General features: G+C 36.1%; 3 protein-coding genes across 3 annotated transcripts; 2 read left to right on the plus strand and 1 right to left on the minus strand.

Moving 5' to 3' along the window:
* Positions 1-10,993: 10,993 nt before the first annotated feature.
* Positions 10,994-15,196, minus strand: LOC142239958 (uncharacterized). The gene is made up of 2 exons (XM_075311689.1): positions 15,175-15,196; positions 10,994-14,184 (listed from the first exon to the last, which is right to left on the minus strand). Exons 1-2 carry the CDS (start codon positions 15,194-15,196, stop codon positions 10,994-10,996), a joined length of 3,213 nt encoding a protein of 1,070 aa, XP_075167804.1.
* A 337-nt stretch (positions 15,197-15,533) lies between these two features.
* Positions 15,534-19,580, plus strand: LOC142239959 (uncharacterized). The gene has a single exon (XM_075311690.1). It carries the CDS (start codon positions 15,534-15,536, stop codon positions 19,578-19,580), a length of 4,047 nt encoding a protein of 1,348 aa, XP_075167805.1.
* Positions 19,581-19,608: 28 nt separating this feature from the next.
* Positions 19,609-20,574, plus strand: LOC142239960 (uncharacterized). Its single transcript, XM_075311691.1, has one exon. The coding sequence runs from the start codon at positions 19,609-19,611 to the stop codon at positions 20,572-20,574; it is 966 nt and encodes a 321-aa protein (XP_075167806.1).
* The last annotated feature ends 51,515 nt before the right edge of the window (positions 20,575-72,089 follow it).

Consider the following 72,089-nt stretch of genomic DNA (forward strand, 5'->3'; position numbering starts at 1 on the left):
AAATTTCAACCGAATCGGATGAATTTTGCTCTTCCAAGGGGCTCCGGAGGTCAAATCTGGGGATCGGTTTATATGGGGGCTATATATAATTATGGACCGATTTCGACCAATTATTGCATGGGAGTTCGAGGCCATATATTAACACCACGTACCAAATTTCAACTGAATTAGATGAATTTTGGTCTTCCAAGAGGCTCCGGAGGTAAAATCTGGTGATCGGTTTATATGGGGGCTATATATAAGTATGGACCGATGTGGACCAATTTTTGCATGGTTGTTAGAGACCATATACTAACACCATGTACCAAATTTCGGATGAAATTTGCTTCTCTTAGAGGCCCCGCACGCCAAATCGGGGGATCGGTTTATATGGGGGCTATATATAATTATTGACCGATGTGGACCAATTTTTGCATGGTTGTTAGAGACCATTTACTAATAACATGTACCAAATTTCAGCCGGATCGGATGAAATTTCGGGCGAAATCGGTTCAGATTTAGATATAGCTCCCATATATAAGTATCGCCCGAAATTTCATCCGATCCGGCTGAAATTTGGTACATGTTATTAGTAAATGGTCTCTAACAACCATGCAAAAATTGGTACACATCGGTCCATAATTATATATAGCCCCCACATAAACCGATCCCCAAATTTGGCTTGCGAGGCCTCTAAGAGAAGCAAATTTCAACCGATCCGGCTGAAATTTGGTACATGTTATTAGTATATGGTCTCTAACAACCATGCAAAAATTGGTTCACATCGGTCCATAATTATATATAGCCCCCATATAAACCGATCCCCAAATTTGGCTTGCGAGGCCTCTAAGAGAAGCATATTTCATCCGATCCGGCTGAAATTTGGTACATGGTGTTAGTATATGGTCTCTAACAACCATGCAAAAATTGGTTCATATCGGTCCATAATCACATATAGCCCCCATATAAACCGATCCCCCGATTTGGCGTGCGGGGCCTCTAAGAGAAGCAAATTTCATCCGAAATTTGGTACATGGTGTTAGTATATGGTCTCTAACAACCATGCAAAAATTGGTCCACATCGGTCCATAATTATATATAGCCCCCATATAAACCGATCCCCCGATTTGGCTTGCAAGGCCTCTGAGAGAAGCAAATTTCATCCAATCCGGCTGAAATTTGGTACATGGTGTTAGTATATGGTCTCTAACAACCATGCAAAATTGGTCCAGATCGGTCCATAATTATATATAGCCCCCATATAAACCGATCCCACGATTTGGCTTGCGAAGCCTCTAAGAGAAGCAAATTTCATCCGATCCGGCTGAAATTTGGTACATGGTGTTAGTATATGATCTCTAAGAACCGTGCAAAAATTGGTCCACATCGGTCCATAATTATATATAGCCCCCATATTAACCGATCCCCCGATTTGGCTTGCGAGGCCTCTAAGAGAAACAAATGTCATCTGATTCAGTTGAAATTTGGTACCTGGTGTTAGTATATGGTCTCTAACAACCATGCAAAAATTGGTCCACATCGGTCCATAATTATATATAGCCCCCATATAAACCGATCGCCAGATTTGACCTCCGGAGCCTCTTGGAAGACCAAAATTCATCTGATTCAGTTGAAATTTGGTACGTGGTGTTAATATATGGCCTCAAACTCCCATGCAAAAATTGGTCGAAATCGGTCCATAATTATATATAGCCCCCATATAAACCGATCCCCAGATTTGACCTCCGGTGCCTCTTGGAGAATCAAAATTCATTCGATCTGGTTGAAGTTTTGTACGTGGTGGTAGTATATGATATTTAACAACCATGCCAAAAGTGCTCCATATCAGTCCATAATCATATATAGCCCCCATATAAACCGATCCCGATATTTGGTTTTGGAGCCTTTTGGAGGAGCAAATTTCATCCGAGTCAGTTGAAATTTTGTACATTGTGCTAGTATATGGCCGTTAACAACCATGCCTAACTAGGTCCATATCGGTCTATAGTTATATATAGCCCTCAGATAAATCGTTCCCCAATCACACAAAAATTGGTCCATATCAATAATTGTATATAGCCCCCATATAAGCGACCCCCATATTTCAATTCTGGCTCCCTACGTACCGTGCAAAACTCCATATAAATTCGTAATTATTTGTAGACTTCCCTACACATACTTTTTTTGTCTAATGTATGGACTAACTCACAATTTAGAAAACGATTTAAGATACCACAACCCAAGTAATTCGATTGTGGATGACAGTCTTTCGTAGAAGTTTCTACGCAATCCATGGTGGAGGGTACATAAGATTCGGCCTGGCCGAACTTACGTCCGTTTATACTTGTTTTAGTTTTTTTTTATTAATCAACTTTTTTTTGTAAAATTTAAGGGCGTTTTCGTTTCGCAAAAAATATGTTGCCATGGTGTTACACTACTTCTTCCCTCGTTGTATTTTCGGTCAAATGATAGTGTCATTCCAAAGTTATTGTTTACTCATAATATTGTGAGAGATACATGATCAAAAATCTATGAAGAACACCTTCATAGTTTGCAATCATTTTGGAGAATGTTGCACCTTTTTTCCCAATCGAAATCGCCATAAGTGTCCAAAATTTGCCTGATTGCGTATTTTCTAATACTTGTCCACAACGATTGCATCGGAAATAGAAAAAAAATCTTTGGGGAATCCCAAGATGCGCTTTAGAAGAAATGTTTGTGGACTTGTCCAAAAGGACTGCATCGTTAGTGGAAAAAATCTTTGGGAGTTCCCACGATGCGCTTTAGAAGAAATGTTTATGGACTTGTCCAAAAGGACTGCATCCGAAGTTGAAAAAAGTCGATGGGGGATTCTGGGATGGGCTTTAAAAGAAATGTTTGTGGAACAACTTCCAATTTTTTTTCTGGGTAGTTTACCGACGACTCGTTATCCTTGTTGTAATTACAGGGCTCTTCACATCTTCTCGCATTTTTCCAAATTGATAATGAAATCGACATATCCATTTCCTATCTCTAAATGCCTCTCTTAGTCTATATCTGGAGCTAGATTGTAGAACACTCACACAAGAGGTGTTTAATTGACTCCTGTACCTCCGCATCATGACTGCTCATGCAGTAATCATTATACTTCGCGCCAATAGTTTTTGGAAACCCGCCTAACAGGCAGCGATACGTTATAGCGAATGTCAGGAGTGATATCTGACTTCTTGAGAACACTAGTATATGTAGTGTCCTATATTTGCATGGTGTCGTTGTAACCCTTATAATTTTCCCAGCGGACATTCGCCATCATAAAAGCATTCTCACGCAGTATGAGCTTGCAGGTAGCCAGAGGCATACCAACAGAGTCTATTTCCCTCGGCCTGTTGCCAGACTTCCAAGGATTTTATTGCAGGTGACTGTCTGAGTATATATGAATGCCAAAATTTATTGGATATTGCTAATATTTCAGCCTGAAAAACACTACAATAATTAGGTAACCCAGCAAAAAAGCGTCGCCAAAAAAGTAATGAAAATGTTCTCGGACTCGGCTATAAAAAGGAGGTCCCTTGTCATTGAGCTTAACATGGAATCGGACAGCACTCAGTGATAAGAGAGAGGTTCACCAATGTGGTATCACAATGGACTGAATAGTCTAAGTGAGCCTGATACATCGGGCTGCCACCTAATCTAACCTAACCTAACCTGACCTAACCTATCTAAACCTGTTGGTTGCTGAAGTGCCGGCCACCAGACTACAGCGCCATATATCATTATAGGTCTAACCACTGCCGTGTATAGCCAATGCACAATTTTCGGTTTTAGTCCCCCACTTTTTGCCTATAGCCTTTTTGCACGAGTACAAAGCTACCGTGGTTTTCCCGCCCTTTCTTCAGTATTAAGCTTAAAGTTCAGCTTCCTGTCTAAAATAACGCCAAGGCATTTTGCACACTCACCAAAGGGAATTTCAATATCCCCTATGGGTATGGGCTTAACCGTGGGAGTTTTGCGATCTTTGCAGTACATGACTAATTCTGTCTTTGCAGGATTTGTTCCAAGACCATTCTCTTTCGGCGATTTCTCAGTCATCCGAAGGGCTCTCTGTATAACATCTCTGATTGTCATCGTCTGCGTATGCCACCACTTTTATCCTTTCTTTTTCTAGGGAAACCAGAAGGTTGTTTATAGCAACATTCCAAAGAAGAGGTGATAGAACTCCTCCTTGGGGAGAGTGCCTCTGTTCACATACCTTTGTATGTTTGCTTGTCCTAGTGTGGCTGAAATACGTCTCTTCGTTAGAAGTTCGTCTAACAGCCTAAGTATACCTGGATCAACATTTAGAGTTGTTAGTCCATTTAATATTGAGATCGGATGGATGTTATTGAACGCCATTTCGATGTCTAGAAACGCCACGATTGTGTATTCTTTGACAGATAGTGAGCTTTCAATAAAGCTGACTAGTTCATGCAAAGCGGTCCCAGTAGACCTGCCCTTCGAGTATGCATGCTGTCGTTTCGAGAGCAAATTTGATTCGACGTTAGTTCTAAGATAAATGTCTACCATCCTCTCCACAGTCTTAAGTAGGAATGAGGATAAGCTGATTGGTCGGAAATCCTTCGCACTCGAGTGAGAGGCTTTCCCGCTTTAGTGTGTAAATATAACCATAGCGATAGGCGGTATGCGAACACTTATTTACGTGTATTTCTTATGGGAATCCCAAAATCTGCGACAGAATACCGTGACGGCTAGCGGCGTGTCGCTAAATTAAAACTTATTCTAACTCCTTGGCGAAAACTGGTATAGTGTTGCCATCGCTTATCAATTTTTTTAACTCACCAAATAACAAGCCATTGTATGTTTTTATTCAACTTCATTGTTTAATATTGTCAAAGCATGCTGTATTGACAACAAAAACGCTAGGAAACGTGAAAAAGGGAATTATTCGCCGTCTAGCTTATTGTATTTGCCGTTGCGGCAAAAATGTTTCGCCTACCGCCTATCGCTATGGTTATATTTACACACTTAGGTAGGAAAACGACTTAGCTAAGTTTATACATCCTTTATATACCACCGTCAACCAGGGGATAATTCTTTCAGTCACTGCTTGTAACTCCGCCGGAGTAGTTCCATCAGGTCCGGGGTATTTGGATGGCCCAACGCTATTTAACGCCCATTTTATTCTAGATTCGTTATCAGGTCATTACCAGTAATATTCGGCGGTCGGTACTAGTAATGTTCTTTTGCATCGGATGGAAAACGGTTTATTGTATACCCTCCACCATAGCATGGGGGTATATTAACTTTGTCATTCCGTTTGTAACACATCGAAATATTGCTCTAAGACACCATAAAGTATATATAAAGGGTGATTTGTTAAGAGCTTGATAACTTTTTTTTAAAAAAAAACGCATAAAATTTGCAAAATCTCATCGGTTCTTTATTTGAAACGTTAGATTGGTCCATGACATTTACTTTTTGAAGATAATTTCATTTAAATGTTGACCGCGGCTGCGTCTTAGGTGGTCCATTCGGAAAGTCCAATTTTGGGCAACTTTTTCGAGCATTTCGGCCGGAATAGCCCGAATTTCTTCGGAAATGTTGTCTTCCAAAGCTGGAATAGTTGCTGGCTTATTTCTGTAGACTTTAGACTTGACGTAGCCCCACAAAAAATAGTCTAAAGGCGTCAAATCGCATGATCTTGGTGGCCAACTTACCGGTCCATTTCTTGAGATGAATTGTTCTCCGAAGTTTTCCCTCAAAATGGCCATAGAATCGCGAGCTGTGTGGCATGTAGCGCCATCTTGTTGAAACCACATGTCAACCAAGTTCAGTTCTTCCATTTTTGGCAACAAAAAGTTTGTTAGCATCGAACGATAGCGATCGCCATTCACCGTAACGTTGCGTCCAACAGCATCTTTGAAAAAATACGGTCCAATGATTCCACCAGCGTACAAACCACACCAAACAGTGCATTTTTCGGGATGCATGGGCAGTTCTTGAACGGCTTCTGGTTGCTCTTCACTCCAAATGCGGCAATTTTGCTTATTTACGTAGCCATTCAACCAGAAATGAGCCTCATCGCTGAACAAAATTTGTCGATAAAAAAGCGGATTTTCTGCCACTGATTTTGGTAATAAAATTCAATGATTTTCAAGCGTTGCTCGTTAGTAAGTCTATTCATGATGAAATGTCAAAGCATACTGAGCATCTTTCTCTTTGACACCATGTCTGAAATCCCACGTGATCTGTCAAATACTAATGCATGAAAATCCTAACCTCAAAAGAATCACCCTTTATATTCTGGGTCGTGGTGACTTCCGAACGAAACAAGCTATCGGCTTGAAACTTAGCACAAGTTGTTGTTATTGATTTAGGTCGGATGGTATTGCAAATGGGCCATATCCGACCACTTTTACGTATAGCCTCCATATAAACCGACCCTCAGATTTGGCTTGCGGAGGAGCAAAATTCATCCGATCCGGTTGAAAATTTGTACGTGGGGTAAGTATATGGTTTCTAACAACCATGCAATAACTGGTCCATATCGGTCCGTAATTATATATAGCCCCCACATAAACCGATCCCCAGATTTGACCTCCGGAGCCTCTTGAAGGAGCAAAATTCATCCGATCCGGTTGAAATTTGGTACGTGGTGCTAGTATATGGTCTATAATAACCGTGCAAAAATTAGTCCATATCGGTTCATAATTATATATAGCCCCCATATAAACCGATCTCTAGATTTGAATTCCGGAGCCTCTTGAAGGAGCGAAATACATCCGATTTGGTTGAAATTTGTTACATGATGTTAGTATATGGTCTCTAACAACCAAGCAAAAATTGGTCCATATCGGTCCATAATTATATATAGCCCCCATATAAACCGATCCCCAGATTTGAACTCCGGAGCCTCTTGAAGGAGCAAAATACATCCGATCCGGTTGAAATTTGGTACGTAGTGTTAGTATAAGGTCTCCAACAACCATGCAAAAAATGGTTCATATCGGTCAATAATTATATATAGCCCCCATATAAATCGATACCCAGATTTGACCTCCGGAACCTCTTGGAAGAGCAAAATGCATCCGATTCGGTTGAAATTTGGTACATTGCGCTAGTGTAGGGCCGCTAACAGCCATGCAAAAATTGGTCCATATCGGTCTATAGTTATATATAGCCGATGGCCAATCATACAAAAATTGGTCCAAATCGCCAAAAATAATCTACCAAAATTTTATTTCTATATGAAATTTTGTCAAAATTTTATTATTGTAGAAAGTTGTGTCAAAATGTTATTTCTATAGAAAATTTTATCAAAATTTTATTTCTATAGAAAATTTTACCAAATTTTATGTCTATAGAAAATTTTATCAAAATTTTATTAATTATATTTATTTAGTTCGGCTTGAGGTCATATGAATAAAAACAGATGTTGTTTTTCTTTCTTTTTTTTTTGAGTTGTATTTTTATTTAAAATTATCCTATATTTCGAAATATAGGAGAATTCAGTTTTTTTTCGTCTTCAGTGAAATTTTTTTATAAGTAAAGAACAATGAACTTATTCGCAAACGAGTAAATTATCTATAGAACAGTTTGTCAAGATTTTATTTCTATAGAAAATTTTGTCAAACTTTTATTTCTATAGAAAATTTTGTCAAACTTAATTATATGCGTATTTAATCGGCCTTTTTTGTTTAATATATACTCCGCATGGACTAACTTACAATTTAGAAGACGATGTTAAGAAGTTTTAAGATACCTTGTCATCAGCAAGTGTTACCGCAACACAAGTAATTCGATTGTAGTAGAAGTTTCTACGCAATCCATGGTGGATGGTACATAAGATTCGGCCTGGCCGAACTTACGGCCGTATATACTTGTTTTTATATGACCATATAACTTATGTCCAGTCATCAACGATCCAATCTTTGTGAACCTAACTTGAGATTTTCTATTTAATAATGTTTACAAAAAGTGGAAACATGTACTCGGTTTTGCTCCCCACTGTAAGTTTCCTATCATCACATACAAGCCTGTGCCACTTCTACGAATCAATGTAAGAAGTTCTTTCTAAATAAATTTTCCAATACATTTTCCTTGTTTAGTACAATTTTCGAAACAAAACGATGTCTTATTTTTTTTAGTTGGCTATTTTATTGCTGATATTTCAATCTGAATAAAAAATCACTACAGTGATTAGGTAGCTTTGGCTTGATAATAAATTCCAGGTTGTAGAATTAGGTTCTATAAATAATACTCAGCCAATTTGGAAGAGTAAGTTAATCTTTAGAATTTTCCTACAAAACAATCCTAGTATTAAATCTTCTCTTGCCTCTCATAATCTATTGAATTTAAAATTTTTATAAAACAGCGTTATCCTTGCAATGCGTAGCTCTCTCCCGACCCGTTGGTACAGCTAATTTGCATTAGCTCTCCAATGTTTTCGTAATCTTCGGCATGTAGAACCAACTAGCTCCAAAAACCAAAAGAGATTACTCTTCAGACTCCCTGTGGTCCTTACTAATGTTAATCGGACAGATTACCCATGTTTGTTCCTTGGTATTGTGGCACAATAGCAATTAGTGTTCATTAAAGCGTTACTATCAAATAAGGACTTCAACAACAACGTCGCTGTCATGCCTTCGCGTCGAGTAGATTAACACAGAAGGCAGAGAGGCAAATAAGCTTAAGAGTGTATGAACGTAGTTGTGTATGTATATGTGGGGTTGGAGTATGCGAGTAACTTCAAGTATTTCAGTGCGAATGAAATGTCGAACGCAGCACGCAATGCCATACCATTGTAAACTTTTATGCACTTTTACACCTCAATTAATTTAGGTATGTCATGTGAGATATTAGAAATTTAACAAGATTGGTATTAATATAATAAAGGTAACGGATATAAGCACATCTCATATAAGAAAAAACGCGTATATAAGAAAGTGTAGCAAAGTAGCATGTCTCTTTGGTGTTTGGTAGGAAAAATGTATATGTATTAGAAAAAAGTTTATAAGAAAATATCTAACAAGTATATACGGCCGTAAGTTCGCCCAGGCCGAATCTTATGTACCCACCACCACCACCATGGATTGCGTAGATACGTCTACGACAGACTGTCATCCACAAATTTCAACTCACTCGGATGAAATTTGCTCCTCCAAGAGGTTCCAAAACCAAATCTCGGGATCGGTTTATATGGGGCCTATAAATGATTATGGACTGATATGGACCACTTTTGGCATGGTTGTTAAATATCATATACTACCACCACGTACCAAATATCAACCAGATCGGATGAATTTTGCTTCTCCAAAAGGCACCGGAGGTCAAATCTGGTGATCGGTTTATATGGGAGCTATATATAATTATGGACTGATAGGAACCAATTCCTGCATGGTTGTTGGATACCATATACTAACATCACGTACCAAATTTCAACCGAATGGGAAGAATTTTGCTCTTCCAAGGTGCTCCGGAGGTCAATATATAATTATGGACCGATATCGACCAATTTTTGCATGGGTGTTTGAGGCCATATATTAACATTACGTACCAAATTTCAACTGAATCAGATGAGTTTTGGTCTTCCAAGAGGCTCCGGAGGTCACATTTTGTGATCGGTTTATATGGGGCTATATATAATTGTGAACCGATGTGGACCAATTTTTGCATGGATGTTAGAGACCATATACCAACATCATGTACCAAATTTCAGCCGGATCGGATGAAATTTGCTTCTCTTAGAGGCTCCGCAAGCCAAATCGGGGGATCGGTTTATATTGGGGCTATATATAATTATGGATCAATATGAACCCATTTTTGCATGATTGTTAGATATGATATAGTAACACCACGTACCAAGTTTCAACCGGATCGGATGAGTTTTGCTTCTCTAAGAGGCTTCGCAAGCCAATTCTGGGGATCGGTTTATATGGGGGCTATACGTTAAAGTGGCTTAAGATGGCCCATTTGCAATACCATCTGACCTACATTAATAGCAACTACTTATGCCAAGTTTCAAGTCTATAGCTTGTTTCGTTCGAAAGTTAGAGTGATTTCTACAGACGGACGGACATGCTAAGACCGACACAGAATTTCACCACGAACCAGAATATATATACTTTCGATGTGTTACAAACGGAATGACAATGTTAATATAACCCCCATCCTATGGTGAAGGGTATAAAAAAATTGAAGCAAATATTATAAACTTTATTTTAATTAAATTTTCATTATAGTAAGGAAATTTGTGCTTAATATTTTGGAAATTGCACATGCTAAACTTTAGTTTGCGCAATCGTTAATATCTTAAATATTTTTTATCAGTGTGGATATAATCCCATAAACGACCAAATGTAACATCAGATCTATCAACATATAGGGCTAAGTCTAATTATACCTATGGAATTAGATCTAGGCCAATATTGAGATCTGATCATAACATACCAATTTTCTGCTCAGATCTAATTTAAATTTCAAAAGAGTTAAATTTGAACCTACGTTGTCATATCAATCTAAATCGGGAAAAAATATGTATGGGAGCTATATAATGCATACACAGAAAAAAATTCACGAAAATTTTTCCAATTAAAATTTTAATTGAGTTTTAAAAAATATTCAATTAAAAATTTAATTGATTCAACAAATTTTTTAATTGAAACAAAAATCAATCACAAAAAATAATAGCATCAATTAATTTTTTAATTGGATCAATTAATTTCTTAATTGGCCTTCAATTAATTTTTTAATTGATACTGTTTGGATTAAAATGAAAGACAACGACAAGTTATTTTGATGCTTCCACTTTAATGGTCGAAAACGTTCTTCTTTTACAAAGTAGACTTAACAACTAAAAGAGTACAAAAAAGCAATATTTCTTTGCTATGTTGAGAGATATAAAGTAATCGAATTCAAAGTAATCGTATTCATGTAATGTACTAAGGTGTGGTTACACTTAAAACTAGAATTTCAAAAATTATAAAAAACACGGGAATTCAAAGTGACTCAACATCCTGCCCCCATTGAAAGGACACTTTCAATAATCTTCTCCGATGGGTAATGGTGCTACTCTTTGGACTGATCGCCGAAATATGCCTTTAATAGTTCTCAGGTCCACCACCCTTACTTGGCCATCGCGCCCTGGTATTGCTTTTGTTACCCGAGCCAGCAACCAATGTTGAGGTGGAGTGTTGTCCTCGTGCACAATAACAAGGGTACCTTCTTTGATATTGGGGTAAGTCTTGTACCATTTCGATTTTTGCTGTAAATCAAGTATATAATCGCGAGACCATTGTTTCCAGAATTGCTGCTTCAAAAAAGTGATCAATTGGTAACGCTTCAAACAGTTTGTGTTGGTATATTGCTCAACATGTGTATCTGGCACCGATAAAAGCGATGAACCAATAAGCATGTGTGCCGGAGTAAGAGCTTCACCATCATTTGGATCGTCGGACCGAGCGGCCAATGGTCTCGAATTCAATATTGCCTCAACTTCGACTAAAACAGTTTGTAGCTCTTCCAAAGTTATGTTGGCCTGAGATATGTTTTTAACGAGAAGGGATTTTGTCGATTTCACGGCAGCCTCCCAGAGGCCACCGAAGTGTGGAGATCGTGGTGGAATGAACGAAAATTGAAATCCAGTCATAGCGCTGTATTTCTGTAGTGCTTCAATGTTTGCTGAATCTAAATATCGTTTTCTAAAGTCTGTCAGTTTTGAATTAGCTCCCACAAAATTGGTTGCATTATCGCAGTAGAGCCGAATAGGTATTCCACGTCTGCCAATGAAGCGCTTTAGTGCCAACAGAAATGTATCAGTAGATAAATCCGACACCACTTCAATATTAACTGCCTTAGAGGCAAAACAAACGAAGATAGCCACGTAAGTTTTGTAAGGCGCTTTTCCCCTAATACGAAAAGTGGTGTAAAATGGGCCACAAAAATCTACTCCAGATACTAAAAAGGACCGATGAGCATTTAGACGGTCAGCTGGCAGATCACCCATTATTTGTTGTTGCAGCTTCGGCTTGTATTTAAAGCAGTGGATGCAATTTCGAACAACTTTTCGTACTAAATCTCGTGCATTGACAATCCACACGTTTTGTCGAAGTATTCCAATGAGGCATTTTGCTCCCGCATGGTAGTGTTTTCTATGTAAATATTCCACGAAGAGTTTTGAAAAACGATGATCTTTAGGTAGCAGCGCTGGAAATTTTGCGTCGAATGGTAGTGGTGAGTTTGCTAGCCGCCCACCAACCCGAAGAATATCTCTCTTTTGTTTGCGAAACTCTATCTCATGTATAAAAGGCGATAATTTTTGTAGATGTGGTTTCAAATCCAACTCACTCTTAATTCGCTCAATCTCTTCCCCGTATGTAGTCTGCTGTATGTGATGGACGACTGTCCAAAATGCTATTTGAAGTCCTTCTGCTGTTACATATGAATTCTTTTTCACTCTATCAATAAACCGATGAACGTAAACGATGACGTGTAAGATACGAAGATACGACGACGAACGAGTTATAATGCTCTCGATGATGGATTCTGTTGTTGTTGTTATTTTAAGAGCAGACTTTCTCATTTCTTTCGAAGGTAACTCAGTAAAAATTTTTGCACCACTAGGCCACTCTCTTTCAAGTCGTGATAGAAATTGTGGGCCAGTAAACCATATGGTTGATTCCAGTTCATTTGCAAGACAACCACGGGAAACGACGTCTGCTGGGTTTTCTTTGGATGAGACATGTTTCCAAGAGATGTTATGAGTCAGATTTTGTATCTCTGATACTCTATTGGCGACGAAGCATACAAATGACGATGAGTGTTTTGAGAGCCAGCTCAATACGATTTTCGAATCTGACCAAAAGAATACTCGATAATTGTATGTGTCAAATTTGTTTCGAATTTTCTCCCATGTTCTACTAAGAAGCAATGCTGCGCACAGCTCAAGTCTGGGGAGTGATTGCTGTACAACTGGAGCTACTTTGGACTTTGCAATTAGTAACGTCACTTTGAAATCGTTTTCCACAGGAGCTCGAATATAAATACAGCACCCATATGCTAACAGCGATGCGTCAGCAAAACCATGAATTTCAAATTGGTATTGAACTGATGTTAGCACAAAACGTGGAATCTCAATTTCGTTTATATGAGGAAGACTTTCTTGAATTTGTAGCCAACGATTTTCGATCGTTTCATCAACAGGCTTATCCCAATCGACATTTCTCTTCCAGATATCTTGAATTAGAATTTTCATCGACACAACGATTGGGCTCAATAAACCAAGAATGTCAAATATCCTCGACACACAACTCAATATGGATCGTTTTGTCACTATATGTGGTGTTTTAAGCTCAAATCGAAAACAAAAACGATCAGAATTTGATTTCCAGGACATCCCCAGAGTTTTTGAGATATAATCTTTATTCAATTGGCAAATTTGTCCCTCGTTTACAATACCCATACTATCACAATTTGAATTCCATTTTGATAATTCCAACCCAGCTGTTTTCAAAATATTGATTATTTGTTCTTTTTTAACTAAAAGTTCAGAAATAGTCTCCGCTCCAGTCAAGATGTCATCCACATAGACATCTTGTTTTAAAACGTGTGCGCCAATAGGGAATATTTCTTTGTAACTATCTGCGATGAAAGACAAACTTCTTACTGCAAGAAATGGCGCAGCCGAAGTCCCATAGGTGACAGTATTCAATTGATATAACTCAAGTGGCTGGTTGCTGTCACTTCTCCACAAAATTAATTGGAAACTACGATCACTTTCATCCACGAGAAACTGCCTATACATTTTACATATGTCCGCAGTCAAGGCGTATTTATTTAATCGGAAACCAAGAACTGTCATATGACCAAGCCGAGAGTATTCATTCATGAAATCAACATACAAATTTTTTAACGATTCGTCTCTCAAAAATCTTTTTTCCAAATATGTAAATCGACGTTGGGCTATTTCTAACGATGCTCCCAATTTACTAACAGTCTCTTTGAATGGTAGTCGAACTTTTACTCTGTTAAATTCATCGAAGACTGTTGTATTAACATAATGAGCTTCACAGCGCTCTTCTTCCTCTGTCATTGACGAGTCGTGTGGCTGACACTCTTCAACCTCCCAAAATCGTTTTAAGAGAGTATTTAGCTCATCGTATTTAGTAATGACGTTGCACGTAATCACTTTCGAGGGGACATGTGTATCGATTGTACCAGCTACAATCCATCCTAAAACAGTATTTGTTAAAACGGGGAGCCCCTCACCAAGCACAATTTTTCCTTCAATGAGTAAATCAAAAAAAACTTCTGAGCCAATCAAAACCTCAATACGTTGTGGCACGAAAAAATGGGGATCGGCAAATTCGACACCTTCTGGTATACACCATTTTATAATTTTTGAAATTCTAGTTTTAAGTGTAACCACACCTTAGTACATTACATGAATACGATTACTTTGAATTCGATTACTTTATATCTCTCAACATAGCAAAGAAATATTGCTTTTTTGTACTCTTTTAGTTGTTAAGTCTACTTTGTAAAAGAAGAACGTTTTCGACCATTAAAGTGGAAGCATCAAAATAACTTGTCGTTGTCTTTCATTTTAATCCAAACATAATTTGGCGACCGTGACAGGACCCAATTATATGACAAATATTTTTGGGTTCTTTGAAATATAACAGTATAATTTGCAAAAAAGCAATATCATCATTTGATGTTAATTGTTATAAAAAAAAATCTAAATTTCATCGAGAAACAAAGCCGACGCTTCGCTTATACAGCTGGAAGCAAGGGATTTTTTACCATCGTTTTTTTGTGATCATATGCCGACGCTTCGCTTTACAGCTGGAAGCAGGAGGAGTTACATCATCATTGAATACATCGTTGGATGCGCTGTGCTAGCCACCATACCCCCCGAAACCATCGTCTCATCTTTCTGCATTCATCATCTCATATCGTAGCAGCATTAGAATTTAGCAGCAGCGTAAGGTACAACAAAAAACATTACTGATTGGCATAATCATTAGCCTACAGACATAATCGTCGCATTGTAAGTACATCTTGAGTTTTATTTGTCTCAACCATCATCGTTGGATATAAAACATATATTTGTACATATATCGAATATACATACCGACGAATACCGTTTTCTTCAGTATATAATTGTCATCGTTTGAATTTATCTCAACAACACTCTTCGATTATCTCGCGCTCACTTACTCTCCACATCACTCTCGCTCATTGTCTCTTCGAATATCACTCAATCTATCGTTTCGTTCATTCTCACTCAATTTGGATTCCTTTTACCTGTCTTTCGTTGGAAGCACTCTCACCTAAAGCTTCATTATTCCCCCTTCGTTTTATAAATTATTTGTCGTTAACATCGCAGCAAATCTTTTTGTATGTCACAATCGATCTTTGTAATGTAAACAAACGAATATATCAAGGTTTACATACAAAATTTCCTATTTCTAAACATATGTACATCAATTACTGTTAACAGAGTTATTGTAAGGAAACATTTGCTGTCAATTCATAACATTTATTGAACATTGCAACACATAGTTAACATTACGAAAATGGGTAACGACGAAAAACAAAAAGATGAGCCCAACCAGGAATTAACAATGTTGAAGTCCCAGAGAAGCTCAATGAAACGAAATATTGGAATGTTAAAAACAAAAATAGAAAAAGATGGTGATTCATTGGATAATACGATTCTTGAATGTAGATTACAAATTCTAGAATCTTATTTCAAGCAGATAAGCCACATTCAATCGCAAATAGAGAAAATGTGCCCAACAGACAATGCAAGGTCTGACATCGAAGACACTTTTGTTTCTGCAAAAGCTGTCATACTAAGGCGGTTGAATACGCATCGTCGTTCAAGCACCATTGAGCAAAGTATTTTAAACACTAGTGCTCAAAGTTTATCACATCATTCTCGATTACCACAATTGATATTACCCAAATTTGATGGGAAATATTCGGAATTTGCTCGATTCATGAGTACATATAAAACATTGGTTCACGAAGAGGCAAGCATTCCTACCATTGACAAATTCAATTATTTGTTAAATTGTTTGTCAGGACAAGCACTAGCCGTAGTAGATGCGTTTCCTGTTAGTGAGGAAAATTATCAAAAGGCAGTTGATCGCTTAAATGAGAGATATGGAAACAAGTCATTGATTTTCATCGATACGATAAATTCATTATTTTCAATTAATGCGATAACAAGACCAAATGCACCAGGTCTGCGGTTCATACTGGACAATGTTTCCGCTATTCGTTCATCTTTGTTATCAATAGGCTCGGAAGTAGATGTGGTCAACGCTATGTTGATCCACATAGTTTTATCGAAGATAGACCAAGAATCGAAGAACGCTTACAACGAAAAACGAGATTTAAAATCACTGCCTTCGTGGGATGATTGCTATAACATTTTGAGTAGACGTTGTCAGTTTTTAGAAAAGTCATGCTCCACAGTCCCTCAAATTCATGACCGTGACAAGCAACCTCGATATAAAGATAGTCGTCCAGGGACTTCCCTTATGACCTCAAACGCTTTGTGTGAGTATTGTCAAAGCAAAGATCATGGAATTAGTAGCTGCTCTACATATTTAGCACTACCAGTGGCTCGTAGATTTGATTTTGTTAAATCAGCTTCTCTATGCATTAATTGCTTACGAAAAGGACACAGAGTTGCCAAATGCACATCGAAAACAAAATGCCGTGAATGTCGTGTTTCTCATCATTCTTCGCTACATAATCCTTTCTCGTCTAACAACACAGACCAAAATGTTTCTTCGCATCCAGCTAGTCATCGATTATCGTCAAACGTGCCTTTGTTCACTCCATCTTCTTCTACTTCATCGACAAACAAATCGACCCCACCGCCAACTCCTTGCACATCAAGCCAAGTTCCATCGACACACATTACGAGAAAAGTAGCATTAGTAAATCGTAGTTTTCGCCAAAGCATTTTGCCGACTGCTGTTGTTTTGATGAAAGATGGTTTAGGAATCTTTCAGCCAGTTCGTGCTTTACTCGATTCTTGTTCCGAAATAAATTTGATCACTCAAGAAACAGCCGATCGTCTTCGTTTGCCTAAAACTAACACTATGCAAGAAATTGAGGGTGTTTCAGAAATCAGAACCAAAATTAAGCACTCTGTTACTGCAAATGTAAAGTCTCGTTCATCAAGCTATGAATTCACCTCTCGCTTTCTGGTTATCAAATCCATATCGTCTCCACAGCCATCAAATCGAATAAACATTTCGCAATGGTGTATACCAGAAGGTGTCGAATTTGCCGATCCCCATTTTTTCGTGCCACAACGTATTGAGGTTTTGATTGGCTCAGAAGTTTTTTTTGATTTACTCATTGAAGGAAAAATTGTGCTTGGTGAGGGGCTCCCCGTTTTAACAAATACTGTTTTAGGATGGATTGTAGCTGGTACAATCGATACACATGTCCCCTCGAAAGTGATTACGTGCAACGTCATTACTAAATACGATGAGCTAAATACTCTCTTAAAACGATTTTGGGAGGTTGAAGAGTGTCAGCCACACGACTCGTCAATGACAGAGGAAGAAGAGCGCTGTGAAGCTCATTATGTTAATACAACAGTCTTCGATGAATTTAACAGAGTAAAAGTTCGACTACCATTCAAAGAGACTGTTAGTAAATTGGGAGCATCGTTAGAAATAGCCCAACGTCGATTTACATATTTGGAAAAAAGATTTTTGAGAGACGAATCGTTAAAAAATTTGTATGTTGATTTCATGAATGAATACTCTCGGCTTGGTCATATGACAGTTCTTGGTTTCCGATTAAATAAATACGCCTTGACTGCGGACATATGTAAAATGTATAGGCAGTTTCTCGTGGATGAAAGTGATCGTAGTTTCCAATTAATTTTGTGGAGAAGTGACAGCAACCAGCCACTTGAGTTATATCAATTGAATACTGTCACCTATGGGACTTCGGCTGCGCCATTTCTTGCAGTAAGAAGTTTGTCTTTCATCGCAGATAGTTACAAAGAAATATTCCCTATTGGCGCACACGTTTTAAAACAAGATGTCTATGTGGATGACATCTTGACTGGAGCGGAGACTATTTCTGAACTTTTAGTTAAAAAAGAACAAATAATCAATATTTTGAAAACAGCTGGGTTGGAATTATCAAAATGGAATTCAAATTGTGATAGTATGGGTATTGTAAACGAGGGACAAATTTGCCAATTGAATAAAGATTATATCTCAAAAACTCTGGGGATGTCCTGGAAATCAAATTCTGATCGTTTTTGTTTTCGATTTGAGCTTAAAACACCACATATAGTGACAAAACGATCCATATTGAGTTGTGTGTCGAGGATATTTGACATTCTTGGTTTATTGAGCCCAATCGTTGTGTCGATGAAAATTCTAATTCAAGATATCTGGAAGAGAAATGTCGATTGGGATAAGCCTGTTGATGAAACGATCGAAAATCGTTGGCTACAAATTCAAGAAAGTCTTCCTCATATAAACGAAATTGAGATTCCACGTTTTGTGCTAACATCAGTTCAATACCAATTTGAAATTCATGGTTTTGCTGACGCATCGCTGTTAGCATATGGGTGCTGTATTTATATTCGAGCTCCTGTGGAAAACGATTTCAAAGTGACGTTACTAATTGCAAAGTCCAAAGTAGCTCCAGTTGTACAGCAATCACTCCCCAGACTTGAGCTGTGCGCAGCATTGCTTCTTAGTAGAACATGGGAGAAAATTCGAAACAAATTTGACACATACAATTATCGAGTATTCTTTTGGTCAGATTCGAAAATCGTATTGAGCTGGCTCTCAAAACACTCATCGTCATTTGTATGCTTCGTCGCCAATAGAGTATCAGAGATACAAAATCTGACTCATAACATCTCTTGGAAACATGTCTCATCCAAAGAAAACCCAGCAGACGTCGTTTCCCGTGGTTGTCTTGCAAATGAACTGGAATCAACCATATGGTTTACTGGCCCACAATTTCTATCACGACCTGAAAGAGAGTGGCCTAGTGGTGCAAAAATTTTTACTGAGTTACCTTCGAAAGAAATGAGAAAGTCTGCTCTTAAAATAACAACAACAACAGAATCCATCATCGAGAGCATTATAACTCGTTCGTCGTCGTATCTTCGTATCTTACACGTCATCGTTTACGTTCATCGGTTTATTGATAGAGTGAAAAAGAATTCATATGTAACAGCAGAAGGACTTCAAATAGCATTTTGGACAGTCGTCCATCACATACAGCAGACTACATACGGGGAAGAGATTGAGCGAATTAAGAGTGAGTTGGATTTGAAACCACATCTACAAAAATTATCGCCTTTTATACATGAGATAGAGTTTCGCAAACAAAAGAGAGATATTCTTCGGGTTGGTGGGCGGCTAGCAAACTCACCACTACCATTCGACGCAAAATTTCCAGCGCTGCTACCTAAAGATCATCGTTTTTCAAAACTCTTCGTGGAATATTTACATAGAAAACACTACCATGCGGGAGCAAAATGCCTCATTGGAATACTTCGACAAAACGTGTGGATTGTCAATGCACGAGATTTAGTACGAAAATTGCATCCACTGCTTTAAATACAAGCCGAAGCTGCAACAACAAATAATGGGTGATCTGCCAGCTGACCGTCTAAATGCTCATCGGCCCTTTTTAGTATCTGGAGTAGATTTTTGTGGCCCATTTTACACCACTTTTCGTATTAGGGGAAAAGCGCCTTACAAAACTTACGTGGCTATCTTCGTTTGTTTTGCCTCTAAGGCAGTTCATATTGAAGTGGTGTCGGATTTATCTACTGATACATTTCTGTTGGCACTAAAGCGCTTCATTGGCAGACGTGGAATACCTATTCGGCTCTACTGCGATAATGCAACCAATTTTGTGGGAGCTAATTCAAAACTGACAGACTTTAGAAAACGATATTTAGATTCAGCAAACATTGAAGCACTACAGAAATACAGCGCTATGACTGGATTTCAATTTTCGTTCATTCCACCACGATCTCCACACTTCGGTGGCCTCTGGGAGGCTGCCGTGAAATCGACAAAATCCCTTCTCGTTAAAAACATATCTCAGGCCAACATAACTTTGGAAGAGCTACAAACTGTTTTAGTCGAAGTTGAGGCAATATTGAATTCGAGACCATTGGCCGCTCGGTCCGACGATCCAAATGATGGTGAAGCTCTTACTCCGGCACACATGCTTATTGGTTCATCGCTTTTATCGGTGCCAGATACACATGTTGAGCAATATACCAACACAAACTGTTTGAAGCGTTACCAATTGATCACTTTTTTGAAGCAGCAATTCTGGAAACAATGGTCTCGCGATTATATACTTGATTTACAGCAAAAATCGAAATGGTACAAGACTTACCCCAATATCAAAGAAGGTACCCTTGTTATTGTGCACGAGGACAACACTCCACCTCAACATTGGTTGCTGGCTCGGGTAACAAAAGCAATACCAGGGCGCGATGGCAAAGTAAGGGTGGTGGACCTGAGAACTATTAAAGGCATATTTCGGCGATCAGTCCAAAGAGTAGCACCATTACCCATCGGAGAAGATTATTGAAAGTGTCCTTTCAATGGGGGCAGGATGTTGAGTCACTTTGAATTCCCGTGTTTTTTATAATTTTTGAAATTCTAGTTTTAAGTGTAACCACACCTTAGTACATTACATGAATACGATTACTTTGAATTCGATTACTTTATATCTCTCAACATAGCAAAGAAATATTGCTTTTTTGTACTCTTTTAGTTGTCAAATTATGTTTGGATTAAAATGAAAGACAACGACAAGTTATTTTGATGCTTCCACTTTAATGGTCGAAAACGTTCTTCTTTTACAAAGTAGACTTAACAACTAAAAGAGTACAAAAAAGCAATATTTCTTTGCTATGTTGAGAGATATAAAGTAATCGAATTCAAAGTAATCGTATTCATGTAATGTACTAAGGTGTGGTTACACTTAAAACTAGAATTTCAAAAATTATAAAAAACACGGGAATTCAAAGTGACTCAACATCCTGCCCCCATTGAAAGGACACTTTCAATAATCTTCTCCGATGGGTAATGGTGCTACTCTTTGGACTGAAATAGTTCTCAGGTCCACCACCCTTACTTTGCCATCGCGCCCTGGTATTTCTTTTGTTACCCGAGCCAGCAACCAATGTTGAGGTGGTAAATAAAAAAAAAAAAAAAAAAAAAAAAAAAAAACTTCTGAGCCAATCAAAACCTCAATACGTTGTGGCACGAAAAAATGGGGATCGGCAAATTCGACACCTTCTGGTATACACCATTGCGAAATGTTTATTCGATTTGATGGCTGTGGAGACGATATGGATTTGATAACCAGAAAGCGAGAGGTGAATTCATAGCTTGATGAACGAGACTTTACATTTGCAGTAACAGAGTGCTTAATTTTGGTTCTGATTTCTGAAACACCCTCAATTTCTTGCATAGTGTTAGTTTTAGGCAAACGAAGACGATCGGCTGTTTCTTGAGTGATCAAATTTATTTCGGAACAAGAATCGAGTAAAGCACGAACTGGCTGAAAGATTCCTAAACCATCTTTCATCAAAACAACAGCAGTCGGCAAAATGCTTTGGCGAAAACTACGATTTACTAATGCTACTTTTCTCGTAATGTGTGTCGATGGAACTTGGCTTGATGTGCAAGGAGTTGGCGGTGGGGTCGATTTGTTTGTCGATGAAGTAGAAGAAGATGGAGTGAACAAAGGCACGTTTGACGATAATCGATGACTAGCTGGATGCGAAGAAACATTTTGGTCTGTGTTGTTAGACGAGAAAGGATTATGTAGCGAAGAATGATGAGAAACACGACATTCACGGCATTTTGTTTTCGATGTGCATTTGGCAACTCTGTGTCCTTTTCGTAAGCAATTAATGCATAGAGAAGCTGATTTAACAAAATCAAATCTACGAGCCACTGGTAGTGCTAAATATGTAGAGCAGCTACTAATTCCATGATCTTTGCTTTGACAATACTCACACAAAGCGTTTGAGGTCATAAGGGAAGTCCCTGGACGACTATCTTTATATCGAGGTTGCTTGTCACGGTCATGAATTTGAGGGACTGTGGAGCATGACTTTTCTAAAAACTGACAACGTCTACTCAAAATGTTATAGCAATCATCCCACGAAGGCAGTGATTTTAAATCTCGTTTTTCGTTGTAAGCGTTCTTCGATTCTTGGTCTATCTTCGATAAAACTATGTGGATCAACATAGCGTTGACCACATCTACTTCCGAGCCTATTGATAACAAAGATGAACGAATAGCGGAAACATTGTCCAGTATGAACCGCAGACCTGGTGCATTTGGTCTTGTTATCGCATTAATTGAAAATAATGAATTTATCGTATCGATGAAAATCAATGACTTGTTTCCATATCTCTCATTTAAGCGATCAACTGCCTTTTGATAATTTTCCTCACTAACAGGAAACGCATCTACTACGGCTAGTGCTTGTCCTGACAAACAATTTAACAAATAATTGAATTTGTCAATGGTAGGAATGCTTGCCTCTTCGTGAACCAATGTTTTATATGTACTCATGAATCGAGCAAATTCCGAATATTTCCCATCAAATTTGGGTAATTTCAATTGTGGTAATCGAGAATGATGTGATAAACTTTGAGCACTAGTGTTTAAAATACTTTGCTCAATGGTGCTTGAACGACGATGCGTATTCAACCGCCTTAGTATGACAGCTTTTGCAGAAACAAAAGTGTCTTCGATGTCAGACCTTGCATTGTCTGTTGGGCACATTTTCTCTATTTGCGATTGAATGTGGCTTATCTGCTTGAAATAAGATTCTAGAATTTGTAATCTACATTCAAGAATCGTATTATCCAATGAATCACCATCTTTTTCTATTTTTGTTTTTAACATTCCAATATTTCGTTTCATTGAGCTTCTCTGGGACTTCAACATTGTTAATTCCTGGTTGGGCTCATCTTTTTGTTTTTCGTCGTTACCCATTTTCGTAATGTTAACTATGTGTTGCAATGTTCAATAAATGTTATGAATTGACAGCAAATGTTTCCTTACAATAACTCTGTTAACAGTAATTGATGTACATATGTTTAGAAATAGGAAATTTTGTATGTAAACCTTGATATATTCGTTTGTTTACATTACAAAGATCGATTGTGACATACAAAAAGATTTGCTGCGATGTTAACGACAAATAATTTATAAAACGAAGGGGGAATAATGAAGCTTTAGGTGAGAGTGCTTCCAACGAAAGACAGGTAAAAGGAATCCAAATTGAGTGAGAATGAACGAAACGATAGATTGAGTGATATTCGAAGAGACAATGAGCGAGAGTGATGTGGAGAGTAAGTGAGCGCGAGATAATCGAAGAGTGTTGTTGAGATAAATTCAAACGATGACAATTATATACTGAAGAAAACGGTATTCGTCGGTATGTATATTCGATATATGTACAAATATATGTTTTATATCCAACGATGATGGTTGAGACAAATAAAACTCAAGATGTACTTACAATGCGACGATTATGTCTGTAGGCTAATGATTATGCCAATCAGTAATGTTTTTTGTTGTACCTTACGCTGCTGCTAAATTCTAATGCTGCTACGATATGAGATGATGAATGCAGAAAGATGAGACGATGGTTTCGGGGGGTATGGTGGCTAGCACAGCGCATCCAACGATGTATTCAATGATGATGTAACTCCTCCTGCTTCCAGCTGTAAAGCGAAGCGTCGGCATATGATCACAAAAAAACGATGGTAAAAAATCCCTTGCTTCCAGCTGTATAAGCGAAGCGTCGGCTTTGTTTCTCGATGAAATTTAGATTTTTTTTTATAACAATTAACATCAAATGATGATATTGCTTTTTTGCAAATTATACTGTTATATTTCAATGAACCCAAAAATATTTGTCATATAATTGGGTCCTGTCACGGTCGCCAAATTATGTTTGGATTAAAATGAAAGACAACGACAAGTTATTTTGATGCTTCCACTTTAATGGTCGAAAACGTTCTTCTTTTACAAAGTAGACTTAACAACTAAAAGAGTACAAAAAAGCAATATTTCTTTGCTATGTTGAGAGATATAAAGTAATCGAATTCAAAGTAATCGTATTCATGTAATGTACTAAGGTGTGGTTACACTTAAAACTAGAATTTCAAAAATTATAAGAAACACGGGAATTCAAAGTGACTCAACAGATACTATCATTTCTGTGATTGAAGACATTTCAATTAAAAAATTAATTGGATCAATTAATTTCGTGATTGAATCAGAAAAAAAAATTTTTGTGTGTAGCTAGAATAGAAATTTTACTTTTAATGCAAAATTTAAAGTAAATCGGAGTGAAATTTTAACCTCTAGTGGTCATATGAGTTTAAATCGGGCGAATGATATGTAAAAATTGCGGATGCGTCTTTTTTGAATACCTGTTTCTATATGAAGGAGTTGCCAGATCGAAACAAAATCTTACATGTGTTCATAACAGAGATGGAAGTTTCCAAAACACTGACCTTTTTATACCCACCACCAAAGAATGGTGACGGGGGTATAATAAGTTTGTCATTCCGTTTGTAACACATCGAAATATCGATTTCCGACTATATAAAGTATATATATTCTTGATCAGGGAGAAATTCTAAGACGATATAACCATGTCCGTCTGTCCGTCTGTCTATCTGTCTGTCTGGCTGTCTGTCTGTTGTAATCACGCTACAGTCTTCAATAATGCAGCAATCACGCTGAAATTTTGTCTGCAGGCAGGTCAAGTTCGAAGATGGGCTATATGGGTCCAGGTTTTGATATAGTCCCCATATAAACCGACCTCCCGATTTGGGGTCTTGGGCTTATAGAAATCGTAGGTTTTATCCAATTTTCCTGAAATTTGAAATCTGAAGGTATTTTATGACCATAAAGAAGTGTGCCAAAAATGGTGAGTATCGGTCCATGTTTTGGTATAGCCCCCATATAGACCGATCTCCCGATTTTATTTCTTGGGCTTATAGAAACCGCAGTTTTTATTCAATTTACAGCAAATTGGAAATCTAGAGGTATTGTAGGACCATAAATACGTGTGCCAAAAATTGTGAGTATCGGTCCATATTTTGGTATAGCTCCCATATAGACCGATCTCCCGATTTTACTTTTTGGGCTTATAGAAACCCCAGTTTTTAACCAATTTACCTGAAATTGGAAATCGAGAGGTACTTTAGAACCGTAAAGAGGTGTGCCAAAAATGGTGAGCATCGGTTCATGTTTTGGTATGGTCCCCATATAAACCGACCTCCCGATTTGGGGTCTTGGGCTTATAGAAACCGTAGTCTTTATCCAATTTGCCTGAAATTGAAAATCTAGAGGTACTTGAGGACGATCAAAAGGTGTGCCGAAAATGGTTCGTATCGTTTTATGTTTAGGTATAGCCCCCATATAGACCGATCTCCCGATTTTACATCTTGGGTTTATAGAATCCGTAGTTTATATACAATTTGCCTGAAATTGGAAATTTGTAGGTATTTTAGGACCATAAAGAGGTGTGACACAAATGGTGAGTATTGATCCATGTTTTGGTATAGCCCCCATATAGACCGATATCCCGATTTTACTTCTTGGGCTTCTAGAATCCGAAGTTTTTATCCAATTTTCCTGAAATTGGAAATCTAGAGGTATTTTCGGGCCATAAAGAGGTGTGCCAAAAACGGTGAGTATCGGTCCATATTTTAGTATAGCCCCCATAAGAACGATCTCCCGATTTAACCACTTGGGTTTCTAGAAACCGTAGTTTTTATCCGATTTGCCTGAAATTGTAAATATTCTGGTATTTTAGGCTCACAAAAACGTGTATCGGATTAAGTTTTTATCGGTCCATTTGGTAATGCCTCCATATATAGACCGACTTCACTTCTTGAGGGTATAGAAGGCGCACTGATCATGAAAATTGCTTGAAACTCAATGTAAAATTTTATTTTATTTTTAGATTTTACTTCTCGGGTGAAAATTTACAGATTTAAGATTTCAAATCAAGACGTTATTTTATAATTTTCTTGCACACATACAAGAGACGTTAATGATTCCTCTAAAACTCAAACAAAAATGGTTCTTATAAATCCAGAATTTGATATAGTCCTCATAGGTGAAATCTTTAAATTTATCTTCGGGAAGTGTCCTCAAGTTCTCAAGCCCTCCTGAAATTTCACCGGAAACCCTAATATTTGGTTCATGGTGGTGGGTATTTAAGATTCGGCCCGGCCGAACTTACTGCTGTATATACTTGTTCTGTTTATACCGCGCTTTTTGTGCTAGGCTAAGAAGTTTCCGAACTGCCCTCGTATGGGAGCTATATCTAAATCAGGGCCAATTTTGATAAATTTGGCATGCATGGCTAAAATGGTGATTCTACTCTCTGAGTAAAATTTTAAGTAAGTCGGAGTGAAATATTGACCTCCGGTGGTCATATTAGTGTAAATCGGACGAAAGATATATATAAGACCTATATCTAAATCTGAACCTATTGCCACCAAATTTGGAATACATTGCAACAGTGATAGTGTACTCCTGGTGCAAAATTTAAGGCAAATCAGGGTAAAATTCTGTCTTCTGGAGCAATATAAGTACATATCAGTCGAAAGATATATATGGTAGATATATCGAAATCTGAACCGTTTTCCTATAGGGTTATATTCTGACCGACAAAAATGTGTTCACAGACAGACGGGCGGACCAACATGGCTAGATCGACTCAGGGACCGACCCTGAGCATTGTCGCCAAAGACATTATGTGTCTAGCTCGGCTCCTGCTGCGTGTTGCAAACATATGAACTAGCTTATAATACCCTGTTCCATAGTGTGATGCAGGGTATAATTAGCATAAAAAGCAGTACATGACCGTTACCCCGAAAGTTTCTTTTCGACAAAAATTTACCTCAAAAATAAAAATATTTCTAAACATTTAATTTTATTAATTTCATAATTCAATGAAAAAAATAATTCTTTTTGGGTAGTTGTGCAAAAAATATAGAAAGATACACTGGAAAACCTCCTATCGATTATTCAATTGGCTACAGAAAAATGTCCGTTAGCAGTGGCATTCCTATCTTAAAAGGATTTACGTTTTGTTTTTCACCTGTTTTACCTTCTTATTGTCCGAAGGGCGGAAGCTGCAGATTGTGGTGATGTCATGATGAGGAAGAAGCCGACAATAAAGCTAATGCAGCTAGTGTCGCTCCCGTTCTAGTGGTGGTGATTATGATGATAGCGTTCATTATCATTCTTAGTGCAGGTCTTAACGTCGACATCATTAACACCAACAAACAACGTTCCAAGCCAACACTGAAACATGTAAACTGAATATAGAACAATTGCAGGGGAAATAGGTCTCAAAAGTTCGTCGTAGTTGGTTAGTGTGAGTGGCACATGAAGAAGTTTCTCACCACAAGTGGATAATATGCACATGCATAGATGTACGACGTAGTGTTATTAGTGTCAGCCCATTTACAATTGAATGGGTGTGAGTACGAGTCCATTCGTTTTAATATATACACATACACAAACATAGCTATTGAGGCATTCACTTTTGTTTGTCCAGGTGTGTATGTTCGCCTGAATGGTCATGTTTACAAGAATTATGCAATGCAGTCAAAACACTTCAAACAGGAAAACAAACGACAAAAGGGAAATCTAGTAATTACAAGATTTGTCCGTGTTTAATTGGCTGTGTGGGGATGAAAGTGGGTAAACTTTCAGTTATGCCTGATTGAAGTATAACGTATGGGGAATTCGAATTACGAAATGACCATAAATCATACGACACAGTGGTCGAAAGTAAAACGTAAACGTGACATACCAGAGCTATTTGTGTTGTTTAGAGCAACTTAAAATCATCTTGTCCATCTAATGAAATTAAATACAATGCACTCGCGGTAACGTGAACTAATTAAAAACAAAAGGGTTCACGTTAGCGAAAATGGTCACGTTAGCGAACTTCAGCGAATTTCAGAACAAAACATAGCCATATTCGAAAGTTTTACACGTTCTGGCGTGATTGTCTTTTATTTTTATTATTAGTAATATTAAAAACTTAATTTAATTAAAAACAAGTATGGAAAGTCTAAAGTCGGGCGGCGCCGACTATATTATACCCTGCACCAATTTGTAAATCAAATCCGTCAAATGTGTTGGGTGCTATACAATATATAAAGGTTTTTGTCCCAAATACATGCATTTAAATCTGACTCCATCTGAACAAAATTTATAAACTATAGACTTAAAATTTAAGTCGGCTAATGCCCTGGGATGGTACACTATGTTAGTAAAAACAAGTAAGAAAAGTCAAAAGTCGCGTGGGGCCGACTATATTATACCCTGCACCACTTTGTAGATCTAAATTTTCGATACCTTATCACATCCGTCAAATGTGTTGGGGGCTATATATAAAGGTTTGTCCCAAATACATACATTTAAATATCACTCGATCTGGACCAAAATTTAAGTCGGCTAATGCACTAGGGTGGAACACAATTTTAGTAAAAAATATGGGAAACACTTAAATATGAAGCAATTTTAAGAAAACTTCGCAAAAGTTTATTTATGATTTATCACTCGATATATATGTATTAGAAGATTAGGAAAGTTAGAGTAATTTCTACAACTTTTCGACTAAACAGTGGCGATTTTACAAGGAAAATGTTGGTGTTTTGACTATTTTTGTCGAAATCAAAAAAACATATATATGGGAGCTATATCTAAATCTGAACCGATTTCAATCAAATTTGGCAAACATGACTATATTACTAATTGTACTCCTAGTGCAAAATTTCAACCAAATTGGGCCAAAACTCTGGCTTCTGAGGCCATATAAGTCCATATCGGGCGAAAAATATATATGGAAGCTATATCTAAATCTGAACCGATTTCAATCAAATTTGGCACACATGACTATACTACCAATTGTACTCCTTGTGCAAAATTTCAAGCTAATCGGGATAAAACTCTGGCTTCTGGGTCCATATAAGTGCATATCGGGCGAAAGATATATATGGGAGCTATATCTAAATCTGAATCGATTTCAACCAAATTTAGCACGCATAGCTACAATGCTAAATCTACTCCCTGTGGAAAATTTCAACCAAACTGGGCCAAAACTCTGGCTTTTAGGACCATATTAGTCCATATCGGGCGAAAGATATATATATATATATGGGAGCTATATCTAAATCTGAACCGATTTCAACCAAATTTGGCACGCATAGCTACAATGCTAAATCTACCCCTGTGCAAAATTTCAACCAAATTGGGCCAAAACTCTGGCTTTTAGGACCATATTAGTCCATATCGGGCGAATGATATATATGGGAGCTATATCTAAATCTGAACCGATATCAATCAAATTTTGCACACTTGACTATACTACTAATTGTACTCCTTTTGCAAAATTTCAACCAAATTCGGCCAAAAATCTGGCTTCTGGGGTCATATAAGTCCATATCGGGCGAAAGATATATATGGGAGCTATATCTAAATCTGAACCGATTTCAATCAACTTGACTATACGACTAAGTGTTATGTTTGTACAAAATTTCAAGCAAATCGGCATTAAACTCTGGCTGCTGGTTGCAGATTAGTGCATATCGGGCGAAAGATATATATGGGAGCTATATCTAAATCTGAACGGATTTCTTCTAAAATCAATAGGGTTCTATTCTGACCCAAATTAGGAAAATGTGCCAAATTTGAAGGCGATTGGACTTACATTGCGACCTAGACTTTGATCACAAAAATGTGTTCACAGACAGACGGACGGACGGACGGACAGACGGACATGGTTATATCGACTCAGGGACCCACCCTGAGCATTATTGCCAAAGACACCATGTGTCTATCTCGTCTCCTTCTGGGTGTTACAAACATATGCACTAACTTATAATACCCTGTTCCACAGTGTGGCGCAGGGTATAAATATGGGAAACATTTAAATCTGAAGCAATTTTAAGGAAACTTCGCAAAAGTTTATTTATGAGTTATCGCTCGATATATATGTGTTAGAAGCTTAGGAAAATTAGAGTAATTTTTACAACTTTTCGACTAAGCAGTGGCGATTTAACAAGGAAAATGTTGGTATTTTGACCATTTTTGTCGAAATTAGAAAAACATGTAAATGGGAGCTATATCTAAATCTGAACCGATTTAAATCACACACATGACTATATTACTATTTGTACTCCTAGTGCAAAATTTAAACCAAATTGGGCCAAAACTCTGGCTTCTGGGGCCATATAAGCCAATATCGGGCGAAAAATATATATGGAAGCTATATCTAAATCTAAACCGATTTCAATCAAATTTGGCACACATGACTATACTACCAATTGTACTCATTGTGCAAACTTTGAAGCTAATCGGGATAAAACTCTGGCTTCTGGGTACATATAAGTGCATATCGGGCGAAAGATATATATGGGAGCTATATCTAAATCTGAACCGATTTCAACCAAATTTGGCACGCATAACTACAATGCTAAATCTACTCCCTGTGCAAAATTTCAACCAAATTGGCCACTCTGGCTTTTAGGACCATATTAGTCCGTATCGGGCGAAAGATATAAAGGGTGATTCTTTTGAGGTTAGGATTTTCATGCATTAGTATTTGACAGATCACGTGGGATTTCAGACATGGTGTCAAAGAGAAAGGTGCTCAGTATGCTTTGACATTTCATCATGAATAGACTTACTAACGAGCCACAACGTCGAATTTTCAGTGAATGGGCCCTAGAAAAGTTGGCAGAAAATCCGCTTTTTTATCGACAAATTTTGTTCAGCGATGAGGCTCATTTCTGGTTGAATGGCTACGTAAATAAGCAAAATTGCCGCATTTGGAGTGAAGAGCAACCAGAAGCCGTTCAAGAACTGCCCATGCATCCCGAAAAATGCACTGTTTGGTGTGGTTTGTACGCTGGTGGAATCATTGGACCGTATTTTTTCAAAGATGCTGTTGGACGCAACGTTACGGTGAATGGCGATCGCTATCGTTCGATGCTAACAAACTTTTTGTTGCCAAAAATGGAAGAACTGAACTTGGTTGACATGTGGTTTCAACAAGATGGCGCTACATGCCACACAGCTCGCGATTCTATGGCCATTTTGAGGGAAAACTTCGGAGAACAATTCATCTCAAGAAATGGACCGGTAAGTTGGCCACCAAGATCATGCGATTTGACGCCTTTAGACTATTTTTTGTGGGGCTACGTCAAGTCTAAAGTCTACAGAAATAAGCCAGCAACTATTCCAGCTTTGGAAGACAACATTTCCGAAGAAATTCGGGCTATTCCGGCCGAAATGCTCGAAAAAGTTGCCCAAAATTGGACTTTCCGAATGGACCACCTAAGACGCAGCCGCGGTCAACATTTAAATGAAATTATCTTCAAAAAGTAAATGTCATGGACCAATCTAACGTTTCAAATAAAGAACCGATGAGATTTTGCAAATTTTATGCGTTTTTTAAAAAAAAAAGTTATCAAGCTCTTAACAAATCACCCTTTATATGGGAGCTATATGTAAATCTGAACCGATTTCAATCTTATTTTTCACACTTGACTATACTACTAATTGTACTCCTAGTGCAAAATTTCAACCAAATTCGCCCAAAATCTGGCTTCTGGGGCCATATAAGTCCATATCGGGCGAAATATATATATGGGAGCTATATCTAAATCTGAACCGATTTCAATCAAATTTTGCACACTTGACTATACGACTAAGTGTTATGTTTGTACAAAATTTCAAGCAAATTGGTATAAAACGCTGGCTGCTGGGTCCATATAAGTGCATATCGGGCATCTGGCTCCATATAAGTGCACATGGGAGCTACACAGTCTTACACAAGTTTACATACCCCTGAGTTTTTAACCTACTAACCAAACATCTTTCTTGTTGTTTTTTATAAACCACACTAAAAAAATATTGTTAAAAATTAACAAATACTATGTTTTCAAATTATTTTACAAAAATTAAAGCATCTATATGCATAGTTTATAATATTTTATTATTTCAATAAAATACTAATTCTTTAATCGTATGTAAACTTGTGTGAGACTGTGTATATCTAAATCTGAACTGATTTTTTCCAAAATCAATAGGGTTCTATTCTGACCCAAAACAGGAACTTATGCCAAATTTGAAGGCGATTGGACTGAAACTGCAACCTAGACTTTGATCACAAAAATGTGTTCACAGACAGACGGACGGACGGACGGCCAGACGTACATGGCTAGATCGACTCAGGGACCCACCCTGAACATTATTGCCAAAGACACCATGTATCTATCTCGTCTCCTTCTGGGTGTTGCAAAAATATGACCTAACTTATAATACTCTGTTCCACTATGTGGCGCATGGTATAAAAAGAGATCGGAAAAATATCAGTGTGTAGGTAGTTATAAAGCATTTTAAATTAATAATTAAAATTCACGAAAAAAGTCAAACTAGATCAGTAAAAAAAATCGTAAGTGTATTTGAAATTATATTTGGCATTGTGAATCTGCCTTTAACGTCAAATTTCATGTTTTTCAGAGTTACGGAGTAGTTAGTGTAAGAAAAAGCGTATTCACGTTATGCGGTGTTCACGTTATTGCGTGTGCATTGTAATGAACATTAACTCTATAACAATGCATCGATGAACCCAATTGTTGCCGATGAAGCTCCGTCAAGGACGAGTGATTATCGATGGTATGATGAATTCAACCGAGGTCGTAGTTAACTACAGGACAAATTTCGAAATAGTTGTTGTTGTTGAAATCAAATGATATGCAAGATTGTCGTATGACATATCGTGAGATTGATTTAACCTTAGGCATTAGTGGAATCACAATATATTCAATATATTGCATGCACATTTGATCGACCAAAAACTTAGTTCGCGTTGGATCCCACATAATTTTTCAATCATTCAAAAAAGGTTGGTCGAGAGAAATGATCTAAATATACGGTCGTGGTAATTCGAAACATGTCTATGAATCGTGGATTTACCCGTATAAGCTCGAAAGTAAACAGCACTCGACTGTATGGGTGTTAAAAAAACTCGATATGTCGTAATCGCATCACAAGAAAAGTTATCTGAGTTGTACACAACCATTTGTTTGCAAATCGACTTCCAAGAAATCATGAAAACCAACCGCCAAAAAACGGATCACTTTTCACCACGACAAAGCTTAAACAACTGCATTTTCAACCACTCAAAAATCTATTTGGTGGGTCATCCGCCGTATAGCTGCTGCTGACTTGACACGGAATGACATTGTATAAAAATAAAGCAAGTAAGAAAATCTAAAGTCGGGTGGGCCAAATATATGCTACCCTTTAACATTTGCAGACTACATTTTCTACTCGTATGCCACATTCCTTCAAATTTCTTGAGTGCTATTTGGACAAAATTTTGTTAGACTTCTAGACTTAAAATTTAAATCGGTTAATGCCTTGGGTCTGAACATAATTTTAATAAAAAACAAGTATATAGGTCATTAGTTCGGCCAGGCCGAATCTTATGTACCCTCCACCATGGATAGCGTAGAAACTTCTACGAAAGACTGGCATCCACAATCGAATTACTTGGGTTGTGGTAATACTTACCGATGGCAAGGTATCTTAAAACTTCTTAACATCGTCTTCTAAATTGTAAGTTAGTCCATACGTGGTAAATATTAGACAAAAAAGGTATATATAGGTAAGTCTACAAATAATTACGAACCGATATGGACTTTTGTGTGGTAATTAGAGCCAGAATTGAAATATGGGGGTCGATTTACATGGGGGCTATATAAAATTATAAACCGATATGGACCAATTTTTGTGTGATTGGACATCGATTTATCTGAGGGCTATATATAACAGGTTAGCTGATAAGTCCCCGGTCTAACAAAGAAAAACACATTTTTTTTGTCAAAATTCGTTCCCTTCAAGACGATACAACGATTATAACGACTTTCCAATTTTTTGATAGCATTTTGGTAGTACTCCTTCGGTTTTGCCTCAAAATAGGCCTCAGTTTCGGTGATCACCTCTTCATTGCTGCCAAATTTTTTCCCTGAGAGCATCCTTTTGAGGTCTGAGAACAAGAAAAAGTCGCTGGCGCCATCGTTCTCAATGACTTGTGGCACGGTGCGTTGTCTTGGTGGAACAACACTTTTTTCTTCTTCATATGGGGCCGTTTTGCCGTGTTTTCGACCTTCAAACGCTCCAATAACGCTATATAATAGTCACTGTTGGTGGTTTTTCCCTTCTCAAGATAATCGATAAAAATTATTCCATGTGCATCCCAAAAAACAGAGGCCATTACTTTGCCATCGGACTTTTGAGTCTTTCCACGCTTCGGAGATGGTTCACCGGTCGCTCTCCACTCAGCCGACTGTCGATTGGACTCAGGAGTGTAGTGATGGAGCCATGTTTCATCCATTGTCACATATCGACGGAAAAACTCGGGTGTATTACAAGTTAACAGCTGCAAATACCGCTCAGAATCATCAACACGTTGATGTTTTTGATCAAATGTGAGCTCGCGTGCCACCCATTTTGCACAGAGCTTCCGCACATCCAAATATTGATGGATGATATGACCAACACGTTCTTTTCATATCTTTAAGGCCTCTGCTATCTCGATCAACTTCATTTTACGTTCATTTAAAATCATTTTGTGGATTTTTTTGATGTTTTCGTCGGTAACCACCTTTTTCGGGCGTCCACTGCGTTCACCGTCCTCCGTGCTCTTTTCATTACGCTTGAATTTTGCATACCAATCAATTATTGTAGATTTCCCTGGGACCGAGTCCGGAAACTCATTATCAAGCCAAGTTTTTGCTTCCACCGTATTTTTTCCCTTCAGAAAACAGTATTTTATCAAAACACGAAATTCCTTTTTTTCCATTTTTTTCACAATAACTAGCGACGCCATCTATGTGTCATACCGGGGACTTATCAGCCAACCTGTTAACTATAGACCGACGTGGACCTAGTTAGGTATGGTTGCTAACGGCCTTATACTAGCATAATGTACCAAATTTCAATTGAATCGGGTGAAATTTGATCCTCCAAGAGGCTCCGGAGGTCAAATCTGGGGATCGGTTTATATGGCGGCTATATATGATTATCGACCGATATAGATAAAATCTTGCATAGTTGTTAGTGTTCATATATTTACACAAAATACAAACTTTCAACTGAATCGGATGAAATTTTCTCCTCCAAGAGGCTCCAAAGTCAAATCTGCCGATTGGTTTATATATGAGCTATATATGATTATGGACCGATATGGAATAATTTTTGCATGCTTGTTAGAGACCATATACTAACACCACGTACCAAATTTTAGCCTGATCGGATGAATTTTGCTCCTCCAAGAGGCTCAGGGGGTCAAATCTGGGGATCGGTTTATATGGGGGCTATATCGTGTATCATATTTGCATTTACTCTCCTTGTACCATGTTTCCTGTAAATTTCAAGTAAATCGGAGACGTTTAGATTTTGCTCTAGTGTTTAAAAACAGCGAACGTCCCCTTCATCGATCAATCATCGAAATAGAAATCAGAGTCTTTTTGTCCCGATACAACCCAAAACGGAAAGGAACTTTCCTCCACGTTTCAAATTTTCGGGCAAGTGATGTTCCCCTCCCCGAACAAATATCCAAAAATAAAGTTGCCGATCATTGTCAAGCCCATCCCAGAAGTGTACGAGTATTTATTTTACTATACTTGAAAAATTGTTGGGCAAAGGAGAAATCTCCTACTCGACCATATATCGAAAAAATAATGTACGTCATTCCTAAGTACGAAATTTTTGACACACGAAAATTTCTTTTGACTCTAAACAATTTTCTTTAGAAGCAAATAAAACAGACAAAAAAGTTATGTATATGTAAGACTACAAACAAGTGAAATATGGGGGTCGCTTATATGGGGGCGATATAGAAGTATGAACTTGATATGGAAACATTTTTGTGTGATGGGGGATCGATTTATCTAAGGACTATATTTAACTATAGACCGATATGGACTTAGTTAGACATGGTTGTTAACGGGCATATGCTAGCACAATGTACCAAATTTCAACTGACTCGGATGAAATTTGCTCCTCCAAGGGGCTCCAAAACCAAATCTCGGGATCGGTTTATATGGGGGCTATATATGATAATGGACTGATATGGACCACTTTTGGCATGGTTGTTAAATATCATATACTACCACCACGTACCAAATTTCAACCAGATCGGATGAATTTTGCTTCTCCAAAAGGCACCGGAGGTCAAATCGGGGGATCGGTTTATATGGGGGCTATATATAATTATGGACTGATATGAACCAATTCCTGCATAGTTGGAGGATACCATATACTAATATCACGTACCAAATTTCAACCGAATCGGATGAATTTTGCTCTTCCAAGGGGCTCCGGAGGTCAAATCTGGGGATCGGTTTATATGGGGGCTATATAATAATGGACCGATTGGGACCAATTTTTGCGTCGTATTAGAGACCATATACTAACACCATGTACAAAATTTCAGCCGGATCGGATGAAATTTGCTTCTCTTAGAGGCTCCGCAAGCCAAATCGGGGGATCGGTTTATATGGGGCTATATATAATTATGGACCGATGTGGACCAATTTTTGCATGGTCATTAGAGACCATAAACTAACACCATGCACCAAATTTCAGCCGGATCGGATAAAATTTGCTTCTCTTAGAGGCTCCGCAAGCCAAATCGGGGGATCGGTTTATATGGGGGCTATATATAATTATGGACCGATATGGAGCAATTTTTGCATGGTTGTTAGAGACCATATACTAACACCATGTACCAAATTTCAGCCAGATCGTATGAAATTTGCTTCTCTTAGAGCAATCGCAAGCCAAATTTGGGGGTCCGTTTATATGGGGGCCATTTGCAATACTATCTGACCTATATCAATAACAACTACTTATGCCAAGTTTCAAGTCAATAGCTTGGTTCGTTCGGAAGTTAGCGTGATTTCAACAGACGGACGGACGGACATGCTCAGATCGACTCAGAATTTCACCACGACCCACAATATGTATATACTTTATGGGGTCTTAGACCAACATTTCGATGTCTTACAAATGGAATAACAAAGTCAATATTCCTCCATCCTATGGTGGAGGGTATAAAAATGTTTTTTGTGCTAGTATTTGTGAAAATATTTTTAAATCCTATAAAAAACGTCACGGTTTATCACAAAAATAATTAAAATAAAATACTATAAAATAAAAAAATAGTACACCCAGAAAAAGTGAAAACAGCGTGAAAGAAAATGGTGATTAAAATATTTTAAAAACTACAACATGATATAAATTAGTTTGTCAAATAGAGAAAATTTATTAAAAATATTAAATTTTTGTCTGTTGCTTAAGCAAATTTAATATTTTGAAATCTAATATTAATTTAATATTGGAGTTACAAACTGTTAAAATGTCTTTAGCGCTATATGAAGTTCAAAACAGACATAATTTAAGAAAAATTTACTCATTTGAGAAGCTTATGAAGGCGATTTAAGTAGACTTCAACTATTTTAGTAAATTGTGAACTATTTTCCATTTTAGTAAAATTGTATATTTCATTTGTATTCTCATTTTTAGATCACATCATTAACATTTGACAAAATTTAACTAAAATCAACTAATTTTGGTGAACTAAAATAAAGTTATTGGCTGATGCCCTCTGCAGCCAATGCTACTTTTCCTTGTAATATTATTCTTATATTATACTTTAAGTCTAATTTTGTAAATAAATAAATAAATAAAATAATGTTAAATCGGTTATAAAAAAATTCGTTGACTATTTTCTGGTTGTATAAAATACCGTTAAAAGAAATTTCCAGATTAAAGGGTGATTTGTTAAGAGCTTGATAACTTTTTTTTTTTAAAAAACGCATAAAATTTGCAAAATCTCATCGGTTCTTTATTTGAAACGTTAGATTGGTCCATGACATTTACTTTTTGAAGATAATTTTATTTAAATGTTGACCGCGGCTGCGTCTTAGGTGGTCCATTCGGAAAGTCCAATTTTGGGCAACTTTTTCGAGCATTTCGGCCGGAATAGCCCGAATTTCTTCGGAAATGTTGTCTTCCAAAGCTGGAATAGTTGCTGGCTTATTTCTGTAGACTTTAGACTTGACGTAGCCCCACAAAAAATAGTCTAAAGGCGTCAAATCGCATGATCTTGGTGGCCAACTTACCGGTCCATTTCTTGAGATGAATTGTTCTCCGAAGTTTTCCCTCAAAATGGCCATAGAATCGCGAGCTGTGTGGCATGTAGCGCCATCTTGTTGAAACCACATGTCAACCAAGTTCAGTTCTTCCATTTTTGGCAACAAAAAGTTTGTTAGCATCGAACGATAGCGATCGCCATTCACCGTAACGTTGCGTCCAACAGCATCTTTGAAAAAATACGGTCCAATGATTCCACCAGCGTACAAACCACACCAAACAGTGCATTTTTCGGGATGCATGGGCAGTTCTTGAACGGCTTCTGGTTGCTCTTCACTCCAAATGCGGCAATTTTGCTTATTTACGTAGCCATTCAACCAGAAATGAGCCTCATCGCTGAACAAAATTTGTCGATAAAAAAGCGGATTTTCTGCCAACTTTTCTAGGGCCCATTCACTGAAAATTCGACGTTGTGGCTCGTTAGTAAGTCTATTCATGATGAAATGTCAAAGCATACTGAGCACCTTTCTCTTTGACACCATGTCTGAAATCCCACGTGATCTGTCAAATACTAATGCATGAAAATCCTAACCTCAAAAGAATCACCCTTTATATATATATATATATATATATATATATATATATATATATATATATATATATATATATATATATATATATATATATATATATATATATATATATATATATATATATATATATATATATATATATATATATATATATATATATATATATATATATATATATATATATATATATATATATATATATATATATATATATATATATATATACCACCGTGGTGCATGCCCGCCTTGCATACACAAGGTCGTGGGATCGATTCCTGCTACGACCGAACACCAAAAAGTTTTTCAGCGGTGGATTATCCCACCTCAGTAATGCTGGTGACATTTCTGAGGGTTTCAAAGCTTCTCTAAGTGGTTTCACTATATATATATATATATATATATATATATATATATATATATATATATTATATATATATATATATATATATATATATATATATATATATATATATATATATATATATATATATATATATATATTTATATTTATTTATATTTATATATACTTTATGGGGTCTTACACCAACATTTCGATGTGTTACAAATGGAATAACAAAGACAATATACCTCCATCGTTGGGTGGAGGGTATAAAAATGGTTTTTGTGCTAGTACTTGTTAAAATATTTTTAAATCCTATAAAAAAGTCACGGTTTATCACAAAAATAATTAAAATAAAATACTATAAAATATAAAGAAACAAGTAAGGAAAGTCTAAGGTCGGGCTGGGCCGACTATATTATACCCTTCACCACTTTGTAAGTCCACATTTTCGATACCATATCAAATCCGTCGAATGTGTTGGGTGCTATATGAATCCATACACATATATTCTGTATATCTGAGCAGATCTGTACAAAGTTCTGCAATACTTATAGATTTTACATTTAAGTCGGCTAATGCGCTGAGGTGGAACACAATGTTAGTAAAAAAATATAGGAAACATTTAAATATGAACCAATTTTGAGGCAACTTCGCAAAAGTGTATTTATAATTTATCGGACGATAGATGTGTAATAGAGTAGTAGGAAAATTTGAGTCATTTTGATAAGTTTTCGACTTAGCAGTGGCGATTTGATAAGGAAAAGGTAGGTATTTCGGCCAGTTTTGCCTAAATATAAAAAACATATATATGGAATCTATATCGAAATCTGAACCGATTGCAATAAAATTTCACATGCATAGTTACTATGTTGAATCTACTCCCTATGCAAAATTTCACGTAAATCGAATAACAACTTTGACCTCTGTGGTCATATGACGGACATATGACGGAAAATCGGGCGAAAGATATATATGGGAGCTATATCAAAATCTGAACCGATTTCAACCAAAATAAACACGCATATGCAGAACCTTAATTCTACTGCCTGTGCAAAGTTTCAAGTTCAATTCTACTTCCTCTGCAAAATTTCACGTAAATCAGAGTAGCACTTTTGCCTCTGTGGGCATATTAGTCCAACTCGGGCGAATGATATATATGGGAGCTATATCTAAATCTGAACCGACTTCAACTAAATTTTCCACAATTAACGATACTATAAAACGTACTCCTTGTGAAAAATTTCAAGCAACTCAGGGCAAAACTCTGGCTTTTGAGGCCATATAAATCCAAATCGGACGAAAGGTATATATGGGAGCTATATCTAAATCGGAACCGATTTTAACCAAATTAAGCACACTGAACGATACTATTAAACGTACTTTTTGTGCAAAATTTGAAGCGAATCAGGGTAAAACTCTGGCTTTTGGGGCCATATAAGTCCAAATCGGTCGAAAGATATATATGGGAGCTATATCTAAATATGAACCGATTTCAACTAAATTTGGCACAATTAACGATACTATTAAACATACTCCTTGTACAAAATTTTAATCAAATCAGGGCAAAACTCTGGCTTTTGAAGCCATATAAGTCAAAATCGGTCGAAAGATATATAGGGGAGCTATATCTAAATCTGAACCGATTTCAACTAAATTTTGCACAATTAACGATACCATTAAACGTACTCGTTGTGCAAAATTTGAAGCAAATCAGGGCAAAACTCTCGCTTTTGGGCCCATATAAATCCAAATCGGACGAAAGATATATATGGGAGCTATATATAAATCTGAACCGATTTAGCTGATATTTGGCAGTTTTTTCGGGACTGACAAAACATTCAGATGCACAAAATTTGAAGAACGTCGGTTCATAAATACGTGAATTATGATCAAATCGGTGATAACTATATATGGCAGCTATATCTAAATCTGAACCGATTTTTTCCAAAATCAATAGCGATTGTCTTCTACCCGAAGAAAGACGTTATGTCAAATTTGAGGACGATCGGACTTAAACTGCGACCTGTACTTTGTGCACAAAATTACATATACAGACAGACGGACGGACAGACAGACAGACAGACAGACAGACAGACAGACGGACATCGCTAAATCGACTCAGAATTTAATTCTAAGCCGATCGGTATACTAAAAGATGGGTCTCAGACTTTTCCTTCTTGGCGTTACATACAAATGCACAAACTTATTATACCCTGTACCACAGTAGTGGTGAAGGGTATAATTACTCATTTTAGAAGCTTACGAAAGCGATTTAAATAGACTTCAAATATTTTGGTAAATTGTGAACTATTTTCCATTTTAGTAAAATTGTATATTTCATTTGTATAAATTTCTTTTCTCATTTTTAGATCACGTCATTAACATTTGACAAAATTTAACTAGAATCAACTAATTTTGGTGAACTAAAATAAAGTTATTGGCTGATGGCCTCTGTAGCCAATGCTACTTTTCCTTGTAATATTATTCTTATATTATACTATAAGTCTAATTTTGTAAATAAATAAATAAAATAAAGTTAAATCGGCTATAAAAAAAAATTCGTTGATTATTTTCTCGTTGTATAAAATACCGTAAAAAGAAATTTCCAGATGATATCCGTATGTCTAAAAAATCGCTTTGGGAGAAAAGCATTTTTAGCGTGTATCATAATATTTCATGTTTTATTTTGCTCATTTCATGTTTTTTAAGCTCTTAAACATCGTTACAATTGCAGAGGGGTTTAATTTTTTTTGAACACACAACCCTTGTGATTTTATTGGAAAAAGTGAATGTAAATCCGTTGTTACTGGCAACTTTTAATTAAATAGGAATTTCATTATATTTGCACACGGAAAGGATTATCGGTAAAGCGTAAAATATTTCATAATAATTAAAAAAAAAATGCAGCGAAGATGAGTTACGAACGTAATTTAAGCTTAATCAATTACTGCTTTACCTGTCTGTAATACTCGACGGTTAATAGAGGACATATCCTTTCATATATCAGGCCTTATAATAATCACATTGGGGGAAGTAATCTGATATTCATATAGTGTAAGATATAAATGCTTAGATTAGGATTGCGTATAAAGACTGTCATTCACAATCAAATTATGTGGGTAGTGGTCACGATTGCAAGTCAACCAAATCTACCAAAATTTGGAGGAAATTTTACCAAAAAACAAGTATATACGGCCGTAAGTTCGGCCAGGCCGAAGCTTATGTACCCTCCACCATGGATTGCGTAGAAACTTCTACTGAAGCCGAGGCAAGGTATCTTAAAACTTCCTAACACCGTAATATATACCACATAGTCCATACGTGGTATATATTAAACTAAAAAAGGCCGCTTAAATACGTATATAATTAAGTTTAAAGTTTCTATAGAAATAAAATTTTGACAACATTTTCTATAGAAGTAAAATTTGGAAAAAATTTTCTATAGAAATAACATTTTGACAATGTTTTCTATAAAAATAAAATGTTGGTAGATTATTTTTGGCTCGAGTGATTACGAACCGATATGGACCAATTGTTGTGTGATTGGGGATCGGCTATATATAACTATAGACCGATATGGACCAATTTTGGCATGGTTATTAGCGGCCATATACTAACACCACGTTGCAAATTTCAACCGGATCGGATGAATTTTGCTCCTCCAAGAGGCTCCGGAGATCAAATCTGGGGAACGGTTTATATGGGGGCTATATATAATTATGGACCGATATGGACCAATTCTTGCGTGTTTGTTAGAGACCACATTCTAACACCATGTTCCAAATATCAACCGGATCGGATGAATTGTGCTCCACCAAGAGGCTCCGGAGGACAAATCTGGGGATCGATTTATATGGGGGCTATATATAATTATGGAGGCTCCGGAGATCCAATCTGGGGAACGGTTTATATGGGGGCTATATATAATTATGGCCCGATATGGACCAATTCTTGCGTGTTTGTTAGAGACCACATTCTAACACCATGTTCCAAATTTCAACCGGATCGGATGAATTTTGCTCCTCTAAGAGACTCCGGAGGTCAAATCTGGGGATCGGTTTATATGGGGGCTATATATAATTATAGGTCGATGTGGACCAATTTTTGCATTGTCATTAGAGAAAATATACCAACACCATGTACCAAATTTCAGCCGGATCGGATGAAATTTGCTTCTCTTAGAGGCTTCGCAAGCCAAATCGGGGGATCGGTTTATATGGGGGCTATATGTAATTATGGACCGATATGGACCAATTTTTGCATGGTTGTTAGCGACCATATACTAACACCATGTACCAAATTTCAGCCTGATCGGATGAAATTTGCTTCTTTTAGAGCAATCGCAAGCCAAATTTCGGGGTCCGTTTATATGGGGGCTATACGTAAAAATGGACCGATATGGCCTAGTTGTAATACCATCCGACCTAAATCAATAGCAACTACTTGTGCCAAGTTTCAAGACGATAGCTTGGTTCGTTCGGAAGTTAGCGTGATTTCAACAGACGGACGGACGGACGGACATGCTCAGATCGACTCAGAATTTCACCACGACCCAGAATATATATACTTTATGGGGTCTTAGAGCAATATTTCGATGTGTTACAAACGGAATGACAAAGTTAATATACCCCCATCCTATGGTGGAGGGTATAAAAACTACCATATAAAAGACTCTTATTTCTATAGAAAATTTTGTCAATTTTTTTTTCTATAGAAAATTTTATGATAAGTTTATTTTTATACCCACCACCATAGAATGGTGATGAGGGTATAATAAGTTTGCCATTACGTTTGTAGCACATCGAAATATCGATTTCCGATTGTATAAAGTATATATATTCTTGATCAGGGAGAAATTCTAAGACGATATAAGCATGCCCGTCTGTCTGTCTGGTGTAATAATACTACCGCCTTAAATAATGGCGCTATCGTCCTGAAATTTGGCACATATTAGTTTTTTGTTTGCAGGCAGGTCATGTTCGAAGATGGGCTATATCGGTACGAGTTGTGATATAGTCCCAATATGTACCGAACCCCCGATTTGGGGTCTTGGGCTTTCAAAAAACCGTTGTTTTTATCAAATTTGCCTGAAATTGGAAATCTAGAAGTATTTTCGGACCATCAAAAGGTGTGCCGAAAATGGTGCCTATCGGTCCATGTTTTGATATAGCCTCCATATAGACCGAACTTCTTGGGCGTCTAGAAATTGTATTTTCTATCCCATTTGCTTAATATTGATAATCTAGAGGTATTTTATGACCACCAATAAGTGTGTCGAAAATGGTGAGTATCGGTCCATATAGACCGATCTTCTAAATGTACTTATTGGGCTTCTAAAATTCGTAGTGTTTATCCAATTTGCCTTAAATTAGAAATGTTGAGGTATTTTAGGACCATAAAGAGGTGCGTCGTAAATGGTGTGTATCGGTCCTTATTTTGGTGTAGCCCCCATATGGACTGATCACCCGATTTTACTTCTTGGGCTTCTAGAATTCGTAGTTTTGACCCAATTTGTCTGAAATTAGAATTCTAGAGGTATTTGAGGACCATTAAGAAGTATGTCGAAAATGGTGAGTATTGGTATAGACCTACCTCCCGAGTTTCCCTTGTCATTGAGCTTAACATGAAATTGGGCAGCACTCAGTGATAAGAGAGAAGTTCACCAATGTGGTATCACAGTGGACTGAATAGTCTAAGTGAGCCTGATACATCGGGCTGCCACCTAACCTAATCTAACCTAACTCCATAGTTTATGACTTGGGCTTCTAAAATCGGTAGTTTTTATCCACTTTGCCTGAAATTGGAAACCTAAAGGTATTTTAGGACCACGAATAGGTTAGCCGAATATGATGTGCAGACCCATTTTTTTACTATATAGACCGATGGCCCGATTTAACTCCTTGGGCTTCTAGTAGTGTTTACCGATTTACCCGAAAATGTAAATGTACTGATATTTTAATGCATTGAAACTGAATGTAATATTTCCAGATTTTACTCCTCGTAATCATTTAAATAATGGCGGTAAAAATCTACAAATTTAAGATTTCAAATCAAGGCGTTATTTCATCATTTACACGATATGTTTATGATTTCACTAAAACTCAAACCAAATTGGTTCTTATAAATCCAGAATCTCATCTAGTCTTCATAGTTAGAATCTGTAAATTTATCTTCGGGAAGCGTACTGGTTGAACTGATCTGCTTAGGAGAATATTTGTCAAGTAACCCGCTGCGGCGAAGTTTTCAAAGTAAACTATTATATTTGATTCATGGTGGTGGTTATTTAAGATTATATATATACTTGTTATAGAAACTTTTTTCAAAATTTTTATTTCTACAGAAATTTTTGTCAAAATGTTTATTTCTATAGAAAATTTAGTCAAAACTTTATTTCTCTACAAAATGTTGTCAAATTTTTACTTCTATTACAAATTTTATCAAATGTTTTTTTAAAACTTTAACAAAATTTTCTTTAGAAAAAAAGTATTTCTAGAGAAAATTTTGACAAATTTTATATCCATAGAAAGTTTTGTCAAAATTGTATTTCTATAAAAATTTTGTGAAATTTTATTTCTATAGAAAATTTTGTCATTTTTTTATGATGTTGTCAAGATTTTATTTCTATAGATATATAACATTTGGTCAAAATTTTATTTCTATATAAAAATTTGTCAAAATTTTATTTCTATATAAAATTTTGTCAAGATTTTTTTTCTTTAAAAAATTTTGACAAGACTTTATTACTTATTTCTATGGAAAATGTTGTCAAAATTCTACTTCTATTACAAATTTTATCATATGTTTTTTCTATGGCCAATTTTGACAAAATGTTCTGCAGAAATAAAACTTTGACAAAATTTTCAAATATCCATAGAAAGTTTTGTCAAAATTGTATTTCTATAAAAATTTTGTCAAATTTTTATTCCTCTAGAATATTTTGTAAATTTTTTTTATTATGTTGTCAAGATTTTATTTCTATAGAAAATTTAATCAAAATTTTATTTCTATAGAAAATTTTGTCAAAATTGTATTTCTATATAAAATTTTGTCAAAATTTTATTTCTATAGAAAGTTTTGTCAAAATCCGACTATATAAAGTATATATATTCTTGATCAGGGAGAAATTCTAAGACGATATAACGATGTCGGTCTGTCCGTCTGTCTGTCTGGCTGTCTGTCTGTTGTAATCACGCTACAGTCTTCAGTAATGAAGAAATCGTGCTGAAATTTTGCACAAACTCGTCTTTTGTCTGCAGACAGGTCAAGTTCGAAGATGGGCTATATCGGTCCAGGTTTTGATATAGTCCCCATATAAACCGACCTCCCGATTTGGGGTCTTGGGCTTATAGAAATCGTAGTTTTTACCCAATTTGCCTGAAATTTGAAATCTAGAGGTATTTTATGACCATAAAGAGGCGTGCCATAAATGGTGAGTATCGGTCCATATTTTGGTATAGCCCCCATATAGATCGATCTCTCGATTTTAATTCTTGGGCTTATAGAAACCGCAGTTTTTATTCAATTTACCTGAAACTGGAAATCTAGATGTATTGTAGGACTACAAATATGTGTGCCAAAAATTGTGAGTACCGGTCCATATTTTGGTATATTCCCCATATAGACCGATCTCCCGATTTTACTTCTTGGGCTTATAGAAACCGCAGTTTTTATCCAATTTGCCTGAAATTGGAAATCTAGAGGTACTTTAGAACCGTAAAGAGGTGTGCCAAAAATGGTGAGCATCGGTCCATGTTTTGGTATGGTCCCCATATAAACCGACCTCCCGATTTGGGGTCTTGGGCTTATAGAAATCGTAATTTTTATCCAATTTGCCTGAAATTGAAAATCTAGAGGTACTTGAGGACCATCAAAAGGTGTGCCGAAAATGGTCCGTATCGTTCCATGTTTTGGTATAACCCCCATATAGACCGGTCTCCTGATTTTACATCTTGGGTTTATAGAATTCGTAGTTTATATACAATTTGCCTCAAATTGGAAATTTATAGGTATTTTAGGACCAGAAAGAGGTGTGCCACAAATGGTGAGTATCGGTCCATGTTTTGGTATGGTCCCCATATAAACCGACCTCCCGATTTGGGGTATTGGACTTATAGAAACCGTAGTTTTTATCCAATTCGCCTGAAATTGAAAATCTAGAGATACTTGGGGACCATCAAAAGGTGTGCCGAAAATATCTGTATCGTTCCATGTTTTGGTATTGCCCCCATATAGACCGATATCCCGATTTTACTTCTTGGGCTTCTAGAATCCGAAGTTTTTATCCAATTTGCCTGAAATTGGAAATCTAGAGGTATTTTCGGGCCATAAAGAGGTGTGCCGAAAACGGTGAGTATCGGTGAGTATCCATATTTTAGTATAGCTCCCATAAGAACGATCTCCCGATTTAACACCTTGGTTTTCTAGAAACCGTAGTTTTTATCCGATTTGCCTGAAATTGTAAATATTCTGGTATTTTAGGCTCACAAAAACGTGTATCGGATTAATTTTTTGTCGGTGCATTTGGCAATGCCTCCATATAGACCGACTTCACTTTTTGAGGGTATAGAAGGCGCACTGATCCTGAAAATTGCTTGAAACTCGATGTAAAATTTCCAGATTTTACTTCTCGGGTGAAAATCTACAGATTTAAGATTTAAAATCAAGACGTTTTTTTTATAATTTTCTTGCACACTTACAAGCGATGTTAATGATTCCTCTAAAACTCAAACAAACATGGTTCTTATAAATCCAGAATCTGATATAGTCCTCATAGGTGAAATCTTTAAATTTATCTTCGGGAAGTGTTCTTAAGTCCTCAAGCCCTCTTGAAATTTCAAAGGAAACCCTAATATTTGGTTCATGGTGGTGGATATTTAAGATTCGGCCCGTCCAAACTTACTGCTGTATATACTTGTTTTATCACCGATTTGGTCATAATTGACGTATTTATCAACGTATTTTTTCAAAATTTCGGGCAGCCAAATATTTTGGGGCTTTCGTAAGATATGCAAAATATCAGCCAAATCGGTTCAGATTTAGATATAGGTCCCATATATATCTTTCGTCCCATTTGAACTTATATGGCCAAAAAAAGCCAGAGTTTTGTCCTGATTTGCTTCAAATTTTGCACAAGGAGCATGTTTAATAGAATTGTTAATTGTGCTAAATTGTGCTAAATGGTGCTAAATTGTGCTAAATTTGGTTGAAATCGGTTCAGATTTAGATATAACTCCCATATATATCTTTCGTCCGATTTCGACTAATATGACCGCAAAAGCCAGAGTTTTGCCCTGATTTGCTTAAAATTTTGCACAAGGAGTATGTTTAAGAGTATCATTAAGCGTGCCAAATTTGGTTAAAGTCGGTTCAGATTTAGATATAGCTCCCGTATATATTTTCACCCGATTTACACCCATATGACCAAAATTATTCTCCCATTTACGTTTTTTGTTGATATAGCAGGATTATTATTCTAACTATGCATGTCAAATTTGGTCAACATCGGTTCATATTTAGATATAGATCCAATATATATGTACGCCAGAGTAGGGGAAATATGGTAGAATGTTTCATATTTTAGACCCATTTTCAATGGGAGTTTCCTCCAATTGACTCGATAGATTCCACAGAGAATACATTTAATATGCTATTTAAGTGTGCCATCTTGATCTAATATGGCCAAAATACCCACATTTTACACAAAATTCTGTGATGATTTCCCCATATCGTAGTCATATTCTACACATTGTAATACCAAACATTCCACAGAATGGTAGAATTTTAAATAAAGCTCCGACTTGTGGAAATGTCGCCCGAATTGGCCAAATAATATATCACAACCCCCAATTGACCACATATCGTATCTTGGCGAGATTTAACCAATTTCCTTGTAAAATCGCCACTGCTGTAGCAAAAATTGTAAATATAACTCAAATTGTCCTATATCTAGAATGCATATGTATCGCCTCTTTTGTACAATTGCATCAAAATTGCTCTAGCTTTATATTTCCCATATTTTTTTACTAACATTTTGTTTAATCCCAGGGTGTTGGCCCATTTATTTTTTAATTCTAACGATTTTGTAGAAGTAAAAAAATTTTCTCCAAATCGTTTCAGATATAAATATTTGTATATGGGAATATAAACCTTGATAATAACTCCCAACAAATGTGAAGGAGTTGAGATGTTAACACAAATTTTGGTCTACATAATGGTGAAGGGTATAATATAGTCGGCCCGACTTTAGACTTTACTTACTTGTTTTTTTTTCCAAATTTTACCTTTCGCCTGGACGGAGAATCGAATCGCGGACCATACAATTTGTAAGCCAACACACTATCCACTGGACTATGTAGCTTTTATTGCCATCAATAGCCAATTATCGTTATAAGTTATATTTATATAGCATAGTTTGCGGCGTATTGCAATTTGGTCATATCAGATCCCCATATAAAGGGCTAGATTTGGCGTGGAGGACCAAATTTCATCCGATCCGGTTGAAATTTCATACTTAATCTATATCTGTCTATAATTATATAAAGCCACCATATAAACTGATCCCCAAATTGGTATGAGGCATATGGATTCTAATAACCATGCAAAAATTGGTCGATATTGGTCCGTAATTGTATATAGTCCCCATAAAAACTTATCCCCAGGTTAGACTTCTATAGGTGTAAATTTAGTCTGATGCGGTTGATATTTGGTACGTAATGTCAGTATATGCTTTCTATTAATCATGCAAAAATTGGTCGATATCGGTTTATAATTATATATAGTCCTTGAGGGTCGTTGTATTTGATTGGAGCCTGATTGAGATACAAATTTTATCCCATCCTGTATAAATGTGGCTCTCTGATTACTATGTTTATACAATTTGTAATATATCCGATCAAGAAATTAATTAACTTATATAGATGTTTAATTTGAATTTTTTGTCTAACAAAGACTCCATACACTGAAAAAAATATTTACGTGATATTAAAGATTACACAACGTGAATTTTAGGAAGCAAAATTTACAAAATATTATGGACAAATTTCTTTAAAATAATGAAATTTTAATTAAAATAAAGTTTATAATATTTGCTTCAAAATTTTTTTTTTATTAAATTTAGGACACAAATTTTGTAAATTTTCGTCCCTCCGTTAAAGTCGCATGTCTTTGAACTAAGGCTAATTTTCCTTAAAGTAAAGAAACACATTTTTAATTTAAAGAAATTGTCCTTAAATTAACTGAAATATTGAAACTTTAGATTTAAGATAAAAACACTTCAAATATAGGCTAAGACTTATTTTGAAGATTTAGCGTCTTTGGTTTAAATTTTTTTTGAATTAAGAAAACATTTTTTACTTTGAAGTAAAAAATGTTTCTTTATTTTAAAGAAGCCGCATCTTTGGCTCGGAATCAATACCAAAATCCTTAAGGTAAGGACTAAATCTTTGGATCCAAGTAAACTTTTTTGGGTGTATGGACTATCTTACAATTTAAATGACAGTGTTAAACGTTTTAAGTTAAGTTTCCATCCGCAAATGTTACCACAACCCAAGTAATTCGATTGTGTAGTATAACTTTGTAAGCAATCCATGGTGGAGGGTACATAAGATTCGGCCTGGGCGAACTTACAGCCGTATATACTTGTCCTAGATTTTTATGTCATAATCAATTTCACCATGGTTCCTCTTTCTACCCGAAGGACGTTTATGAATTTCTATTGCTTTGGGATTTTGCAAATTAAACCATTTTGAAATGAAGAAAATCGTCTACGATTTCATTTATCGACAATCATAATGGATTGCTTTGTGCTGTGCAGAGCTTTCAGTCCAACTAATTGCTAGTTATTAATATTACTTGAAATGAAAATTAACGAAAACTAAATAATGGCTCCAGACTAGATACATACTCCGGAGTAAACCAATCACATTCTGTATTCTCTAGTTCCATTTGACATTTTCTCCATGCCAGACCAAAGCATCGACTAGGAGATAAACTGTTTGCTTCAGGAGGAAACAATACGGATGCGTTGATGATGTTAAAGGCCTTTATTGGAAGGCAAACAAGGTAATTTATTGAAGTGTAGTTGGCTTAATTACCTATGGCTGCAACTATGAAGTAATGCAGGCAAATCAAATACGCCGAAATAAAAATAAGAAATTGAAGTCAATATTTCTGTTAGCTGAAATCTCAATCCGTTGTAACACATCGTAATATTGGTGTAAGGCTCTATAATATTGGCCTAAAGGCTCTATATATGGGACGTAGTGAAATTCTGAGTCGATCTATTGATGGCCGTCCGATTTTGCCGTTTTCCGAGTATTCGTTGATCTGTTGCTTTTGCATTCCAATACGGCACGCAATTGAACCGTAATGTATATCATTGCCTTCATTCGTCAATCTGTGAAAATGTTGACGTTTTGTGGCCTCGTGTTATTTTCTAGGCATTTAACACATTCCGTTATGGCATGAATTCATGCCTGCAAGATTGTACAGTATTCCAGCAATCGGATCCATCGTTGTAACTGCTATTTCCCTCTATGCTCTATGTTTGGCAACTTTGCATCTTAATTTTTATAAGTTTTCGACTTAACAGTGGCGATTTTACAAAGAAAATGTGGGTATTTTGGCCATTTTTGCCCAAATCGGAAAACATGTTTATATGGGTGTTATATCTAAATCTGAACTGATTTGGCTTAGGGAAAATCAGTGTAAAACTCTGGCTTCAGGGGCCATATAAGTACACATCGGGCGAAAGATCTGGTCCAATTTCTTCCAAAATCAATACGCTTCTGACCGAAAGTAGATAATTGTGCTAAATTTGAAGCTGATTGGACAAAATCTGCGGTAGACTTTGGTTACAACAAGTATATATGGCCGCAAGTTCGGCCAGGCCGAATCTTATGTACCCTCCACCATGGATTGCATAGAAACTTCTACGAAAGACTGTCATCCACAATCGAATTACTTGGGTTGTGGTATCTTAAAACTTCTTAAAATCGTTTTGTAAATTGTGAGTTAGTCCATACGTGGTATATATTAGACAAAAAAGGGATGTATAGGTAAGTGTACAAATAATTACGAATCGACATAGACTTTTGAACGGTACGTAGAGAGCCAGAATTGAAATATGGGGGTCGCTTATATGGGGGCTATATAGAATTATGAACTTGATATGGACCAATTTTTGTGTGATTGGGGATCGATTTATCTGAGGGCTATATATAACTATAGACCTAGTTAGGCATGGTTGTTAACGGCCATATACTAGCACAATGTACCAAATTTCAACTGACTCGGATGAAATTTGCTCCTCCAAAAGGCTCCAAAACCAAATCTCGGGATCGGTTTATATGGGGGCTATATATGATTATGGACTGATTTGGACCACTTTTGGCATGGTTGTTAAATATACTACTATACCTACCAAATTTCAACCAGATTGGATGAATTTTGCTTCTCCAAAAGATATCAGAGGTCAAATCTGGGGATCGGTTTATATGGGGGCTATATATAATAATGGACTGATATACCAATTCCAGCATGGTTGTTGGATACCCTATACTAACATCACGTACCAAATTTCAACCGAATCGGATAAATTTTGCTGTTCCAAGGGGCTCCGGAGGTCAAACCTGGTGATCGGTTTATATGGGGCCTATATATAATTATTGACCGATTTCAACCAATTTTTGCATGGGTATTTGAGGCCATATATTAACATCACGTACCAAATTTCAACTGAGTCTGATGAATTTTGGGCTTCCAAGAGGCTCCGGAGGTCAAATCTGGTGATCGGTTTATATGGGGGCTATATATAATTATGTACCGATGTGGACCAATTTCTGCATGGTCATTAGAGACCATATACTAACACCATGTACCAAATTTCAGCCGGATCGGATGAAATTTGCTACTCTTAGAGTCTCCGCAAGCCAAATCGTGGGATCGGTTTATATGGGGGCTAATTATAATTATGGACCGATGTGGACCAATTTTTGCATGATCATTAGAGACCATATACTAACGTCATGTACCAAATTTCAACCGGATCGGATGAAATTTGCTTCTCTTAGAGGCTTCGCAAGCCAAATCTGGGGATCGGTTTATATGGGGGCTATATGTAATTATGGACCTATGTGGACCAATTTTTGCATGGTTGTTAGAGACCATATACTTACACCATGTACCAAATTTCAGCCAGATCGGATGAAATTTGCTTTCCTTAGAGCAATCGCAAGCCAAATTTGGGGGTCCGTTTATATGGGGGCTATACGTAAAAGTGGACCGATATGGCCCATTTACCATCTGACCTACATCAATAACAACTACTTGTGCCAAGTTTGAAGTCGATAGCTTGTTTCGTTCGGAAGTTAGCGTGATTTCAACAGACGGATGGACGGACAGATCGACCACGACCCAGAATATATATACCTTATAGTGTCTTAGAGCAATATTTCTATGTGTTACATATGGTGGAGGATATAAAAATGTGTTCACAGACAGACGGACGGATGGACAGACGGACATGGCTAGATTGGCTCAGGGACTCGGTTGCCACAGTTGGTAGACTTCTACCAAAACTGGTGGATTTTTTACGGTTTGGTAGATTGGTAGAATTCTTGATGTTTTGTTAGATTTTACAAAATATTCCTTCCCAACTAAGAGGTACTTACATTTTCTATAGAAATAAAATTTTAACAAAATGTTCAATAGAAATAAAACTCTTACAAAATATTTCATGGAAAGCTTTTTTATAGAAATAAAATTTTGACAGACTTTTCTATATGGATAAAATTTTGACAGAATTTTATATATGAATAAAATGTTGACAAAATTTTCTATAGAAAGAATATTCTAACAAAATTTTCTATACCATTCTAACAAAATTTCTGTATAAATAAAATTTTGATAAAATTTTCTATACACCCTCAAAAAAAAAAAAGCTTCTGTAACATATGCCCCAAACACGTTTTGCTTCAAGTATATATATTTGTGGGATTGGTTCAAACAAAATATTGTTTGTATTGTTAAAACATATTATGTTTCACCTCAAAAAAATTAATGAAATTTTCTTTGTGTATATATATTTTTAAGGCGCCAATTGTTTACTTCCATTATTTATCTCTTTCTAAACACATATATATTTATAAGCTATATCTAAATTAATATATGTTTGCATACAAGCATATTATATTTACAAACATGTCCCAAGCATAATATGTTGTAACATATTAATACATATACGCCCCAAACATGGTATGCTAGTTTATGAACATTATATGCTTGCACTTAAAAATATTGTGTTAAAAAATTTGAGTTCCAAACATATAATTTTTACACCCAAACATACGAAAAACAATCTTTTTCGTCCGTGTAGAAATAAAATTCTAAGAAAATTTTCTATAGAAATAAAATTGTGGCAATACTTTCTATAGAAATAAAATTTTTACAATATTTTCAACAGGAATAACGTTTTGTTAAAATTTTCAATAGGAATAAAATTCAAACAAAATTTTCTATACACGGATGAAAAAGACTGTTTTTCATATGTTTGGCTATAAACATTATATGTTTGGAACACAAATTTTTAAACACAATATTTTTGAGTGCAAGCATATAATGTTCATAAACTAGCATAACATGTTTGGGACATATATGTTAATATGTTAGAACATATTATGTTTGGGACATAAAATGTTTGTAAATATAATATGCTTGGATGCAAACATATATTAATTTAGAAATAGCCTATTAACATATATGTGTTTAGTAGCTTAGAGCGCTATTTAACAGGGAGCGATATTGAATTAAGTTGGTGATTGTTGCTTGTTATTACAAAATTAACATTTTATTTTTCCTTGGGCAATTGATCAGCTACTTCTTTGATCCTTACAAACTGTGTGGTCCGCTGTTCGAATCCTCGTCCGGCAAAAGGTAAAATTAAAATATGTTCATATAATAACATATTGTTTTTTGGAAGACAACAACCAGTTAAAAATTTAATTTCCCTGAAGACGGACAATGATGCTGTTCGAAATATTGGAAAGAAAATAAAAATAAAATACTATAAAAATTACGATTTTATTTTGTTTTATTACAACATGACCTCAAGCCTTACAAACTCCACAAGAAATATATATATTTTTTTTTAATTCTATAGAAATACAATTTTGACAAAATTTTCTATAGAAATGCAATCTCGTTTACAATCAACTAAAAGAATTTGCACTAATTTCAAATGTTCCTTAATAATTATAATAGACTGAATCCCAAAACTGTTTATATCAATACCCGAATTTAACCTTTTATTTTAATATGTTTAATTAAATTTAAAAGAAACTGTTTTCTTTGCAACATTTGTTCGAATTCTATTCATTTTTTTGCCGTAGGGAAAATTGCAATGAAAAAATTTTTGGGCGTAGGGGAAAAAGGGAATTTTTTGAAGTTGCGTGGGGAATTTCGAAAAATTTTTCTGGCATCACTGTAACACACCCAGATGGTCGCACCAAATACACAGCATAAACTTCTTTCCGGATATTCAGCTTTGCCGTCGATGTTGCGTTTAACACAAGTCATCATCGACCAAGGGCTTTAATTCAGCATCTTCAAACTTCTTCTGCTATCATTGACGTTCTTTGTCTTCCATATCATAATCATCACTTCTAAAACACACGAACCACCTCTCTCACATTGAAACCGAAAGGGAACACTCCGGATAAACTTCCGAAAGTTGTAGATGCGATTCAGCTGCAATTTTATCCTAATATAAGGAGTAGGTCAAAATTCTACGCAAATGCTCTTATGTGGACACTAAACTTGACATATTGAGAGCCAAATAGAAGTTTTTCCGTTTACGCTACGGGCAAATTACACAAACTGAAATTGAAAGCTATGGAATGAGGTTATTACATGAATATAGTTTCAGCATTAAATGATGCCTATATCCCAAACTCCACCACTCCCAATACATTTCACAGGGCCTTATGTAATTCTACCGAAAACATTACGTACTCGTAATACGAATTTCGGTTCTTGCATTTGTAGACATTAATAAATGCTAATAAATGTTAAATTCCACTTACACAACATTTTCACTGATTTCCATGGCAAATATTTGATGGCTTATGGTAATGGAAGGATGGGTGGATGGAAATTCGTCCTTGTTTGGGTGTATAGCCTCATAATGGTCCGATGTGAATAAATGTTTCGTTGGCTGAAACATTGGTTGTTGGTTTGCCTGATTGAAGATTTCATTTTCAGTTGCGCCATTTTAACGGATGCCAACCATCCCATCCATCTATCCGTGCATTCGTCTATATTTCGCATTCATTCATCCATTCATCATTTAGATATTCATTTACATGAACGAAAATATTATACGTTAGTTTCACAGTGGTATGAAAACGGACTCAGGAATTGTATAAAAGAATAAGGTTGAAAGGTTGAAAGAGAGAAGTTCACAACTGCCGTATCACAATGGACTGAATAGTCTAAGTGAGCCTAATACATCGGGCTGCCACCTAACCTCACCTAACCTAAGGTTGAAAGGCAAGCGAGACCGTCCATACTATATTATTACGTCTATTATATATGTCGAAACCCTCGTAAAGTTTGTCAATATCTATATAATGCTATGACTTATATTAAAACGAATTTTTATTAACTAGATTATTTTTTGACCCAGATTTCATTTTTTATTTGACCCAAATATCATTTTACAGGTAAAGTTTGAGATTGGCTATATGGGTCCAATTTTTATACGCTGCGCCACACTGTAGAACAGGGTATTCCAAGTTAGTGCATAAGTTTGCAACACCCAAAAGAAGACGAGATAGACATGTGGTGTCTTTGGTAGTAATCCTCAGGATCGGCCCCTGAGTAGATCTAGGCATGTCCGTCTGTTCGTCTGTCCGTCCATACGCCCGTCTGTCCATCTGTCTGTGAACACATTTTTGTGATCAAAGTCTAGGTCGCAGATTTAGTCCAATCGACTTCATATTTGCCACAAGCATGTGGTTTGAGTTTGAATAGAATCCAATAGATTTTGGAAGAAATCGGTTTAGACTAGAGGTGTGCACGTGATACGAAATTGTCGTGGCTAACGAAAATTTTCGTGATTACTGCGTGAGTCACGCTCATGACAACAGCGTGAGTGTGCGTGATTAACAAACCAAAATGTCGTGCGTGAGCGTGAGTCACGAAAATAATATCTTCGTAAGTGTGCGTGAGTAACGAATTACATTCACGAAAATATTCCTGCTCACCAACATAAAACACTTAAGAGTTAAATTCAATTACAATTTTAGTGACACCTGGGATGTTAAGAGTTTAATAACACTCTCGATTTTAATAATGCTCATGTTTTCAGACACTTCGGTAAGGTAAATTAATCATAAAATTATTCGTGAGTCACGCTATATTTCTGTAGAGTCAAAATTTAAGTTGGCTAATGCACTAGGGTGGAACACAATTTTAGTAAAAAAATATAGGAAACATTTAAATCTGAAGCAATTTTAAGGAAACTTCGCAAAAGTTTATTTATGATTTATCGCTCGATATATATGTATTAGAAGTTTAGGAAAATTAAAGTAATTTTTACAACTTTTTGACTAAGCAGTGGCGACTTTACAAGGAAAATGTTGGTATTTTGGCCATTTTTTGTCGAAATCAGAAATATATGGGAGCTATATCTAAATATGGGAGCTATATCTAAAACTGAACCGATTTCAATCAAATTTGGCACACATGACTATATTACTAATTGTACTACTAGTGCAAAATTTCAACCAAATTGGGCCAAAACTCTGGCTTCTGGGGCCATTTGGCACACATGACTATACTACCAATTCTACTCCTTGTGCAAAATTTGAAGCTAATCGGGATAGAACTCTGGCTTCTGGGTCCATATAAGTGCATATCGGGCGAAAGATATATGTGGGAGCTATATCTAAATCTGAATCGATTTCAACCAAATTTGGCACGCATAGCTACAATGCTAAATCTACTCCCTGTGCAAAATTTCAACCAAATTGGGCCAAAACTCTGGCTTTTAGGACCATATTAGTCCATATCGGGCGAAAGATATATATGGGAGCTATATCTAAATCTGAACCGATTTCAATCAAATTTTGCACACTTGACTATACAACTAAGTGTTATGTTTGTATAAAATTTCAAGCAAAGACCTACACGCGACCTTTGATCACAAAAATGTGTTCACACACAGACGGATGGACGGACGGACAGACGGACATGGTTATATCGACTCAGGGACCCACACTGAGCATTATTGCCAAAGACACCATGTGTCTATCTCGTCTCCTTCTGGGTGTTACAAACATATGCACTAACTTATAATACCCTGTTCCACAGTGTGGCGCAGGGTATAAATATTGGAAACATTTAAATCTGAAGCAATTTTAAGGAAACTTCGCAAAAGTTTATTTATGATTTATCGCTCGATATATATGTATTAGAAGTTTAGGAAAATTAGAGTCATTTTTACAACTTTTCGACTAAGCAGTGGCGATTTTACAAGGAAAATGTTAGTATTTTGACCATTTTTGTCGAAATCAGAAAAACATATATATGGGAGCTATATCTAAATCTGAACCGATGTCAACCAAATTTAGCACTCATAGCTACAATGCTAAATTTCAACTAAATCGGAGTTAAAAATTGGCCTCTGTGGTCATATGAGTGTAAATCGGGCGAAAGCTATATATGGGAGATATATCCAAATCTGAACCGATTTCAACCAAATTTGACGCGCATAGCTACAATGCTAATTATACTCCCTGTGCAAAATTTCAACTAAATCGGAGCAAAAAATTGGCCTCTATGGTCATTTGAGTGTAAATCGGGCGAAAGCTATATATGGGAGCTATACATTGGCGGAGCTAGAAATTTTCTCTGGGGGGGGCTATGCCCCCCCATCCTTCAAAATTTTGTCGAAATTTCCGAAGCGATAAATTACCCCTATTGATAAAACTATACATCCTCAATTTTATTGCGGTGTTAAAGGCAATATGCAGCAAAATCAATCAAAAACAAAAAAAAACTCAATCACAAAAATTAGTTGTATCAATTAATTTTTTAATTGGCTTTGATGATTGATACTATCATTTTTTTTGATTGAATACATTTCAATTAAAAACAAGTAAGTAAAATCTAAAGTCGGGCGGAGCCGACTATATTATACCCTTCACCACTATGTAGACAAACATTTGTGTTACCATCTCAACTACTTAAAATTTGCTGGGAGCTATATAAAGGTTTGCATTTCCAGATACAAATACTTTTAATGGAAACAATTTTTTGTACTTCTACAAAAACTCTAGAATTAAAATTTAAATCGGCTAACGCCCTGGGATGATACACAATGTTAGTAAAAAATATGAGAAATATGAAGCGAGAGAAATTTTAATGCAATTGTACAAAAGAGATTTTTAATTTTTCAGGCGATACATATGTATTCGAGATATAGGACAATTAGAGTAATATTTACAATTTTTGCTACTCAGCAGTGGCGATTTTACAAGGATATTGGTTAGATCTCGCCAAGATATGTGTAGGGCGACTTGGAGCCTTATTTAAAACTCATCCGTTCTGTGGAAATTTTGGCATTGCAGTGTGTAGGATATGGGGAAATCATCACAGAATTTTGTGTAAACTGTGAGAATTTTGGCCATATTTGTATTCTCTGTGGAAACTATCCAGTCAATTGGAGGAAAATCCCATTGAAAATGGGTCTAAAATATGAAACAGTCGACCATATTTCCCCAACTCTGGTGTACGTATATATGGGAGCTATATACAATCTGAACCGATTTTGAATAAATTTGACATGTATAGTTAGAATAATAATTCTGCTATCTATGCGAAATTTCACGTAAATGGGAGTATAACTTTGGCCCCCTGGTCATATGAGTGCAAATCGGACGGGAGATATATATGGGAGCCATATCTAAATCTGAATCGATTTCAACCAAATTTGGCACAATTACCTATACTACTAAACGTACTCCTTGTGCGAAATTTGAAGCAAATCACGGCAAAACCCTGGATTTTGAGGCCATATAAGTTCAATCGGACGAAAGATATATATGGGAGCTATATCTAAATCTGAACCGATTTGAACAAAATTTGACACACTTAACGATACTATTAAACGTACCCCTTGTGCAAAATTTGAAGCAAATCACGGCAAATCTCTGGCTTTTGTGGCCATATAAGTTCAAATCGGACGAAAGATATATATGGGAGCTATATCTAAATTTGAACCGATTTCAATCAAGTGTACCAAGCATTGGTAGAATGCCAATTCTACCCTCTGTGCAAAATTTCATGAAGATCGGTAGTAAATTTTGGGCTCTGTGGTCATATGAGTCTAAATCGGACGAAAGATATATATGGGAGCTATATCTAAATCTGAACCGATTTGGCTGATATTTTGCAAGATTTGCGAGATTCATTAAATATTTGGATGTACGGTATTTCAAGAAAATTGGTTGATAAACACGCTAACTATGACCACATCGTAGATAATTATATATGGCAGCTATATCTAAATCTGAACCGATTTTTTCCAAAACCAATAGCAATTGTCTCTGTCTCAAGAAACGGCCCTATGCCAAATTTGAGGACGATCGGACTTAAATTGCGAGCTGTACTTTGTGCACAAAATTACATATACAGACAGACGGACGGACAGACAGACAGACAGACGGACATCGCTAAATCGATTTTAATTCTTACCCGATCGGTATACTAAAAGATGGGTCTATGACCACTATTTCTTGGCGTTATATACAAATGCACAAACTTATTATACCCTGTACCACAGTAGTGGTGAAGGGTATAATTAATTAGATCAATTAATTTCATGGTTGAAGACAAAATATATTTTATTGTGTGTGGGAGCCGGTTCCACGACACCGCTATAAATAATCAAATAGCAACTTACCATTATTTAATATAACAAAAAATAAAAGCATTGCTTTAAGTATGTGTTTGAAAAATATTGTTTGTAATTTATTTTTAATTCAAGACAACAAACATATGATTTTTAAATTTTATTTAAAATGTGTGTTTTAAAACAGGACTAGAAATCATAAAGCAAAACATAAACTTAATATATTCATCGTGTATAAAAAATACTAAGAATAAAAAATTAAATAAAAGGCAAAAAATAAATTGAATATTATAAAACGTCTATCTTCGATTAGTTTTTAAAAATTCTCTGAGAACAGAATACAACGAAGCAACTGTCGAGAGCAGCGGTGCCAACTCTGTGGATTTTTCGTGATTTTGACGATTTTAGATGGTAAATTGGGCATGTGACGATTTATGATTTTAATCAACGTAGTTATAAATTGACTATTTTTGAAAATGTGCGTCTCCTTTTAGTGTTTTTATTACGTGTTTTTAGTTGTAATGTAAATATCAATACTAAAAAATATGCTTAACATACTCTCTCTCCCACAATCTTAATTGGATTAAACACATCGCAAAGCTTGAATTAAAATATAAATCAACTGTAGCTTTGATTATTCTGGGGGGGGCAAGAACTATTCTGGGGCTATGCCCCCCAGCACCCCCCTAGCTACGCCAATGGAGCTATATCTAAATCTGAACCGATTTCAACCAAATTTGACACGCATAGCTACAATGCTAATTCTACTCCCTGTGCAAAATTTCAACTAAACCGGAGCAAAAAATTGGCCTCTGTGGGCAAATGAGTGTAAATCGGGCGAAAGCTATATATGGGAGCTATATCTAAATCTGAACCGATTTGGATGATATTTTGCAAGTTTTTCGAGACTCATAAAATATTCGGATGTACGGAATTGGAGGAAGATCGGTTGATATACACGCCAATTATGACCAGATCGGTGAAAAATATATATGGCAGCTATATCTAAATCTGAACCGATTTTTTCCAAAATCAATAGGGATTGTCTTTGAGCCGAAACAGGACCCTATACCGAATTTTAGGACAATCTGACTAAAACTGCAAGCTGTACTTTGCACACAAAAATACACCAACAGACAGACGGACATCGCTAAATCGACTCAGAATTTAATTCTAAGCCGATCCGTATACTAAAAGGTTGGTCTATGATTACTCCTTCTTGGCGTTTCATACAAATGCACAAACTTATTATTCCCTGTACCACAGTAGTGGTGAAGGGTATAAAAATTGCGTTCCACAATCGTGAACGGACGGTGACAAAATGAAAAGGAAACGTTGACAAAAAATCAAAACGAAATGTTCACGATTTCGATGTCGGGCGTTCACGATTTCATTAACGGAATTCGTTTTTCTTTGGCCATGAACATTCTTAAAATATTCGTTAGACGTTGTTATGGCAACTCCGCCGGTGGTGCAATGTGATAAGGCGAATGTGCAGACGACACAGGTTTGAGTCAAGGTAGCGGAAATCTTTTTCAATTTTGTTTATATATTCGTAACCATTACGTTTTCAGATCATGAACGCTGGTTGTTGTTTTGACAAAGCATGGTGACATTTTAACTTTGTCAGATTGACCCCATATTTTCTCAGTTTAACAACACATGTGTGTTAATTCACTTTCATTAACGGATCGTTTTGAAATGACAACGCCGTTCATGATTTTTTTCTATGGGTGTTAATTTCGATTATTCCCTAACCAATATTCACTGTGCATCAACACTTTGCCATAAACCGAAATAGCGTTGGCATTAGATTTAAGGCAATGATGTTGGAAGGTATCATTTGGAATTAATTAAAAATGGCGTTACTTAAACAGTTGGTAATTTATGCATCGAAAATATTTTATGAATTTTCCCATAAATTGCTTCCTGTTTACTGTTTGTGTATTTGAAGCCTTTGACACTTAATCAACTAAACAAATAGAGCGACATGCACCAATTATATACAAAAATAAAATTATTAAGCGATGAAGCGAAATGTTTGTGTTTTGTGTAATTTATTCTAGGAAAAAAATTTTAATTGTTTTCAGCTGTTTTCTTCACGTGCTACCAAATTCTTTTAAAAACGTGTTAACGAAAATTTAAATTTTCAAATTCCGACACGACTTCAAGTAGAAATCATGGAATGTTTCAAGTAAGAAACGTCTTTAAAATAAAGTGTTGAAAGACATTTTCTATTTTTGAACGCTTTTTTGTTTTGTTGTCAAATTGTAGAAGCCAAAAAAATTTAAAAACAATTTCATTACTTTTGATAAAATTTTCACAATTTTAAAGACAAGACAAGACAGAGGTCGAACAACATTTTCTTTCATTATATGGTAACCAATTTTAAGCCGAATCACTTAATAATAAGGACAAAACTACTTTATTGAAGAGTTTGTCGACTTCTTTATATCAGAGAATTGCGTCTTCTACGAGTATGCTAAGCAAAAAAAGCCTTCGTAGTTTCAAAATTTGAAGAAATTTTTTTCCAGAAATCTTCTAAATTAAAAAAAAATCTTATTTAGAAGTTTTGTAAAATATTTATAGTTAGAATAAAAAAACAATTGTTTTTTGAAAAGAAATGTTTTATTATTTTATTTTAGAAGTTTATCTTCGATTAGTGAAAATTTTTTGGGTGTATAAAAATGTCTTGCACTGAAAAGGTGTCGAATTGTAAATGTAAAACATTTTTCTTTTTAATTGTTCTTTTTCCCCAAAAAGGGAAATTTGCTACTCTACAAAAAGGAAGCACTTGAAACGGAAAGTAATTTAGAAAGTAAAATCTTTGAAGATATTGAAGTTATAGTAAATTTTGTCAACATTTTATTTCTATAGAAAATATTGTCAAAAATTTATTGCTATGAAAAATTTTGCCAAATTTTATACCCTTCACCACTACTGTGGTACAGGGTATAATCAGTTTGTGCATTTGTATGTAACGCCAAGAAGGAAAAGTTGGTATACCGATCGTCTTAGAATTAAATTCTGAGTCGATGTAATTTTGTGTGCAAAGTACAACTCGCAGCTTAAGTCCGATCGTCCTTAAATTTGGCATAGAGTTTTACATTGGCTCGAAGACAATCGCTATTGATTTTGAAAAAAAATCGGTTTAAATTTAGATATAGCTGCCATATAACAGATTGGCTGATAAGTCCCCGGTCTAACAAAGAAAAACACATTTTTTGTCAAAATTGGTTTTTATTATTCAACATAGTTCCCTTCAAGAGCGATACAACGATTACAACGACCTTCCAATTTTTTGATACCATTTTGGTAGTACCCCTTCGGTTTTGCCTCAAAATAGGCCTCAGTTTCGGCGATCACCTCTTCATTGCAGCCAAATTTTTTCCCTGCAAGCATCCTTTTGAGGTCTGAGAACAAGAAAAAGTTGCTGGGGACTAGATCTGGAGAATGCGGTGGGTGGGGAAGCAATTCGAAGCCCAATTCATGAATTTTTGCCATCGTTCTCAATGACTTGTGGCACGGTGCGTTGTCTTGGTGGAACAACACTTTTTTCTTCTTCATATGGGGCCGGTTTGCCGCGATTTCGACCTTAAAACGCTCCAATAACGCCATATAATAGTCACTGTTGATGGTTTTTCCACTTCTCAAGATAATCGATAAAAATTATTCCATGCGCATCCCAAAAAACAGAGGCCATTACTTTGCCAGCGGACTTTTGAGTCTTTCCACGCTTCGGAGACGGTTCACTGGTCGCTGTCCATTGAGCCGACTGTCGATTGGACTCAGGAGTGTAGTCATGGAACCATGTTTCATCCATTGTCACATATCGACGGAAAAACTCGGGTGTAGTACGAGTTAACAGCTCAGAATCATCAACATGTTGTTGTTTTTGGTGAAATGTGAGCTCGCGCGGCACCCATTTTACACAGAGCTACCGCATATCCAAATATTGATGAATGATGCGACCCTTCAGAAAACAGTATTTTATCAAAACACGAAAATCTTTTTTTCCATTTTTTTCACAATAACAAAAGTTGCTTCACAAAAGACGCTCTATCTCACAAACTAATTGACTTTTGACATGAATCATTTGAAGGTTGATACTATATAAAAATAATATACATTTAATACTAGCGACGCCATCTATGTGTCAGACCGGGGACTTATCAGTCAACCTTATATACGTATTTAATTAATGTTGTCCAAATTTTATTTTGTCAAAAATTATTTCTATAGAAAGTTTTGGCAAAATTTTATTTCTATAGAAAACTGAATTATATACGTATTTAATCGGCCTTTTTATAGCCTCCGCCATAGGATGGGGGTAAATTAACTTTGTCATTCCGTTTGTAACACATCGAAATATTGCTCGAAGAACCCATAAAGTATATATATTCTGGGTCGTGGTGAAATTCTGAGTCGATCTAAGCATGTCCGTCCGTCCGCCTGTTGAAATCACGCTAATTTCCGATCGAAACAAGCTATCGACTTGAAACTTGGCACAAGTAGTTGTTATTGATGTAGGTCGTATGGTATTGAGAATGGGTCATATCGGACCCCATATAAACCGACGCTCAGATTTCGGTTGCGGAGCCTCTTGGAGGAGCAAAATTCATCCGATCCGGTTGAAATTTGGTACATGGTATTACTATATGGTCTCTCATAACCATGAAAAAATTGGTCCATATCGGTCCATAATTATATATAACCCCCATATAAACCGATACCAAGATTTAGTTTGCGAAGCCTCAAAGAGTTATGTATAGATAAGTCTACAAATAATTACGAATCGATATGGACTTTTTGCACGATACGCAGAGAGCCAGAATTGAAATATGGGGGTCGCTTATATGGGGGCTATATACAATTATGAACTTGATATGGACCAATTTTGGTGTGATTGGGGATCGATTTATCAGAGGGCTATTTATAACTATAGACCGATATGGACCTAGTTAGGCATGGTTGTTAAAGGCCATATACTAGCATAACGTACCAAATATCAAGTGACTCGGATGAAATTTGCTCCTCCAAGAGGCTCCAAGACCAAGTCTCGGTATCGGTTTATATGGGGGCTATATATGATTATGGACTGATATGGACCACTTTTGACAAATTTGTTAAATATCATATATGCTACTACCACCACGTACCAAGTTTCAACCAGATCGGATGAATTTTGCTTCTCCAAAAGGCACCGGAGGTCAAATCTTGGGATCGGTTTATATGGGGGCTATAAAAATTATGGACTGATACGAACCAATTCCTGCATGGTTGTTGGATACCATATATTAACATCACGTAGCAAGTTTCAACCGAATCAGATGAATTTTGCTCTTCCAAGGGGCTCCGGAGGTCAAATCTGGGGATCGGTTTATATGGGGGCTATATATAATTATGGACTGATATGAACCAATTCCTGCATGGTAGTTAAATATCATATACTACCACCACGTACCAAATTTTAACCAGATCGGATGAATTTTGCTTCTACAAAAGGCACCTGAGGCCAAATCTGGGGATCGGTTTATATGGGGGCTATAACATATATAATTATGGACTGATATTAACCAATTCCTGCATTGTTGTTGGATACCATATACTAACATCACGTAGCAAATTTCAACCGAATCGGATGAATTTTGCTCTTCCAAGGGGCTCCGGAGGTCAAATCTAGGGATCAGTTTATATGGGGCCTATATATAATTATGGACCGATTTCCACCAATTTTTGCATGGGTGTTTGAGGCCATATATTAACACCCGTACCAAATTTCAACTGAATCAGATGAATTTTGCTCTTCCAAGGGGCTCCGGATGTCAAATCTGGGGATCGGTTTATATGGGGCCTATATATAATTATGGACCGATTTCCACCAATTTGTGCACTTCAACTGTATCAGATGATTAGTGGTCTTCCAAGAGGTTCCGGAGATCAAATCTGGTGATCGGTTTATATGGGGGCTATATATAATTATGGACCGATGTGGATCAATTTTTGCATGGTCATTAGATACCCTATACTAACACCATATACCAAATTTCAGCCGGATAGGATGAAATTTGCTTTTCTTAGAGGCTCCGCAAGCCAAATCGGTGGGTCGGTTTATATGGGGCTATATATAATTATGGGCCGATGTGGACCAATTTTTGCATGGTTGTTAGAGACCATATACTAACACCATATACCAAATTGCTTTAGAGGATTCGCAAGCCAAATTTGGGATGCCGTTTATATGGGGCTATACGTAAAAATGCACCGAGTGGACCATTTGCAATACCATCCGACCTACATCAATAACAACTACTTGTGCCAAGTTTCAAGTCGATAGCTTGTTTCGTTCGGAAGTTAGCGTGATTTCAACAGACGGACGGACATGCTCAGATCGACTCAGAATTTCACCACGACCCAGAATATATATAGTTTATGGGGTCTTAAAGCAGTATTTCGATGTGTTACAAACGGAATGAAAAAGTTAATATACCCCCTATCCTATGGTGGAGTTTATAAAAACCTTCGAAACCGAATTGCTATCGAATTCGAAATAGATTCGTTAACGGTCAATTATAGATATCGCGAAACCTTCGTTAACGAATTACTAGCAAACCTTCGAAAATGAAGAGTTTGCTGGCAGTAAAAGAACGACAGGTGAACGTTTTTCGAAAAATTTTCGAACCATTCTCGATATCGTTTTCGATAGTTTCCTTCGAGAAATAACCGAGAATATTTCTATATCGAATATGATAACGAACGTTGTGGTCAGGTGGGTACCAACATTTATTTGTGTAAAGACTAAATCTTTGGTAACCATTTGTATACCCTTCACCATAGGATGGGGGGTATATAAACCTTGTCATTCCGTTTGTAACACGCCGAAATATTGCTCTAAGACCCCATAAAGAATATATATTCAGGGTCGTGGTGAGTCGATTTGAGCATGTCCGTCCGTCTGTTGAAATCACGCTAACTTCCGAACGAAACAAGCTATCGACTTGAAACTTTGCACAAGTAGTTGTTATTGATGTAGGTCGGATGGTATTGCAAATGGGCCATATCGGTCCACTTTTACGTATAGCCCCCATATAAACGGACCCCCAAATTTGGCTTGCGATTGCTCTAAGAGAAGCAAATTTCATCCGATCCAGCTGAAATTTGGTACATAGTGTTAGTATATGGTCTCTAACAACCATGCAAAAAATTTGTCCATATCGGTGCACTTTTACGTATAGCCCCCATATAAACAGACCCCCAAATTTGGCTTGCGAATCCTCTAAGAGAAGCAAATTTCATCCGATCTGGCTGAAATTTGTAACATGGTGTTAGTATATGATCTCTAACAACCGTGCAAAAATTGGTCTACATCGGTCCATAATTATATATAGCCCCCATATAAACCGATCCCCTGATTTGGCTTGTGGAGCCTCTAAGAGAAGCAAATTTTATCCGATCCGGCTGAAACTTGGTAGATGGTGTTAATATATTGTCTCTAATGACCATGCAAAAATTGGTCGAAATCGGTCCATAATTATATGTAGGCCCTATATAAACCGATCCCCAGGTTTGACCTCCGGAGCCTCTTGGAAGAGCAAAATTCATTCAATATATATATATATATATATATATATATATATATATATATATATATATATATATATATATATATATATATATATATATATATATATATATATATATATATATATATATATATATATATATATATATATATATATATATATATATATATATATATATATATATATATTATAGGTCGTGGTGACATTCTGGATAAATTTAGCGATGTTCATCCCTCCGTCCACCTGTTGACTTCCGCTAACTAACGAACGAAAATGACGGCTTGAAACTTTGGTAACTGAAACAAGTATATACGGCCGTAAGTTCGGCCAGGCCTAATCTTATGTACCACCATGGATTGCGTAAAAACTTCTACGAAAGACTGTCATCGACAATCGAATTACTTGGATTGTGGTATCTTAAAACTTCTTAACATCGTTTTCTAAATTATGAGTTAGTCCATACGTGGTATGTATTAGACAATACGTAGAGTGCCAGAATTGAAATATGGGGGTCGCTTATATGGAGGCTATATACAATTATGAACTGGATATGGACCAATTTTTGTGTGAGCATGTCCGTCCGTCTGTTGAAATCACGCTAACTTCCGAACGAAACAAGCTATCGACTTGAAACTTGGCACAAGTAGTTGTTATTGATGTAGGTCGGATGGTATTGCAAATGGTCCACTCGGTGCACTTTTACGTATAGCCCCATATAAACGGCACCCCAAATTTGGCTTGCGAATCCTCTAAAGCAATTTGGTATATGGTGTTAGTATATGGTCTCTAACAACCATGCAAAAATTGGTCCACATCGGCCCATAATTATATATAGCCCCATATAAACCGACCCACCGATTTGGCTTGCGGAGCCTCTAAGCAAATTTCATCCTATCCGGCTGAAATTTGGTATATGGTGTTAGTATATGGTATCTAATGACCATGCAAAAATTGATCCACATCGGTCCATAATTATATATAGCCCCCATATAAACCGATCACCAGATGTGATCTCCGGAACCTCTTGGAAGACCACTAATCATCTGATACAGTTGAAGTGCACAAATTGGTGGAAATCGGTCCATAATTATATATAGGCCCCATATAAACCGATCCCCAGATTTGACATCCGGAGCCGCTTGGAAGAGCAAAATTCATCTGATTCAGTTGAAATTTGGTACGTGGTGTTAATATATGGCCTCAAACACCCATGCAAAAATTGGTGGAAATCGGTCCATAATTATATATAGGCCCCATATAAACTGATCCCTAGATTTGACCTCCGGAGCCCCTTGGAAGAGCCAAATTCACCCGATTCGGTTGAAATTTGCTACGTGATGTTAGTATATGGTATCCAACAACAATGCAGGAATTGGTTAATATCAGTCCATAATTATATATGTTATAGCCCCCATATAAACCGATCCCCAGATTTGGCCTCAGTTGCCTTTTGTAGAAGCAAAATTCATCCGATCTGGTTAAAATTTGGTACGTGGTGGTAGTATATGATATTTAACTACAATGCAGGAATTGGTTCATATCAGTCCATAATTATATATAGCCCCCATATATATATATATATATATATATATATATATATATATATATATATATATATATATATATATATATATATATATATATATATATATATATATATATATATATATATATATATATATATATATATATATATATATATATATATATATATATATATATATATATATATATATATATATATATATATATATATATATATATATATATATATATATATATATATATATATATATATATATATATATTTAATGGTGTTTTAGTATTATTTTGGGGTATATGTATTACACACGGAATGACAAAGTTAATATGTCAGTGTCTATTGTTCCCCTACATGGAGGTAAGCAATTGTTGTGCTTTATCTTATTATTTTTAGAAATACAAAAATAAATCAAATCGTCCTTGATGCAATTAAAGAAAAAAAAAACTTTAAAAGTTAATAAAAAATAAAACTAATATCAGAACCACCCAGCAAAAAAATTTGGAAGTTCTTCCAAAGGCACAACTTCAAAAGCACTTCCAGAAGATGCACTCCCAATGATGTTCTTTATTTTAACTACCCAGGAAGTGCTTTTAATTCATTTTTTTATAACTTGGTTTTTTCATACTTTTAATGGGTAGTTTTAACTTTTTTTGTTTCAAATAGGTTAAAAACAGAGTAAGAATTCATAAAATGGTACAAATCATTTAAATTTTGTCGAAGAAAATGCTAAAACCAATCTGAAAAATTGTGAATTTTTGAAAATATTTGAAGTCAAACGTTTCCGACAAGCATTAGAACACATTAAAAATTATAAAAATTATTTATTTAAATATTACAGAATTTTTTAATTTACAACCAAAACATTGATTTCGGATCACACCTAAAGAAGTGATGCAAATTCAGTGCAACGGCTGTTGAAATGGTGGACTTCCATCCTATGACAAGCCCATGTTAAATTCATCGCTTCTGCGCAAATTTTGCACCACTTCCGGATCCAAAAAGAACATTTTCATTACTTTTTTGGCGACGCTTTTTTTGCTGGGCAACTTATGTTGATGGCCATATTTTACTATTTTTTGACACCCTTTTTTGTGAATCTTATTTCGTATTCACAAGACAATTTTTCGGCTATCTGAAGACAGTACTAGTAGACGAATGTCTTTGTATGGGTGAGTATACGACTGAACAGGAAATATGTCATCTGTATTTGTTTCCGCTTCCTATGTGTTGTTCTCGTAGGAAGCCATGTCATTAGCAGTCTTTCAAAAATTCAGACATATGCTCCAAAAATTAAAGAAAACTTATGTTTACGTTTTTCTGTTTTTCTTTTTAACAAAAATGTTTGCCTTTCAAGTTATTTTGCCATTGCCATGGTAGTGTGCTATATATAGCAGTAGCAAAGGAAGCCGTCTTATCACAGCAGGTGGAAGAAAAAAAAAACTTAAAGTTTGGTTTCTCTTTTACTTGTTCCAGTGATACTTTCATTTTTGTTCGTCTCCTATGGTTTACTTGTTTTCCAAGTTTAAGCACCAAGTGTGTGACAATCAAGAATGAGAGGAAAAACTTGAGAAAGAAATTTGGGATTTATTTAGAAATTTTTAAGAAAATATTTTACTCTAACGGAATCTATGTGGTTAGGGTTTTTTTGACCAACAATTAAGGGAAGTCGGGCAGGGAGGACTATATTATACTCTTCACCATTGTGTCGACCAAAAATGTTGATACCATATCAAATCAATTGTTGGGAGCTATTAAAAAGGTTTATAATCCCAAAAATGTTTACACTTCTACAAATTCTCTACAATTAAAATTTAAATCGGCTAACACCCTGGAAGGAGTCGCAATGTTAGTAAACAACAAGTAAGGGGAGTCTAAAGTCGCGTTGGTCCGT

This window comes from Haematobia irritans, chromosome 5, assembly GCF_050003625.1.
Source record: "Haematobia irritans isolate KBUSLIRL chromosome 5, ASM5000362v1, whole genome shotgun sequence".
Lineage (NCBI taxonomy): Eukaryota > Metazoa > Arthropoda > Insecta > Diptera > Muscidae > Haematobia > Haematobia irritans.

What these genes read in the sequence shown, in the direction of transcription:
- LOC142239958 (XM_075311689.1), bottom strand. Translation starts at nt 15,196, where the DNA reads ATGAGCGAGAGTGATGTGGAGA. An exon ending in GAGCGAGAGTGATGTGGAGA is followed by an intron (nt 14,185 to 15,174) that starts GTAAGTGAGCGC and finishes ATACTGTTTTAG; the next exon opens with GATGGATTGTAGCTGGTACA.
- LOC142239959 (XM_075311690.1), top strand. Translation starts at nt 15,534, where the DNA reads ATGGGTAACGACGAAAAACAAAAAGATGAGCCCAACCAGGAATTAACA.
- LOC142239960 (XM_075311691.1), top strand. Translation starts at nt 19,609, where the DNA reads ATGGGTGATCTGCCAGCTGACCGTCTAAATGCTCATCGGCCCTTTTTA.